The sequence below is a fragment of the Gobio gobio genome (genome assembly GCF_949357685.1).
Source record: "Gobio gobio genome assembly, chromosome: 21".
NCBI lineage: Eukaryota > Metazoa > Chordata > Actinopteri > Cypriniformes > Gobionidae > Gobio > Gobio gobio.
The window spans coordinates 45445341-45517429 of NC_137117.1; the positions used below are offsets into that span (position 1 = coordinate 45445341).

Consider the following 72089-nt stretch of genomic DNA (forward strand, 5'->3'; position numbering starts at 1 on the left):
ATCAGTCTGTGGCCTGAGGAGATCAGTCTGTGGCCTGAGGAGATCAGTCTGTGGCCTGAGGAGATCAGTCTGAGGCATGAGGAGATCAGACTGAGGCATGAGGAGATCAGTCTGAGGCATGAGGAGATCAGTCTGAGGCATGAGGAGATCAGTCTGTGGCATGAGGAGATCAGTCTGAGGCCTGAGGAGATCAGACTGAGGCATGAGGAGATCAGTCTGTGGCATGAGGAGATCAGTCTGTGGCCTGAGGAGATCAGTCTGAGGCATGAGGAGATCAGTCTGAGGCATGAGGAGATCAGTCTGTGGCATGAGGAGATCAGTCTGTGGCATGAGGAGATCAGTCTGAGGCCTGAGGAGATCAGTCTGTGGCATGAGGAGATCAGTCTGTGGCATGAGGAGATCAGTCTGTGGCCTGAGGAGATCAGTCTGTGGCATGAGGAGATCAGTCTGAGGCCTGAGGAGATCAGACTGAGGCATGAGGAGATCAGTCTGTGGCCTGAGGAGATCAGTCTGAGGCATGAGGAGATCAGTCTGTGGCCTGAGGAGATCAGTCTGTGGCATGAGGAGATCAGACTGAGGCATGAGGAGATCAGTCTGTGGCATGAGGAGATCAGTCTGTGGCCTGAGGAGATCAGTCTGAGGCATGAGGAGATCAGACTGAGGCATGAGGAGATCAGTCTGGGGCCTGAGGAGATCAGTCTGTGGCATGAGGAGATCAGTCTGTGGCCTGAGGAGATCAGTCTGTGGCATGAGGAGATCAGTCTGTGGCCTGAGGAGATCAGTCTGTGGCCTTAGGAGATCAGTCTGTGGCATGAGGAGATCAGTCTGTGGCCTGAGGAGATCAGTCTGTGGCCTGAGGAGATCAGTCTGTGGCCTGAGGAGATCAGTCTGAGGCATGAGGAGATCAGACTGAGGCATGAGGAGATCAGTCTGTGGCCTGAGGAGATCAGTCTGTGGCATGAGGAGATCAGTCTGTGGCTCTGCTCAGGTATTATGAGAGCCCAGGTTGCTCTGATAGTGGCCTTCAGCTCTTCTGCATTGTTGGGTCTGGCATATCCGCATCTTCCTCTTCACAATACCCCATAGATTTTCTATGGAGTTACGGTCAGGCGAGTTTGCTGGCCAATTAAGAACAGGGATACCATGGTCCTTAAACCAGGTACTGGTTGCTTTGGCACTGTGTGCAGGAGCCAAGTCCTGTAGGAAAATGAAATCTGCATCTCCATAAAGTTGGTCAGCAGCAGGAAGCATGAAGTGCTCTAAAACTTCCTGGTGTACGGCTGCATTGACCTTGGACCTCAGAAAACACAGTGGACCAACACCAGCAGATGACATGGCACCCCAAACCATCACTGACTGTGGAAACTTTACTCTGGACCTCAGAAAACACAGTGGACCAACACCAGCAGATGACATGGCACCCCAAACCATCACTGACTGTGGAAACTTTACACTCCTCTCTTCCTCCAGACTCTGGGACCCTGATTTCCAAAGGAAATGCAAAATTTACTTTCATCAGAGAACATAACTTTGGACCACTCAGCAGCAGTCCAGTCCTGTCTGTCTTTAGCCCAGGTGAGACGCTTCTGACGCTGTCTGTTGGTCAAGAGTGCGACAGCTGAAACCCATGTCTTGCATACGTCTGTGTGTAGTGGTTCTTGAAGCACTGACTCCAGCTGCAGTCCACTCTTTGTGAATCTCCCCCACATTTTTGAATGGGTTTTGTTTCACAATCCTCTCCAGGGTGCGGTTATCCCTATAGCTTGTACACTTTTCTACCACATATTTTCCTTCCATTCGCCTCTATTAATGTGCTTGGACACAAAGCTCTGTGAACAGCCAGCCTCTTTTGCAATGACCTTTTGTGTCTTGCCCTCATTGTGCAAGGGGTCAAAGGTCGTCTTTTGGACAACTGTCAGGTCAGCTTCTTCCCCATGATTGTGTCGCCTACAGAACTAGACTGAGAGACCATTAAAGGCCTTTGCAGGTGTTTTGAGTTCATCAGCTGATTAGAGTGTCTTCAATATTCAACCTTTTCACAATATTCACAAGATACTGAATTTGAGATTTTCCTTAGTTGTCTGTTATAATCATAAAAATTAAAAGAAATAAACATTTGAAATATATCAGTCTGTGTGTAATGAATGAATATAATATACAAGTTTCACTTTTTGAGTGGAATTAGTGAAATAAATCAACTTTTTGATGATATTCTAATTATATGACCAGCACCTGTACATAGGTAAAATAACTAATTATAGCAGGGTTTTCCAAAACATCAAACATAATTTTTAAGATTTATGGTAGATTGTGCCATTAGGTAAATAGGCTATATTTTGTCAGCATACAATTGATATGATATACTAAAATATGGTTTTGTCAATTGAGAGTATTTCATTTGACTGACTCAACCCGGCCAGAGTCAAAATTATAATTTGTATAAATATAAGTTTTAGATACATTGAAGTGCACATTTTCCCAAAACAGATTGGTCGTCATTACAAGACCTGTAATCGTGGGATATATATCATTATGTGAAGTTCTGTTCCAAGCTAATATCTGTGCTCCTCCAAACCTATGGCCATACACTTGCTGCACTGATCATAAACCATCACTATTGTTTATTTTGGGGCACTTTTGTCTCTGGTTAACTCAGGATGACAATGCAAAAATTAAAAAGTTTTTTAACGTAATGGTCTAAATAGCCTCAGTGGTCATAAGCAGGGCCACACGGAATCTGCTGACTTTGTGATTTCTGTGCTGAATTTTTGTAAAAATCTGCTGAATTATGCAGAATGGTTTTAAATGTGTTAAAAAGATCTAAGAGTATTGGAACTGAAAATATTAACTTAACTTTTATTTAAGGTTTACAATACAAATCTAAATAGAATAACTTGTTTTTTAAACAAAGCTAGATCTATTTTATAGTACATCCACACACATGCCATGTGGAGTTGCTCAATACACTCTCAAATAATTTTGCCCCCTTGTTAAGTTTCTGAATGAACTTAGTGTTTTTCAACACATTATTAGAAGGAATGGCCACTGCCAGAAACTGAGTTTGAATGTGCATGGCTGTGTGTGTGAGCGCCCAGTGTTTTCACAGGACTTCAGATCCTCTCGGACGGTCACTTGCCTCCGCCATACACTTGAATATCTCCAGGAATGTTTCTGGGTCATCCTGTGGTCCCATCCTGGGGCAGAGGGTCAGAGGTCACCGGCTTATCCAGCTCAGTGAGGAGTGCAGGGAATATCTTGTTGGTTCCGCAGCTCGAGGAGGACTGGATGTTGAGCATGGTGCAGGTTAGCTAGAGATTTCACCAGCTCCTTCTGTTTCGGCATCACTGTGGCGAGTCCAAATACTGAGAAGAGGGATGATAAAAGTGGGGAAGGAAGCCACACAGACAGTGCAGATAGTAGTGCCTTGCGAAAGTATTCAAACCCCTTCATTTTTTCACATTTTGTTATGTTGCTGCATTATGTTAAATTTCTTTTTTCATATCAATCTGCACTCCATAAACCATGACAGAGCAAAAAAAACTGATCTGTGACAACTTGCAAATTCGTTCGAATGAAATGTGCATTGCAGGAGTATTAACACCTCAGTACTTCGTTAAATCACCTTTACAGCCTCAAGTCTTTTTGGGTGTGATGTGACGAGCTTTGCAAATCTGCATGTGGCCGTTCCTCTCCTCAGATCATCTGAAGCTCTGGGAGAGTCCTGTCTGATTTTCCCATCCAACCTGACAGAGTCTGAGAGCGTCCTTTAGGTGCTTTTGCAAATTCCAACCGGGTTTTCATGCGTCACTTCACAGAGGAGAGGCTTGAGTCCGGCCACACCATAAAGCCCAGATCGGTGGAGTGTTTCAGTGATGCTTGTCCTTCTGTAAGTTTCTCCCATCCCATATATGATTATGGAGCTCAACCAGAGTGACCATCAGCTTCAGGTCGCTCTAACCAGGCCCTTCTCCATCGATTGCTCAGATTGGCCAGGAAGAGTCCTGCTTGTTCCAAACTTCTCCATTAAGGATAATGGAGGCTATATGTTTGTGGACCTTCAATACAGCAGATGTTTTTGTGGTCTTCCCCAGATTTGTGTCTTGATACAATCCTGTCTCTGAGCTCTACAGGGCGTTCTTTTGACCTCATGACTTGGTTTTTGCTCTTCATTTTATTGAGGGTTGTGTGCCTTTCCAAATCATAACCATTCAATTGAATTGTAGATGTTACTACACTTTGAGTGGAGTTAAACTGTACAAAGCACAATGGGAATGCTCCTGAGCTAAAGTGTCCCAGAAAAGGGTACAAATACCATACGGCGAACTGCGGCGACACCTCCGGCTCAACTAAAACCAACTTGTAAGGTACTGCTTAAAGGGTTAGTTCACCCAAAAATGAAAATTTTGTCATTAATTCCTCACCCTCATGTGGTTGGACACCCGTCAGACCTCCGTTCATCTTCAGACACAAATGAAGATATTTTAGTGTAAATCTGATGCTGAGAAAGGCTTCAGATAGGCCTCCATTGGCATTCAGTACATTCACACTCACAAGACCCATAAAAGGCACTAAAAACGTCGTTAGAAAGTCCATCTCACCACAGTGACTCTACAATAATTTTACGATGCGGCAACAATAGTTTTTGTGCGCAAAAAAAAAATCAAAATAACGACTTTATTCAACCTCTTCTTGTCTTCCGTGTGTGTCTCCACGACGCATGCGTGAGAATATGACGCAGATCCGGGGTTCGGGAATCCATGAAATGCACACTTTAGTCTCATTTTGAGAACTACGGCGAGACCTAAAGCACGATCAATGTAGAATTCAACAGCTGAGATACGCGCGTCTTCCTCTGCTTGTAAACAAATCTCTTCTGGGTCATGTGTCCGAACGCCGGATCTGCTCATATTCTCGCGCATGCGTCGTGGAGACACACACGGAAGACAAGAACAAGTTGGATAAAGGTGTTATTTAGATTTTTTTTGCGCACAAAAACTATTGTCGTCGCATCGTAAAATTATTGTAGAGTCACTGTGGTGAGATGGACTTTGTAACGACGTTTTTAGTGCCTTTTATGGGTCTTGTGAGTGTAAATGTACTGAATGCCAATGGAGGCCTATCTGAAGCCTTTCTCAGCATCAGCTTTACACTAAAATATCTTCATTTGTGTCTGAAGATGAACGGAGGTCTGACGGGTGTCCAACCACATGAGGGAGAGGAATTAATGACAGAATTTTCATTTTTGGGTGAACTAACCCTTTAAAACCCCTGAAAGTCCCAGGCCTGGTCCCCTGTCGTCATTCCTCCTTTGACCCTTGAGACCGCTGCGACTCCCAGATGCCGCTCATTAACACTCGCTCCGTCCCCACGGCTCTCGGCCCCGCCCTGCTCATCACACAGCTCTTATTGTATTTCAGGCTCTTGAGGATGCACAATTATCTTTAATCACACGTGTAAAAGTGTCGTCATTTTTAGGCTTGTGACTCCGCTGTATTCAATGTGGAATATAATGCAAGAAATATGAAGTCAATTAAAGCAAAACGTGTATTTTCTGCATAATCCATGTAACTTTATTTTATTGTATTTTTAGATACAGCACAGGGGCTAAAGAAGCATCGCTGACAAGCTCCATACTTGACTCGTCATATTCCCGCTACATTACAGATATAGTCCATCTCTCACCAGAGTTCAGATGTTACTAATAGAGGCAGTTATCCTTTGAAATAGCACACTGACCACCTTTTTACTGTCATTTTAGTGCGTAGATTTACAAATAGAAGGCAGAGGTAAGAGAAGGTTACATACATTATCAAGGTATCCCATAAAGCTGGGAAGGATGGGGACGTGCTCACTGTGTAGTTCACTTGAGCTCTTTACAGCTGTTGTAATAAAGCCATGCACTTCCACCCGTTTTTCTCACGTTCTTTTCGTAGGAAAATAGATTTTGATGCGTACACAGGCTACATACATTTGTTGTAAATATTCCTAATATTCTGATTTTAACCAGGCGGTTGCAGCATGACTTTGATCAGTACAATTCAGGATGGTGTATGAGTGGCATATGTCATATAAAACAGAGAAATCACTGTCTGGAGGCGCTTCTGCTCTTTGGCAAATGCTCCAGAATCATATCTATGAAATCAAATGTAACGAGTATTGGTGACATGTACTATGGCCATGCCATTATACTATAGTAAACCCATAAGGACGCGGTCGCTGCTCTTCTCTTCTCAGCCCCCCCGAAATGCACTTAATGATAATTCCATACATATTCACAACAATATTCTCATTCATAAAAAGTCCAATAAAAAATTGCATTGTACGTCTGACCTGTTTTCGAATGGCTAAAGGTCAGATTAATCGTGATAATAAATAAAACACTCGGGGGCTGAATCTATAATTGAGCATGAGGCCATGGATATGGCATAAATACGACAATAATAAAGAGATTAAAGGGTTAATTCACCCAAGAATTTAAATTCTGTCATTAATTCCTCACCCTCATGTGGTTGGACACCCGTCAGACCTCCGTTCATCTTCAGACACAAATGAAGATATTTTAGTGTAAATCTGATGCTCTGAAAGGCCTCCATTGGCTCAATGCACGGTTCACTCTCAAGACCCTTAAAAGACACTAAAGACTAAAGTTACAAAGTCCATCTCACTACAGCGGCTCTACAATAACTTTATGAATCGGCGACAATAGTTTTTGTGCGCAAAAAAACCCTAAATAACGACTTATATAGTGATGACGATTTCAAAACACGGCCTCATGAAGCTTCGAAGCGTTATGAATCAGTGAGTCGATTCAGCGGTTCAGAGCGTTATGAATCAGTGAGTCGATTCAGCAGTTTGAATCGCCAAAGTCACGTATTTCAGCTGTTTGGCGGTTTGACACGCGATCCGAATCATGAATCGACTCACTGATTCATAACGCTTCGAAGCTTCATGAGGCCGTGTTTTGAAATCGTCATCACTATATAAGTCGTTATTTAGGGTTTTTTTGCGCACAAAAACTATTCTCGTCACTTCATAAACTTATTTTAGAACCACTGTAGTGAGATGGACTTTGTAACGACGTCTTTAGTGTCTTTTAAGGGTCTTGAGAGTGAACCGTGCATTGAGCCAATGGAGGCCTTTCAGAGCATCAGATTTACACTAAAATATCTTCATTTGTGTCTGAAGATGAACGGAGGTCTGACGGGTGTCCAACCACATGAGGGTGAGGAATTAATGACAGAATTTACATTTTTGGGTGAATTAACCCTTTAAGGGTGAAAACGTACCAAATCATAATTACATTCAGAATATGAACTATCAATATCTCAGTTTGTGTACCATAAGCTGAAGTCGCCGCCATCCTTTAATGCACTAGATACAGAACAGCCCGACTACATTTATGTCAAAGAATGCCCACGCTAGAAAGAACAACCGATGATAAATGTGTGATAGATTATATCGTACGACTGTTATTGTTAGTAATCATTTACTGTACATCATTTGCACTGCTTGAGTGTTAGTTATTATTTGCAAGCTGATGGACTGTTGACAGACACTCGAGCAGGAGTTATCAAACTCTGTAAGGCAACACGACGGACGGGGTTTAGCCTCACACTACATCAACTAGCCTAGCACTACATCTCATGCTGTTATGTGCCGCGGGAAATCAAGTCTAGTTTAAAAATATATAGGTTAGTGTCAAAATCACAAAATTTGGCTTTAGTGCAGCGGCTGTATGTACTTATTCAACGTAATAAATCGCATCAAAAACACCGTTATTTAAAAAGCGGAACACACTTGGGCAACAATACAAATGATACACGGTTAAAAGCCCTGAACTTTGATTATTAAGACACAGAGAGACACACATGGTAGAATAATAATTGTTCGTACATACTGTATTATAAAACATGAGTAAAAAAATGTAAAGATACAAACACATTACATGTCAAATGTAAAGATAAAAAACATAATAAATAAATGAAAAATATGATATATAAACCAAAATATATTAGCCTCTATGAAATAAATATATGATACATGTATTTCATTCAAAAAAGAACATATGACCAAAATAATACTAAAAGGAACCGTTTTTTTGAACGCAAATGGGAAACGTGAGAAAAATCATAACCAAACGTGAAAGGGTTTTCTCTTCGTACAGGAACATCGCAGTGACTCTAGCTGTTTTCGGCATAAGGCATTGTTCAATTCTAAGCCAATTCTAATCTCATCCTGAACTTCGGTGCGTTTGTTTGTGTGGAAAAGTGTTGATATGCGCTCGTTTCCGATCGCTCGTTCCCTAAATAGTGAGCTGTGTCTCATGTATCGGAGTGTCTTGTCAACATTATCTTTTCCTGTTGTTATTACGTTACAACCCACGCTTTCAGAAAAAGACAGTGCTGGAAGTCGCTCCTCCAGATCCCATTAGTGCGCCTAAATCTGTTCCCTGCGTCTGTAGTCGATCACACCTTATTCTACCAAAGTTCAGCAAGAGAACCTCAAACATCGCTTGCTGTAAACTGGGGAGAAGCGAGGTGAGCGTTGTAAACAGTTTTCAGTGCTTGGATGGAATGTTTTAAGCAATTGTCCTGCACTTCATTGGTGTCTGTCGGATGCATGTGTGTGTCGTTATGCGAGTGTGAAGCCGGATGATGTTTCTTGGACTGTCTGTCCTGAAATCAATATCCTGTCTAATACCATCGGTGCCTCTCATTCAATTGGTCAAGGATGCGTATGTGTGTGTGTGTGTGTGTGTGTTAATTTGGCCCCAGGATTCCTGTCACAGAAGTGGGGAAGCTGATGCTGGGTGGAGGCATGTTGGGATTGACGGGAGACGTGGCGCCGGAGCTTTCGTGTCCGGCGTGAGTGTGTGTGTCCCTGCGGCCGCTGTACTGGCCGATGAAGGAGCCGTCCTCATTGAACTGGATGTCCACGCTGTCTCCGTAGTCGGCTAGACTGTCATTGCTGCTGCGCTTGCTCTCGCAGACCGACGGCTGACTGATGGAGCACTTCTCATTATCACTGATGGAGAGACAGACCACAGGCTGCGGTTACAGTCCCGCAGAAAACAGAACGTGTACATGCAGGGCTGAGGGAGTCAGTGTGTGTTCTTACCTCTCCAGAGATCTGTGCGCAAGCATGAAAGCAGAGACAATTATGAACAGAAGGAATTATGAACACTGGAACGGGACATGATTGGCCAGCTGCGCTTACCTGTACTCTCCAAACGCGTCATCTTTCATTGTCCGGGCCGCAGGATCCACCTGACCCTCCTCTTTATCTTTCACTGAAACACAACAAAAAACAACACACCATAAATCCAGTGTCCCTTTGGATTAACATAGAAAGCGGTGAATGTATACAGTAGAGCTGCTTTCACTGTGTATAAAACATATGATACACTTTGAATGGTTATTTCTACATGAAAGGCCAGTTCACACCACAGACAATAACAGGGTTCCCACTCTTTCATGAACCCTAGATTCAAGGACTTTTTAAAGCACTTTTTATCTTAAATCAAGCATAAAGGTGTGTGTGTTACTGCCAATATATCAAAGACCTACTGTACCTGTGTCTATCATTAATGCAGTAACGCTAAGGCATAAACTGACAACTAAAATACAATTTCCAATGAGGAAAAATGTCCAATTTTATTAAATGCAATGAGGAAAGAGGCTGGTGTACAAGAGCGAGCGAGTTTTAACGAGAGATCGCTCTTATTCCTGCTTTTAACATTTATTTCACACTAGTTTTAGTTCTCTTTTTTATAAAGCATTACTTAATTAAAACATCAAAATAGAGATAATAGTGTTTACATGAATTTTCCAATTAAATGAAAAGATATGGACAAGTTAATTGTTAGGCATTAAATATGCAAAATTATTTATTAAATCACCTGTACATGTACCTTTTTAAAAATCAATTTGACGGCTTTTAGGACCTGCACATATTTTATATTTAACAGATGTAAATGCTGCCGTAATAACGGCCTATTTCAAATGTTTACATGCTTCTTTTTTTTCTTTTTTGAGCGCTGATGAAATATATTACTCTTGTAAATACTCGCCAGCATTTCAGTAATGAAAGTCTAGATCTTTAAAATGCATCAAAATTAGAGCGAAGCGCAACCGTACGGTGGCCTGCAGGGGTCAAATAGGATATAAACAGTGAATTCTGAAGTGATCTCATCTTGAAAACTCAGAGATGTGGATTCAATGAGCACATGTCCTTGGTGTTTGTCTAAAAACAGGAGGTCATTCGGCCGGGGATTTTCACGCAGGTGGTGGGAGGAAAACAGTGACATTCTGGATTCAGGCGGCAATAAAATCACAGACTAGCCCCTGAAAATACCTCACGACCCCACGAGAAACAATGGCCATCCGAATAGGGCTTTTGACAGTAGATGGCGCTTACAGAACAGCAGAAATATATTGAAACTCGCAGTTTATCAGAGTTGTTTTCAGATACAAAGTTTACAGTTTATTAGCAGCCCCGAAAAGGCATAAGGTCTGTATATTTTTGTTTACTGTTAGTTGTTTGAGTGTTTTTGTGTAATTTACGGTGTATGTTAATGATAATGCAAAGTTTTGAGTGAGATGTTAATGCGCACTTATGCTTTGTTTGTTCAGCTCTTACTGTGATTTTTTGGAGCGTGAAAAAGGACGCAATAAACTTCATAAACCATCAGTAAAGTTTGGCCATCAATCGGACAGGGTCCGCTACATTCGATGTCCAAAAACATTTTGGGATAAGGTTTTCACACTTACATTGTAAGACAGTTAGCAACTCTGTGTGTCTGAGTTAGCAACAGTAACTAAGGGGGGCGGGGCTTACCGATAGGTCAATTGGAGGGGTACAACTGTTGCTAATTCAAGTTCAATCTGACTTCAACCTGAATGCACACAGACTCATGGGGACTTGTGTCACTGTACTGACCTAAATTGAGGTCCACATGAGGAAAACTGCTTATGAATCATACAGAACGAGTTTTATTGAAAATGTAAAACTGCAGAAGGTTTTGTGTGTTGGTTTAGGGGTGGGGTTAGTGTAAGGGGGTCGAATACACAGGTTGTAGAGTAATGGTAATTATTTTGTTACCTGAGTACTTCCCTCCTTTGCTCTTCTTGATGTAGCACAGAAGGAGCAGCACCAGCAGCAGCAGAATCAGGGCGCTGATGAGTCCGATGAACCAGCCCTGAGTCGCAAAGCTACTGGGCAGCTCCCGCAGCTCTGAGAAAGAGACAACACACAGCGGGTCAGCGCATGGGACCCATGAAACCGCCCAGGGACGCTTGAGACTGGCCAATACCTGGTCCGCTCGTTTTGAAAGCCAAGGTGGTGTTTCCGGGCCCGATCTGCAGGAGGTACCAAATGCCCGGATTCAGTCCCTGCAGCTGATAGAAGGCCTGTGTGGAGTTGATCTGCTCCGACTCTTCCCATTGACCACCGTCTACACACACACACACACACACACACACAAAACATCGTCACTGCTGAGTTCAGCTTCATTTGGCTTTCAGGTGTTCTCATGCTTTCTGCGTCATCTGCACCAAAACTCTACCAAATCGCTACCTAAAGCGACATTTAATCCAGATGTGAAAAAGTGTGAAACACAACTCAAACACTATCAATGATTTCAAGTAGTACTCTGGGAACTATGAAAATGGTCATTATTGATTAGCTAATAGTGAACTACTGCATTCAGCTGAGGGCAATTACTTACTAATTCATTAATATGAATTTCTTGTTAGTTCATATAGTTGCTTATATTGCGTTACTTGTTCGTTCCTGTGTAGTTATTCGTCAATGACAGTACATGTTACGATAAAGATTTAAATATCTAGTTTTATATAAATGTGTGTACATTTTAGATGCTATCAGTATGTTAATATAGTATGTTTCGGTGTTCATTTGAACATGCAAAATTAAACTATGCAACAATAAATACAAATTAAAGCTGCAAGCAGCATTTAGCGGGGTTCAAGCCTTTAAGGCCTTTAAGCACACAAGCATCAAAAGACATTACATTTTATTTAGCAAGATTTTAAACACTGAAATAATAGATGGAAAAGTCAATTTACAGGCAATTTACCATAGGAAACATGGTTTTAAAAGGTTTTTAACAGTTATAGCGCCACCTATGATCCGATCTCTATAAAACGTTTAATGCTTGTTAAGGATCTAATGTTACATGTGCCCACCAATTTTCGTGAAGTTTTGAGCTTTCCCTTAGAATTTATAGGCTTTTGAGTGTATTTTGCCACGCCTCTTTTCTAAATGACCCTGTTATAGCCATCCAAATGCAAAACTTTTTTGATAATTATTGATCTAAAGAGTCCAGAGAATTGTCCTAGACTGGTTTGGTTCCGATCGGGCGAAAAACCAGGGACTAGTTTGCAAACGTAGGTTTTGGACAAAATTCGACATAGCAGAAAACTTTCCTCAAAATCGGAGATAGCCATTTTGTCCGACTTGAGCCAAGTATTCCAACGATATAAGACACTTGATCCTGGGACAATCGGTCTAAGAGTTATGAGCAATTTTGAACTTTTGGTTGCTGTAGCGCCACCTATGGGCCATTCGGGGTCATACTCTGATAGGTTGTCCCCAAGTTGAGGCCTACCATCTGGCCAGGTTTCAAGTCTCTAGGCCTTACGGTTTGGCCTGCACGATGCGTTTTACGAATCCCTACAATTACAATAGGGTTTCAGCATTTCATGCTTGAACCCCTAATTATGATAACTCTATCACTGCTAATGTTTGATGATGGTGATCAACAACTTAAATCCCCATTTTTGATACGATGATAGTATGATAAACACATGTTTTCAGGATAAGTCAATCAAAAGATTTGTCTTAACCTTGATCAAACTCTCACCATTTTTTTGGGTGTATCGGATTCTAAAGGCAACGTTGCGATGTCTGTCTCCTGGCACCCAACTGAGGTTGACTGACGTCTCTCCAGCTGTCATGTTGATTACAGATGGCGGTTCTGCGGAGGGAACACGTAGATAAGACTTGACAAAACATTATATTGTGTCCTGATAGTACAAACAACGATAAGGCTGAAATGTTAGCTGTTGAAGACTAAAATTGTATTGTTTAATGTTTATTTTTCATTAGTATTCATAATCATTTTTAATCATTGTATTTTCTGTTGAATACAAGTGTGTAAGGAGAGGAATGGGAATGTGTGTGGTGTGTGGGTTTCAACTCTCTGTAGGAATGAGGATTGGATATACTGTAGACTCAATGTTAAATATAAACATATGTTCCTCTGGACAAAAAGGTTGGGTTTTATACGCTGACCAGAGGAACAGAGAAAGATGAAAAGCTGGGTATGCAACAGGTCTTTCTCTCCTATGCTGACATATTAAAATAAAAGAGATATCTTGGCAAAATAGCTGGTGTCTGGTCCCGTGAATTAAACAACGATGGGGAAAAAGCTTCATTTTTAAGTCTACAGCTGTGCAGTTTCACCTCCGTCCAACATGGTGGTGCCCTGCCTTATGATGGGCTCGCCGTCGCCGGCGGTGTTGAGCGCTCTAAGGTAGAATCGGTAGCGGCTCTGAGGATCCAGATCCTTCACGGTGTACTCGGTAACAGCGGGCAGATCGATGGACTCCACCGGCCGTGGGCTCGAGTTTCCAGGCACAACTAAACAATGGAGAAAACCGAATAAATAACACCCAACATTACGCTTCCCTTTGTACAGGTTCATGAAGGTGTTCATCAATGACCTATAACTCATTCTTATAAAAACATGACTAACATGGATGACTTTAACACAATACCTGCCAAATAGTGAGCCATTTTAACTCACATTTTTAGAGACCCCACCAATCAATTGGTGTTTTGGTCAAGCTACAGCTCTGATTTCAGCCTGTTCAGTTACAACCATCTCTCCAAGATGAACAAGCTGCTTCAGTCTGTAGTATTTATCATTTTAAGCTAAATGCCATCCGTTTGTAAACTATTGTGCTTGTACGTAAGCCCTGGTTTCTCACTGGGTTTTCCTCCACTAGCAGTCAGTGTAATCCACAGATGCAGCTGTAATTGAAACGACTGTAGCACTGAATTCACTCGCACTGTATTATTCTTTGTAGAGCTGCTTTGAAGTTGTACTTGTAATGATTTGAGACAAACTGATTCTTAATATAAAGCTTATATATTCAGGATATATACAGTGCATCCGCAAAGTATTCACAGTGCTTCCACATTTTGTTATGTTACAGCCTTATTTTAATATTTTTGTAATTCATTATTTTCCTCAAAAATCTACAAACAATACCCCATAATGACAACGTGAAGGAAGTTTGAAATCTTTGCAAATTTATTCAAAATAAAAAAAAATCTCATGTGCATAAGTATTGACAGCTTTTGCTCAATACTTTGTTGAAGCACCTTTGGCACCAATTACAGCCTCAAGTCTTTTTGAGTTTGATGCTACAAGCTTGGCACAGCTATTTTTGGGCAGTTTCGCCCATTCTTCTTTGCAGGACCTCTCAAGCTCCATCAGGCTGGATGGGGAAGCATCGGTGCACAGCCATTTTCAGATCTCTCCAGAGATGTTCAATCGGCTTCAAGTCTGGGCTCTCTGGCCACTCAAGGACATTCACAGAAGTGTCCCATAACCACGCCTTTGTTATCTCGGCTGTGTGCTTAGGGTCATTGTTGGAAGATAAACCTTCGCCCCAGTCTGAGGTCCAGAGCGCTCTGGAGCAGGTTTTCATTAGGGATGTCTCTGTACATTGCTGCATTCATCTTTCCCTCAATCCTGACTTGTATCCCAGTTCTTGCCACTGAAAAACATCCCCACATCATGATGCTGCCACCACCGCCTCACTGTAGGGATGGGATTGGCCATGTGATGAGTAGTGCCTGGTTTCCCCCAGACATGACGCTTGCCATTCATTCAGGCCAAAGAGTTCAATCTTTGTTTCATCAGACCAGAGAGTCCTTCAGGTGCCTTTTGGCAAACTCCAGGTGAGCTGTCATGTGCCGTCTGGCCACTCTTCCACACAGGCCTGATTGGTGGAGAGCTGCAGAGATGGTTGTTCTTCTGGAAGGTTGTCCTCTCTCCACAGAGAAACACAGGAGCTCTGTCATAGTGACCATCGGGTTCTTGGTCGCCTCCCTGACTAAGCTCAGTTTGAGGCGGCCAGCTCTAGGAAGAGTCCTGCTGGTTCCAAACTTCTTCCATCTATGGATGATGGAGGCCACTGTGCTCACTGGGACCTTCAATGCTGCAGATATTTTTCTGTACCCTTCCCCAGATCTGTGCCTCGATAAAAAAATAAAGTCTCTTTGAGGTCTACAAACATTTCCCTTGCCTTCATGGCTTGGTTTGTGCTCTGACATGCACTGTTAACTGTGGGACCTTATATAGACAGGTGTGTGCCTTTCCAAATCATGTCCAATCAGCTGAATTTACCACAGGTGGACTCCAATCAAGTCGTAGAAACATCTCAAGGATGATCAGTGGAAACAGGAGCACCTGAGCTCAATTTTGAGTGTCATGGCAAAGGCTGTGATTTGTTTTGTTTTTTATTTTTAATAAATTTGCAAAGATTTCTTGTAGAATTCTGAGGAAAATAATGCATTTAATCCATTTTGGAATAAGGCTGTAACATAACAAAACTTGGAAAAAGTCAATACTTTCCAGATGCACTGTATACTTAAATTGCTGGACACATAATGCTATCGTTTGACCCACTCTCTTGGTACTGTAGCAGGTATCCTATGATCACTCCGTTGGGGTTGTGTGGAGCTTCCCAGTGTAGCGTGACCTCTGTCTCAGACGGGCTCTCAAAGTTCAAGGATGAAACTGGTCCGGGAGCTAGATGCCGGAGGAGCACAGGTTCAGTTGATCTAAATCCACATTCATAGGGTTTCCACATGCACTAAGAAAAGTGACCTTACCGCCCTCTGGAGTGCTAAAGTGATACGCCTTTGAATGCGGGCCTTCGCCTCTACTGTTGAAAGGTGCCACTGTCAGAGAATAGTTCGAGTAAAAATGCAAGTCGCTCACGACCTCCATCACCTTGTCTCCAGTAACCTCAATCACTCTGTATTTGTCCGCGGCAGGAGATCGAATTGCCAGGCTTCGTCGGCTGTGAGTTTTGGGGCCCTTCCTTCTCAGATGGATCTCAAGAGAAAAAGAATGCAGGACCACACTTTATTTTAGATGGCCTTAACTACGATTTCATGCAATTTACTCATTATGTACATACATGTTGGAGCATTGTAGTGTTGTTACACTGTTAACCCAACCATCCACCTTAACCCCTATAACCCTAACCCACCCTTACTCCTAAACCTATCCAAACCTCAAGCTCATCGGCAGTAAATACGGGAGTTTTACAGAACAACACATAGTTACACAGAAAATCATAGTCATGTAGGTGATTTATGTTAGTAGTTAAGGCCACCTAATGTAAAGTGTGACCGAGCCCAGGTTTGAGAATCATGCAGAAACTGAATTATGTTTTAAAGATTGTGTACCTTGTAGCCTAGTAAGTGTCCACGCACAGATTCTGTGCTGACTGGACTCCATTGAATCTTGACCGCGGTTTTGTTCAGCTCGACGACTGTCACTCCTGACGGGGCTTCCAGAGGTACTGTGAGATTGAGAGAAAGATTTTAAAAAAAGATACTGTATTCAGAATCTGAATCAAAGCAGAAGTCATTTTTATTTTACTTAAAGTTTTTACAGAACAGAGTTTACTTATACAGTTTTTCCCAATTGTTTACTCACTAAAATTAAAACACAAACACCAAACTCTGAAACTCATGTCCAAAATCAATCCCTAAACCAAATGTGAAATTGCATGCCCAGTTCTTGCTTTACACTCTTTGCAAAACTAATGGGCACCCAGACAGCAACATAGTGTCGGCCCACATCGAGTGGAATCAACATGTACCAAATGTGGCCCATATCAGAGCTGACACTATTTTACTGTCTGGGCAACACCCGCCACTCCTCATTGGTGGAAACAACATTTACTGAATTGTTCTCATTGAATAGGTTAGCGCTATGGATGAGACGGGGAGTTAGCGGTGCCGACCCATGGCCATATACTGTATGTATAAAGGTGAGGCCTCACATTCCTCAGAAGATGAAGACTTTTTCAGAGATCAAAAAGTCCCATTCCCAAGGTGACACCAGTCAGCTGGAGATCTACCTAAACTGCTGACATTATGGAGGTACTACTTTTGCCATCTCAGTTCAAAACACAAATTTACTGCATTTTGAAAATACTGTAAATGAGTTTGTTTGTTACTAAATTGTATGTATATTTGAGTAGGTACAGTATATGTGACCCGTCACGGGAACCAGTGACACAAGTCGGCAGAACAACTTTCAAGCAAAATGAGAAAGAAGCGTTTTTTTTTCCAAATTGGTGATTTTCGCTTTTTTGCAGAATCTGTTAGTTAAGATCACGAAGAAGCCTCTCCGTGTTTGAGATAGCAGTATTGGTATATTTAAAAGCATACATTTTGAGGTTGAAATCGGCTTTTTTTCGGAGATTGTAGCATGCAGTAGGGGCGTGTCATTGTCTGTGTGTGGAAAAGCCGGCTTTTGTCTCTTTTGTTATTGCCCCCGCCCTCCCCGGGAAGCGTGGCTACTTATTCAGCTCTGGCCGGCTCTATCTGATATCAAAATTCAATGGAGATGGACGACTCAAAGATTATCGCAGACATACCAATCGCAGTAACATTTGATGGGGATAAAGACAGAGAAATGGGGAAAATCCGTAACTTTGACTGTAAATGCTACACGAGGAGAAAAGAGAACTCTCTGCATGGGAGACGGTCCTGTAGCCAGAAGCTTTCTCCAGACATTATGTACAACATACAGCTGGATTCTTTAGCGGCGGAAAAAGAGTGGCAGGACATGCAAATTATTGGACATTTAGAGGCAAACAGACGCACAGTGCAAACTTCGGAGATGGTTACATCCACAAAGAAGACCCCGACAAAGAGAAAGTTTGCCCGAACAAATTATTTCATCGGAGGCAACGAGATCTGCAAGAATACTTTTCTGTTTCTTATGCGGTGAGTTTCCATAAACATAAAAGTTTGTCGTTTTGGGTTCATTCTAAGAACACGTACACGTTATCTCATGTTTAGTCCTTGTATAGACCTTTCCATACCATAATGACTGTCGTTTTAATTGTAATCGTATTACTATAATGGGCTTTTAGATGGTAGTGTTAGCAAAGTGATCACGGTTATCACAGAATCCTGTTCAAAAAGTCCTAATGCTACACTATGCATCCCGTTGGGTCTGTCTTTGCTATGCAACCATGCAGCTTTACAGGGGGTGTGGCTTATCTAAATGAGATGTAAATGAGCCCTACTGTCACTCCCAGCAGGTGAGAACAGGTGAGAACTGCACAATGTTTAGAGGTCGTTTTCTCCCTATTAAGCTTTTTTGAGTGCCTACTTTCAAATGGCCACAACTTCTCCAAATATTATCAGATTTCCATGTGTTACACATCGTTGGAAAGCTTGGAGACTACACTTTCAGAATCTGTAAATAACTCAAAATTCCCCAGAACCGACTTGTGTCCCTACTTTCCGTGACTGGTCACATATATTACTGTACTAATGTAACAATATCAGTGTAAAAGGATTAAACCTACAGATATTCTGGATATTCATAGCAGAGTTTTGAGTTGATCGCATCAGTGTGTTTTCGGTTAGATCTCTTCATATGAGTGTGTCATTTTAGTGTACAAAACAATTTTGGAAAGTGATTAAAATAGTTTCGAATGCATAGAGTTTTGCATTTGTGGTTTTGGGAAAGTGGTCCAAAGATTCAGCAAATGTGTAAATAATTGGGTAAAAACTCTAGTACTGAGAGTAAGAGAGTACTGCAGCTTTCTGATCAACACAAAACTGGCACTAATAAACGCAAAAGCGACCTGGACCATTATGGAAAAGCTGGGCTAAGATAAAGCAAATACTGGGGCAAAACTAATGCAGCAGGCTTTCATGAACTCATCTAGACATTAGGAAACGCACGGTCTTCTCCCGAGTAGCCGATCTTTGCAACTGGTTCTGGTCCGGCACCGTGGTCATTGACTGCCAGAACTTTAATTTCAAAGGGGACGAAGGTCCCTGTGTTGTTCACGGTGAACGGAGGGTTTGAGACGTCGCTTTCCTTCCAGTGTGGATCTCTGTCTGAAGATTGACGCCAGTAGATCCTGTACATAAAACCTGGCCCGTTAAACTGCCGTCGCTCCAGTTCCTTCCAAATGCAAGAAAGAAAAAGAGATTAAACATAATGCTTATGTCAAAACCATCTTCTCTTTGCCATGTGCGATGCGGCTCTCTCTTGTGGAGAAGTGTTAATCACCTTCCATGTGATGACCATACTGTTCGGATCAGTAGACACGGTCGTCACATTCTCTGGGTTCATGTCAGGTTCTGTGCGCAAGAGAGATTAATACAATAAGGCTTTGCAAATGATCATAATCACAGCATTAATTATGAGTGATAAGTGATAATGCTTAGAAAGGATTTTTTTGCTGCTACCCAGCAAGCAATAGCCGTCATTTCACTGTCTCAGTATTGACCCAAATCTATGAGTAACCCACTTCTAGACAAAATAACCTTGAATTTGGTTACGTCGTTTTTGACAAAATAACTTTGATATGTGGGTCAAAGACGAAACAGGGGTTTTCAAGCATCAAAAAAATAAATGTGTAATACAGCTTTAAATTTAGTTTTTTCCTGTTTATTAGAATGTGTCCTGTTTAATTTTATATTTTCTTAGCAAAAAATAAGGACTATCACACATTTTTTACCATGATTTACAGAAGACACCCACTAACATGTCATTCAGTGTAACAATATTTATGTATCAGAAAATCTTATTAGGCATATTTCAAACAGGAATCATTTGATGGCATATTAAAAGACTCTATTTAAGTATCAAAGTCCAGCCAACAATTACTAATTAATTGTAATTTTTAAATCTTTATGCTTTGCCACTATCCTTCAAACCACTAGGTTTACCTATTTGCCAGGAAGAAGTTTTTGTAACGAAGTGAAAATCGTTTAAAATATAATAAATTTTGTATGATCACATTATTTTATATATTTGAATGATTACAGGTTAGAATAAGTATATTGTTTAATTTTTTACATAAATATATCTGTTCACTGAATGAAAAAAGCATTACCCTGAATGCCGAAACTTCTACTTCAGCTTATATTGCAGGCCATCTATATCAAAAAGTGAGCTTGACCAGTAAAGTTAATCACAATTATTCACAACATCTACTTATTTTTAAAAAATTCTAACAATATAAATGTTTTTTTGGCATTTCACTGAATGACGTGCGATTTTGTAACTGAGGATACCACACCATGAAAAGGTGGAATTATCAAATATTTAAGAGCAATGAATTCACTTTTCTGCTGCACCACATGGTCTTCAGGGCCTTATGATGATCTCACAGACTGTCGAATGATTATCTATTTTTTATATGATTTCAGAATGGCTTCTTGATCCTGTTACACTGAATGATCTCTTACAAACTGGATTTTCGGGACAAAAGTCGCCTGGTTATTTAAATACTTAAAAAAATAAGTAAGACATAGTCCTTTTAATATAACACAGCCAACACATATTTGAAAATGCCAAGAAAACAAATATACTTTTTTACTTGTTATTTTATACATTTATTTAAAGATGTTGTGGCAAAATCAAAGTCCGGACCATTACGCTGAATGACAATTTTACACTTTGGCACATTGTTTTCCCTAAATGTTGACATTTTATTTTGACAAAAGTTATTTGAAATAGTAAAGTAGACAGTTTACTTGCATTTAACATGTTTTTTATGTATATAAAATGACTTTTGTAAACATAATTTGATGCGGACACCAAAATTGTGACGTCTCGTCTTTGACCCATGTATGATATTCCATCATGTGATTACAAGGTGTTTGGTTTGGATAGATTAGACTAGTCTTGGGCTATGGTTAGACGTCTATTAAGCTTTCACTGACAGCAGTTTATTAGACGTCTGGCTAGATCCTTAGAAAATGTCATGGCAATTCATAATTATTTCATGTTTTGGTGAATCGGTGGCTTATTCGTACAATCTCGTTCATACATTTTCATACAATCTGCTTACATCCCATTAACGGTTCGGTTTAGGGGTGAGGTCGTACAAAATCAGCACTTTGTAAAATAGATTGGGGATTTTTCCATGTATTTCATGGAGCGTTTCAGAGGTCAGAGAATCTTACTGGCCGCTGGGGTGCTGTAGGAGTCTGAGGGAGGACTGGGCTCGCTGCGTCCTAAGGCATTAACCGCCCTGATCCGGAAGTGGTATGTGCTGTAGGGCTGCAGGTGCACCTCCAGGTGTTTGATGTCATGAGGAACTGTCTCAAACTCCTCCCACCGGGACGATCCTGCTGGATCCCACTCCTCTTTCATCTCTAGGACATACTCTGGTGGACAACAGAGACCAGACAATCATAATGTAGCCGATTCATCAACAAAACACGTTTTGATCTTTTACTAACTTCACAAATCAAACAATGAATGTCTGGATGTTTTGATCCCGAATAAGACCGAAACGGTTCTTGAGGAAGAACTTTTTTTTTCTGGAGCATTAGCTGAGGGTTTGACGAAGGGCGCTCCATAATGCTCAAAATACAATTCAAAAAGTTATTCTCCAAACGATAACACTTTTGGACCGAAGCCCTGAGGGACGTAGTTCAGTAAAAGGCTCTGATGAGAAGTGCAAGGGATTTTTTACTCAATGGATGTTTAAGAGTTTGAGACTATAAATTTTTTTTTTAACAATTTATGGTAAGAGTATGCCAGTACTTGTGGCCATGTAGGTGAATATGTATAAATGTGTGGGTTACACACATGGGTGCGTGTAAATGTACACTGTAAAAAATCTAACTCACAAACAGTTTGACTAATGATAATGTTTTAGTTAACTGGACAATTAAATGCAAAAAAGTTGGCTTAACTGGTCAAAATAAGTTGGTTCAACAATTGTATGACCAACCTAGTTTTAATTGTAAATTCGATTTGTAAATGCAAGTTAACAAGCATACAAGTTGCAACAAGTTAACAATGCATTCTGGGTGCATCATGCAAAACTCATCCATGGCTCCCAGAATGCATTGCGGTGTGAAGCATGTCACCATTGTTGAGATTTATAGGCTGATTCTTGATGTCTGTGGGAGAAAATCTCATAAGAGGTCAAAGTACTTAATGTACAATTGGTTTTAAATCTTAGTCAACTATTTTGATTAAAACCATATTTGATATTTTCTAGAATCACAATTAAAAAAAAGCTAATAGTATATTGCTCATATTAAACTCATAAAATCGGTGAATTAAGCTAGTACACAAAGATTATATTCTTATCATCGAGCAGCTGACAGCATTTGATTATCTTTTCTTGCCAAACATTAAAAAGTCGTCAAACTGCCCAACTAAAGAAAACACTCATCACCATGATGGTGACATTAAAATAAAATAAAAAACTTAATCAGCTGAACAAAACATCTTAAATTGAGAGACATGTGACTTTACTCAGGTTCACTTAATTGAGTTAAGTGAACTACTTTGTTTAAAATTTGAGTAAACTCAAAAAAGCTGTGCAGCAAGTTACCTTACAATTTTATGTCAACTTTTCTTTTTTTACAGTGTATGTATTGCGCATATATGTATGTATATACGTGTATTAGTGTATATATTATTAGTATGCATTCTTATCAAATTAATTGTATTCATTTTTTTTCTCATATCTTTATTCATATATTAACTTTATTTATGCAGTCAGTCAGTCACATACTCATTCAGTTTCTTTGAGAAAAAATGTCATGAGTTGTACTCATTTGTTTCTGACACTTATAGTAGAACATATTGTGGTTGCGGTTAATGTTTCAATGTTTATGAAAAGCTAAATAAAGTATAAATATATCAATTTAACCTCAAGGCATAGACCTTTCAAAAACACTTTATTTCGATGGGGACGTGATGACTTTGCAACTACATGTCAACTCATTCTCATTAGAGTATTAGTGGACTGTTCGGGTTCGGGTTAGTAGAATAAGTTGACATGTAGTTGCAAAGTTACTTATAGTCAGTAGAAGAGCAGTGTTACCGACCGTTGTATTGATTTATAGTTTGTCAAGATTAAATAAGTACAATAAAACATAAAAAGGGGATATTCTGAACATAGTCAATGATTTGATTGCAATTACCAGATACAGGACTGTTGTTTTCAGCGCCTGGCATCCAGGAGAGGGTGACACTACGGTCCATCTTTTCAGACAACTCCAGCGAGTGAGGAGAACCCGGTTTATCTGAGGAGCGGCCAACACATGAACACACGTGCTTCAGAAGCGATGCCATGTAAAACAGCACGGTCTAGGTGGAAGGACCAGACTCACCCTGTACGGTGATGGAGCCGGTGGCGCTGTCTGAGTCCAGTTTAGTGCTGACCTCACAGCTGTAGATTGCCGTGTCCTTCATCTGAACATCGGTGACCGTCAGAGAGCCATCGGACTCATCTACAGTGTACCTGCAACCATGTGGAAAACTCCAACGTTAAACACCAAGCCACCAAAATATGGAATTGCCATTGGTTTTTACCAAAACTGCATTGACGTTATTGCTATACGTGTCGTTAACATATTCATGGGATGGCCAATGGCCGATAAAATGCCATACTGTAAATGAGAATGACTACATTTAAATGTCTTTTACACACTACTTACTCAAAATGAAGATTAAAAGAACAGAATCAACATCAGTTGACGAGGTTGGTAGATTTTGGCTAGCAATAAGCTCTAAATAGCAGATATAAGATCTATGATGTGTGTTTACTTGTCATCAATAGCAGATGCAGTGATCTTGTGTCCGTCCTTTTTCCACTGAACTGTGGGCTCTTTTAACTTGGAGTCCACTATATATTTGCACTGTAAAACCGCATCCTCTCCACGTTTAACCTGTAGGTCCTGGGGAGGGTCCACAATCTTAGTTCTGTCTGGAGACATGAAAAGAGACATTCATGACTCATTTCCATAATGTGTCATACTTTCATATCGGAGATGAGATGTGGGTCAGGAATGGATGTTCGTGAATGTGAATTTGCAGCAGGTTTCTGGAGGACTACTTCCCACCCTGCGAAACCATTGCCATGCGTTTCAAATCTATTGTTATTTGCCATCGTTGTCGTGGCCTATTCCTTTAACGTTAACCAACATTAAATTACTGCACAAACTATTGCCAGTAATTTAGAAAAAGGCATCATCTACAACAGTAGCCTGAACTGTGTCAGTCATTAAGCAAGGACCAGCGTATGTGGCCTTGTTGACACAAACCTAAAAAGCTCAAAGAAAAGAAAGTTGTTTATCCAGAGTTGGATTAAGTCATTACATGTTAAATCATTTCATTGTAAGCTGTTAGATGTATTAAGAAAGCACATTGTTCAGTTTTGACCTATCACATATAGCAAGCAAGCAACCATCAAAATAATGCTAAATCAATGTTAATGTGTCAACATTAAGTGCATTGAATCAATATCACGTTTGCACCCGCGATTAATGTTGAAAACATTTAGAAATTTCATCCAGAAATAAATGGCAATGTCATTGAATCAATGTTTAAATGTAGGGGTGTAACGATTCATCTACTACATCGATGTATCGATTTATTTTCCTATGATCTAACTATATCGATCTGTGCTCGGCAAGATGGCCTTCCGGACGACATATATCGATCTAAAGGTAACATCGAACATCGTTTTAAAAGGTAATCAATCGATTGTATCGATCATGGGAAATAACGCATTGGATTTAAGCACGTCAGACTTTATATGGATATTTTTTCTTAGCAATTTTAATGATAAAGCCGTTAAACGTTACTCGATTAAGTCTACCTATCTGTGACATCATCGCAACGCACGCACCAGCAGCAGCGCTAAGAAAACAAAACATAGCGGATGGCAGAGGAGAAGCCAACGAGCGAGAAATGATCAAGCCACCAGGAGAAAGAGCTAAGTTAGTAACGTTTTACCTGTACTTTCAACCCTTGCTAAATGTTACCTGTGCATTCCTGGGACCAGTGTGCCAGTAGAGCGAGTTTTAGTACTGCTGGCGACATAGTGAACGCACAGAGAAGTGTTCTGCGGTCAGATCATGGTGATATTTTTGAAAAAGAAATCTGTAGAGTCATTGAAGAGTAGTTGGTTACATTTTATCTTTGTTAAATATTGTTTGTTTATTAAACTGAGAGTAGTAGCAGGTTCAGCCAGTTAATTAAACCTGAAGAGAAGTTAGTTGCACTTTATTTTTGATATTAATATTGTATTTGTATTATTTTAATGTTGTAAAACAACAGCAAAAATAGCAGGTAAACCTACTATTAATTAAACCTGAAGAGTAGTTAGTTGCACTTTATTTTTTATACTAATATTGTAATATTTTTATGTTGGAAAACAAAAGCAGAAGTAGCAGGTTAACCTACTGTTGAAATGTTGGTTGCACTTACTGTGCTTTTATTGAAAATGTATTGAAAATTGAAATTGAGAGCAGAAAAGGTTAACTTCCTTTTAATTCAACCTAAACTGTTGGTTGCACTTTATTCAAATAAAATTTGAATGCATTTGCCATTAATTGTTGTTTACTTGTTTGTTTATATCCATTATTAATTGATACCTGATTCCCTTACAAGAAACAACAGGAATCTAGGAAACTTCACCTGCACTGACCAGTCTCCAGATATTTATTTCAGTCACACAATTTTTGGCTAAAAAGTTACAAGTAACAAGTCACTGAATCGTTTCGGATCGTATCGTTCTAAATGAACCAATATCGTCCTTGAATCGTATTGACAACCTCAAATCGTGATACGAATCGAATCGTTGTTAAAACGAATCGTTACACCCCTATTTAAATGTGATGTTGGTTCAGAAAATGAAACATAAAGACTTAAAGCCACACAGCCTGAAATCAACTGAAGAGAAAGAAGACAATAAGTCTGTCAAGATCTCAGCAGCAGAAGCTCTTATTGAGAATTTTCTTATTGAAAATGTTTGGTCACCATTATGGTGACTAGTGTTTCCTTTATTTGGGCAGTTTGACTCTTGGCTTTTCATGTGAGTTTGTGGTTTTAGTAACAGTATTTATTAAAACACATAATTTGTTGCAACAAAAAAAAAACACAAAAAAAAAGAAAGTGTTGACCATATTATATAGTTTTCGGCATCGTAAAGTAGAATAATTCACTAATCTCAGCACTGACCAAAAGAGGCTGTTTGTCATTAATAAATGATATTCACCAGCAATTATTGTAACAGATAAGACATTCTGAATTTTGATTCTTAAAATACATTACGGGGGAAAAAGAAACACACAGACAACAAAAATCAGCATATGAATCTCAACAATGGTGACATACAATGCATGCTGGGAGCCACCATAGTATACAACTCATGACTCCCAGCATGCATTGCGGTATGAAGCATGTCACCATTGTTGAGATTCACATGCTGATTCTTGATGTCTGTGTGTGTGGGGAAAAAAAAGTATTTAAAAGTCAGAAGACAGATGGTCAGATTTGTTGCAAATTGTTTATAAATATAATCTATTGATAATAAATACCTACTTTTGGTCAGTGAAAAGGTTGGAGAATTATTCTACTTTATGATCCTGATAAGTATATAATCTGATCATCTGTGGCTTTATTTGCAACAAATTATGTGTTTTGGTAACCACAAGGTCACATATAAAGTGAAGAGTCAAACTGGCCAACTAAATGAAACACTGATCGCCATAATGGTGACCAAATATTTTCAATAAAACATCCAAACCTCTGTTAATTCTCATTAAGAGCTTCTGCTGAGATCTTGACAGATGTATTGTCTTCTTTTATCTTCAGTTGATTTCAGGCTGTGTGGCTTTGAATCAGTTGTAGTTTTATTTTCTGCGAGTGCAAGCATGATGTCGAACCCTCATCACATTGTAACACTGATTCAATACCACTATTGTTGATTTTTGGATGAAATTTCAACATTAATTGCGGGTGCAAACGTGATGTTGATTCAGTGCGGTTAACGTTGACACATTAAAATTGATTTAACATTGTTTCGATGGTGGCTTCTACCTGGGATGCCACCGGTGATGATTTTCTGATGGATTTGGACACTTACTCAAGACCTCCAGCTCAGCAATGATGCTCCTGTTGCTGTGTGTCACTGAGCAGTTGTAACTGTTGCTGTCCTCTTCGCTCACGTTACTGATCTGAAGACTTCCATCGGTCATCTGAGACATCTTAGCATTAGCCTGAGCTGGACCAACGTCTACAATCTCCCTGCAAACATTCAGTGGCACTGGATTACCCTTACGGAACAATGCAAAATATTACGTAATACATTTCCATATATGGGAAACTAGTGCTTATATTTTTCAATATACTGCAATATATGCGTTGACCATGTACTATATATTGATACATAAAAAATATTTAGAACTGAAGACAAAAATAGTATTATACATAAAGGGAAATATATTTTCTTTCCGTAAGGGTATAGACACAAGACAACATCACATCCGAGCACCTGGCAAACCCCAGAAAGCCATTCGTGCTGCTGGATTATTAGTGCATTCATCTTTCTCTAAGTTCTCTGTTCCCGTTGTCTCAGTTATAAGTTCTCCAGATGTAGATGTCTTTAAAGTGATTTTTTTAATCATACAAATATAAAATAATCATTTTACAGTACATCTACTTGCTATAGAGTTCTGCCCAGCAGGATTTAGAATCACAATTCATTTAACTGAATATTAACACTTGATTAGTGTGTTGGGAAAATACCCAGCACATGCTCACCACTTGACTTTGGGCAGCGGGGAACCGAAGGTTCGGCACTCCAGCAGGACGGTTTTCCCAACTGTGGCTTCGTACGCGAGCCCATCCGCCGTCAGGATCTGAGGAGGCAGCTCTGACCAACACAAGACAGGTACAGCTGTTATACATCTCACGAAAAACACTCAGTATGTAATTGCCATGAATGAGGTACAAAAGGATGTTCCACTCCTTTTTAAGCATCGTTTGGGCCATTTCTGGAGTGACATCATTCCCGTCCTTTCTACAGCGTTGTGAGTACACAGTAAAATCCCCAGTGTTAAATTAACACTGCTCAGAGCACATATGGTCCCACTCTACAGAGTGTTAAAGTAACACTGAATCAATGTTAAAGTTAATTAGATAATTGAGAGATTAATTAAGTGATGATTGGCCATTAGTGATGAACACCTGATGATAATGAGTAGAATCACTGAAGGAAAGAGAAAAAGAAAAACACAAGAACTACGACTGACTATAAAAAAGACATTAAATCTCTGAAGACGACTGACAGAAATAAAGTCAGTCTGGTTAGTAATGTGTGAAGCTGATAATGCTGTTTGTGGAGTTGTTTAATCCTCCGCTGCTGAGATCTTCAGAGATTTAATGTCTTTTTAATAGTCAGTTGTAGTTCTTGTGTTTTTCTTTTTTCTCTTTTCTTCAGTGATTTTGCTCATTATCATCAGGTGTTCATCACTAATGGTCAATAATCACTTAATTAATCTCTTAATTATCTCACTAACTTTAACACTGATTCAGTGTTACTTTAACACTCTGTAGAGTGGGACCATATGTGCTCTGAGCAGTGTTAATTTAACACTGGGGATTTTACTGTGTATGCACTAATAATCAAACTGCATTTGATCAAATTTTATGCTCACCAACAACATGGACGTGTGTGTTGACCAGGATATTGCCGTGTTTATTGGTGGCTTCGCACTGATAGATGGCTGTATCGCTGTACTGAACGCTGTCCAGGATCAGAGTCCCAGAACTCACAGCCCGTCTGGGCTCCATTTCCGTCTCTACAACACACAGAGACCAGGGAAAACTCGTGAACAGAAGCCGTTAGGTCTACAAGGACAAACATTTGTCTGAAAATACTGCAAGATTGTTCAGATAAAAGAGAGCCTCTTGTGCACTCTTTGTCATGAAAACAAAGATGTATTTCCTTGTTTGGTGGCATTAACAGAAAAAAAAAAAAACTTTTTGGTTACCAGAAGCTCACTTATTTCATTGAGATAAATATGGGTTTATGTTTAGCAACAGTAAAACGCAGAGTGACATAGAGTGCAACTATTAAAATACATTTAATTATTGTTATTATTAGTGTTATACAGTCTTTTCCCTTCTAGTGTTTGTGTTTCCTCCTGACAGGTTGTGGCATACGGTGTGTAGTGATGCAAACATTTGTCTGTGATTCAGTGCAAGCGTGTGCCTGAAAGTGATTTGGAAACAGTGCGGTGGATCTGTCAGGCGCTGGCCTGTTCTCACTGAGGAAAGCTTGCGGTTTCTTGTGGTGGAAAGCATTTAGCTGCACTGTAAAAAACACAACTTAAAAAAGTTGAAATGACTGATTTTGTTGTGTTGGTTCAGCAAAAATCCTCATCGTAAAAATCTTGTACAAAAAAAAAAAAATCTTAGTACTAATTTCCCTTAGGCTTTTTCTTGTTGACTCAAATTTTGTAAATAACAGTTATATGAACTGAAAATATGTAGTCTGTGACACAAACAAACTTTTTTTAGTTGAGTCAACTCGACATTATTTGTTTTCTGGAGAGGTGCAACTATTCTGTAACAAATCTTTTGTAGTTGAGCCAATTCAACATTTTGTGTCTATTGGAAACAGAAGTTCTTATTAAGAATTAACAGGTTCAGATGTAGAATTTTTATTGAAAATGTTTGGCCATTTTGGTGATGAGCATTTCCTTGAGTTCCTTGAGTACTCTTGGCTTTTTATGGGAGTTTGTGGACTTTGTAACAGTGTTTAGCAAAACACATAATTTGTTGCAAAGAAAAGCCATAACCAAAAATGACCAGGTGTTCTAGATAAAAGCATTATAAAGGGGAGTAATTTACTACTTTATTTCTGATTGAAAGTGATTATTTGTGAATAATTTATTATATTTACCAACAAAACTTTTATGCAGCAGATCAGTCATTCTGAATTTTGATTTTTAAAAACATTGTGGAATTTCTCTAGACACACAAAAGCACAGACATCAAGAATCAGCATATGAATCTCAACCATGGTGACATGTTTCATGCCACAATGCATGCTGGGAGCCATGATTTTAATAATATGTTGGCTCCCATGTCAACATTGTTGAGATTCATATACTGATTCTTGATGTCCGTGTGTCCCAAAATACTTTTTTTACATTATGTATTTTAAATTCAGAATGTCTGCTCTGCAGCAACAAAGTTTTGCTGGTAAAATATTAATAAAAATATATTCATTTTTGGTCAGAAATGAGATTAGGGATTTATTTGAGTTTATGAGGCTGAAAATTTGATCATCTTGGTCCCTTTCATTGTGTTTTGTTGAACACTGTTACAAACACCACAAACTCACTGAAAGAGTCAAACTCCCCAACTAAAGGAAACGCTCATCACCAAAATGGTGATGACCAAATTATTTTCAATAAAAAATTCTACATCTAAACCTGTAAATTCTTAAGAACTTCTGTTTCCAATGGACAATATTTCTTGAATTGGCTCAACTACAAAAGATTTGTTAAAGAATAGTTGCACCTCTACAGAAAACAAATAATGTCGAGTTGACTCAACTAAAAAAATGTTTTGTGTCACAGACAACATATTTTCAGTTTGTATAACTGCTATTTACACAAGTAAATCAACAAGAAAAAGCTAGGGGAAATTAGTACTAAGATTATTTACCTTCATTTAATTTTTTTACAGTGTGGCCAATAGGCTCAACTAACACACTGCAATGCATTGTCAAAACTTGGTGTGTGTCATTGCCACCATGCCTTGAAGGAACCGAAGTTTGGCACGTTATATAAATGGATGTAACTCAACATAACTCAAATGTATTTAAATGGCTATATAACACAATTCACCAATCGGATCCCAGACAGCAACATAGTGTCGGCCCAAACCCCACCCACATCTGGTACGCATTGAATCCACATGTACCAGATCTGGGCTGACACTATGAGACCTGAACTGAGCAGGACAATGACATCACTGTTTTCTGCAGAGCTACTTTATAGATTAATTGACTTGGTTGTATAATTGATGAAATAACTGAACTGAACTGAATTAGTAATGGTTCAATTCAAATGGTTAGTAAGATAAGAGATAAGACGGAGCTCTGGCCTGTGGTGTACCTGCGATAGGAACTCCATTGATACTCCATGTGACGTTTGGGGTTGGTATCCCATCAGCCTGACAGTGCAGTCTCACAGTCTCTCCTGGGGCGTACATGTGGTCCTCAGGCCACTTGGTCCAGTAAGGAGCAGCTGCAAACAATCAAAACCATTCAAAACCAGGGTGTCAGTGATACTGAAGACGTCTCTTTGATTGCCTTAGTCAGTGTAGAGGGTATTAAAACAAGTTAGACTTCATTCTGTTCTGTTATTTTCATTTCCTGCACCCACCGTTTCTAAATAAACTATTTTAATCCCACTGTATTTATCAGCGTTTGTAGTTTATTTGTTACAGCACACTCATTATTTTTTAACATTTGATTAAGTGTTATAGCCCTATACTCTTAGAGCATCTTGGGGTTGTAAAAAACATATTTGACATTATATTATATAATGTAAAATCTGGAAGTATTAGTTGTTACGGCCAAACACTTCCAGATGTCAAATGTAAGTTGTCTGTGCACAGCACTGATAAACAGAATGGATATTGTACACATTTGCACATTTTCCTATACTGTGAATACTCGGATGACCTATTTGCCAAAATGAGCAATATCCAACTGAGCACACTGCATGGGATTATTACATATGTATTATATACAGTATATATGTACTTCTTTTTGTTATCATACCTGCATTGTTATGAATATTGAGTATTATTAAAGAGTTAGTTCACCCAAAAATGAAAATTAGCCCATGATTTACTCCCCCTCAAGTCATATGACTTTCTTCTTTCAGGTGAATACAATCGGAGTTATATTAATAATTACCCTGACGCTTCCAAGCTTTATAATGGGATAGAATGGTACTATTTATTTTTAAGCCCAAAAAAGTAGATCCATCCATCGGGAAAGTAATCCATTCGGCTCCGGGGGTTAATAAAGGCCCTCGGAAACGAATCGATGGGGTTTTATAACTTTATAAACTATAAACACTAGCTTCCGTTAACGGCCACAGTCTAGTTCCGGTGGAAGAGTGACCTCTGACCCCATGCATGTCGTATGATGGAGTATCGTAAGCTCGGGTGAGAGTAGACGCCTCTCGCGATTCAAAACAAAAAAACTCAAGCTCCTCCCACATTTCTCTTTAAAAATACTCCCTTTAGACTTCTAATTCGTGACCGGTGTTTTGTTTTGCTCTATCCTCTGTGCTTCTGTGTTCATCAACACGTCATGTGTCGGGTCACAGGTTACCAGTGATTATAGTTTATAAAGTTATAAATATGTTTATCTTTCTTACACAAACCCATCAATTCGCTTCAGAAGGTCTTTATTTACCCCCTAGAGCCGTATGGATCAGTTTTATGATGGATAGATGCACTTTTATGGACTTCAAAAACTCAGGATCTGCACACTCCCATTATAACGCTTGGATTAGCCAGGATATTTGTTAATAAAACTCTGTTGTGTTCGTCTGAAAGAAGAAAGTCACATGACTTGAGGGGGCAGTAAATCATGGGGTCATTTTCATTTTTGGGTGAACAACTTTTTTTGACCTATCCACCTTATTTTTCAGTGTGGAAGTAATTAAATTTCATTAGCATATTCATTAACCACTATAGGTAAAACAATCCTTGAAGAATAATAAAGGCGTGTTTATGATTATGGAAATAAATTAAAATAATATGACAACAAGTACCGGTTTGCAGCATATGGACTGTTTTTGTGAAGCTAAAATTTAAAGTGGATTACTTTTAGGTTAAAAATAAGGTGGACATGGTTAAGGTTATAGTGCTGGGTTAGGTTTAAGCTGTTTGCAATTACACATAATGTTATTACAATAGTAATGCGTGTCTCACCCTCGACTGTGACGGCGTAGTCATGCTTGACCGAGCCCTGGCTGTTTGTGGCAGTGCAGATGTAGTCTCCATCATCCTCCTCCAGCACACTGTCGATCTGAAGCCAGCGGCCGTAGTGCAGCTTCCGGACCCGGCTGGCAGAGAGAGGGCTGTCCACCCGCTCCCAATGCACTTCTGGAGTCGGCCTTAGTCAGAGGAAGCAACAGACCTTTATCAAAGTGATCCTTGAAGACTTCTTGCTAGTGCAAGTTAAATGATGCCCACTGATCCCTTTCCAATGCTAGGAAGAACTATTGAGACCTGCAAGCTCCATTAATACTACAACCCCAAATCAGAAAAAGTTGGGACAGTATGGAAAACGCAAAAAAAAAGAAAAACATTTACTTTGACTTGTATTTCATTGCAGACAATATGAACACAAAATATTTCATGTTTTGTCTGGTCAACTTCATGTCATTTGTAAATATGCATCCTTTCCTGTCATTCGCTCTGCAACACATTTCAAAAAAACTTGGGACAGTAAAGCATTTACCACTTTGTAATGTTGCCATTCCTTTTCACAACACTTAAAAAGACGTTTAGGGACTGAAGACACCAAGTGATGAAGTGTTTCAGGTGTAATTTTGTCCCATTCTTCCTGCAAACAAGTCTTAAGGTGGGCAACAGTTCGGGCTCTTCCACACATTCTCTATTGGAGACAGGTCGGGACTGAGGCAGGCCAGTCAAGTACCCGAACCCTCTTCCTCCGCAGCCAGGACTGCAGAATGTGTGCAGAATGTGGTTTTGCATTGTCTTGTTGAAATATGCATGGACGTCCCTGGAAAAGATGTCATCTTGAAGGCAGCATATTATGCTCCAAAATCTCTATGTACTTTTCAGCATTAATGGTGCCTTCACAGAAGTGCAAGTTACCTTTGCCAAGGGCACTGACACAACCCCATACCATGACAGACCCTGGCTTTTGGACTTGTTGCTGGTAACAGTCTGGATGATCCTTTTCTTCTTTGGTCCGGAGCACACGGCGTCCATTCCTCCCAAAAAATACCTCAAATACTGCTTCATCTGAGCACAGTACACGTTTCCACTGTGTGATGGTCCATCCCAGATGCCTCGAGCCCAGAGAAGTCGACGGCGCTTCTGGACACTGTTAACATAGGGCTTCCTTTTGGCACAGTACAGTTTTAACTGGCATTTGTGGATGTAACTACGTATTGTGGTACTTGACAAAGGTTTGCCAAAGTAGTCCTGAGCCCATGTGGTGATATGGCTTCTAGATGATGACGATTCTTGATGCAGTGCCGCCTGAGGGATCGGAGATCACGGTTGTTCAGCTTAGGCTTGCGCCCTTGTCCTTTACACACTGAAATTCCTCCAGATTCCTTGAATCTTTTAATTATGTTCTGCACTGTTGAATGTGAAATATCCAAATCTCTTCCTATCTTTCTTTGAGGAACATTGTTTTTAAACATTTCAATAATTTTCTCTCGTATTTGTTGGCAAACTGGCGATCCTCGGCCCATCTTTGCTCCTAAAGGATTATACCTTTCTTGGATGCTGCTTTTGTACCAAATCATAATTACAATCACCTGTTGACATCACCTGTTTCAAATCACATCATTATTTAACAATTTTACCTAATTTCTAGCCCTAAATTGCTCCCTGACTTTCTTTGAAATGTGTTGCAGGTCTGAATGACAGGAAAGGATGCATATTTACAAATGACATGAAGTTGACCAGACAAAACATGAAATATTTTGTGTTCATATTGTCTGCAATGAAATACAAGTCAAAGTAAATTTAGAAATCACTTCTTTTTTTTTCTTTTTTTTTGCGTTTTCCATACTGTCCCAACTTTTTCTGATTTGGGGTTGTAATAATGGTAGTAGTAGTTCACAAGAATCCTTAATAACTAGTCAAGACCAACTTTGATGTTGGCTTGACAAAGCTTTGACGAAGAACATTTAAAGGGTTAGTTCACCAATTCTGTCAGCATTTACTCACCCTTGTGTCACTCAAAACCTATAACACTTTTGTTCATCTTTGAAACACAAATGTTAATATTTTAATTTTTTGAAGATATGAGTTTCTCTCGTCATACACAAGTACCAACTGTGTACCTTTAAAGGTACGGTTATACCCCCAAGGAACAAAATTGTACCTCCACTGTACCTTTTTTTTTCTGAGAGTGTACTAGTCTAATAATTAGCTGTAAAACATAAGAAAATCCGAATTGCTTTATTAATGCGAGTCATGCTACAACACAACAGATCGTAACACGAGAGCGTGCCACTGTTTTTGCGAGTGGTAGTTTGTTTAAACACAGCAGGCATGATAAGAGACCGGCCGAACACTCACAGGCCCTCTGGGATGCACTCTAGAGTCAGCGTTTGGCCCCGGAGCACCAGATAAGAGCTGCGATCTCCAGTGGGCTGGAGCAGCTGGGGCCGCCGGCTCTTCACCACTGAATTTGCTGTGAACACAGGAGAACACCAGTCAAGTTTTAGTCATTTCTAAAAACAAGCTTTATTTCCACATGAAGACTATGTAATTGCACGTGTGTGTAACCCTGCTTGCCACATGACTAGAGAAAGCTGAGGAGAATGCTTTCTTGGTTTCCCTTTTGCAAAAAAATTAAGGGAAACGTCAACACCCATCATGCACTGGGAACGATGCGACTGCATTAAGACATTTTGCCAAACTGTACAACTGTAGCTGACTCAAGCATTTAATCAAGGAAATTAACATTTAGGATGTTGTACAAGTTTTTCAATATAATAACAACGTATAAAATGGCAGCCATTCAGATTTCAGCAGCTAATAACTTAAACTGTGAAGGACATAATTCTGATTATCTGACAGATATGAATAGGGTGTACAGATGAGGAAACAAGCCAAATGAAATCAGTCCCTGATGCTATGGGATGCTACAACTGTAATCAAGCTAACAGATATTTCATATCATTTTACAGTAAAATACTGTTTACAGTGAAAAACGCAAATTGACACCCAGAATTCCCTGTGTGACACTTACATTTGATGGTTTTTCATTGAAATAACTTTCTTCTTACCATTTAACGACAGTATAAGGACAATCTCATGTTGTTAAACTCATGTTTATTGAGTTATTTTAGTGTCATGTGTGTTAACATGATTTGTATTTGTTTGCGCCTTCAAAATAATATATATATATATATATTTAGCTCAGTCTATTTTATCTGGAAAATCAACTTTGTGATGAGCTTTGATTCATCAAGACTAATTTAAGTACATTAATAGGTTGGTATATCAACATTATATATTAATGAAATCTACATTTTTATATCTGTAAAACGTATGTTGGACTGGCCATCAGGAGACGCAGGACTAAAGAATTTAGACTAAATCTTTTCTTTTCTGTAAACATGTTCAGCCTTTTTAGTTGAGGAAAAAGTTCAAGAATTAAGATATCAGCAGTGTTTGGGGTAACACAATACAAGTAACTAGCATAGTAATGTACATTTACAACAAAATATCTGAGTTACAAATAAGTTTTCAAATAAGTAACGCAAGAGTTTCCTCAGGTCTCGACTGACAGCTCTCCTGTCCCCATGCTGAGGGAATCGTGAGCAGAGGCCAAAAGATTTATCGGTTTTGCCGATTCATTTGCACCAATAGCCAATTTCTGAAACTATCGGTTATCGCAATACTCCACAACGAAAGTTTCTCCCGGTTGCGTCCATTGCTGGAGCGACTGATGTACGGTCATCACACAGTACAAGAGCGCCCTCTAGAGGCAAAATAAAAACATTCACGCCTCGTGGTGTTTATTTTGGCTTGAGACGGAGCGGAATCAGATGCTGAAATGTATGTACACTACAGAACACAGTGCCATCACATTAAAATAATTAAAATAATCAATTCATTGACTATTAGTAGAGAACAGCAGTATGTTTGTCGACAAGGCTGAGAGGACATTAACATTCGAAGTAGGCTTATCTCAAGCGATAAGAATAATGTGACAAAAACACACGCAAATCCGAAACAAATGTTGAACTGTCATGATTATTACGGTCTATTATTCAGCTTGGGATGTTCATTCATTCATTAGTCAGCTAGGTTGCATCTCTGCAAAAGTGGATGCGACATAGGCACTTTTCATATGGATTACATAATCAGAAAATATCTGTTTTCGATATAAATTGATTCGTTTAAAAGCACACATTTCAAGCTTTCTATAGTTATATTTTTCATGTATATGAGGCAGGTGTAGGCTAAGTTTAATTTGTGATGCGCTCCAGTTCCCAGCGACTGAGATAAAGTGCAGAAAGCGCATCTTAACTTTTCATCTGGGGTCTCGCCGAGAACAATGGCCCCATTTCTGCTCTGCCATATTGACTGTCTGCATTGAATTGAAGTAGTTTTTCGAACTCCTCCTACAGTCTTCATCAGATCTTCACCACATGTGGCTCAAATCATTTTCAGCCCATGCTGGGCAAAAGTTATCGTTCTCATGTAATGAGTCAACAAATTGAATGGAAAGGTTTTGAAAAGAGGTTGAACCTTAATGAAACTGTATATGTACTATTATTATAACCCCCCAATAATGCCATATGAATTTGGCGCCACCTATTGGTCAACGATTTTATTACATTATAATTTATACTGCTAATGGCTTTTTTATTTGACATTTTGCCATAATGTATCCTGGAATGCTATTTTTCAATGCTATGTTTTTGTTCTGCATCCCTGGGTTTAGTTTCTCTGCACATTGACATGCAGAGCGAGCCCTGGTTGAGTTATGTAATGTCACTGGCAGAAGAAGGTTCACTCACAGCGTGTGACGCTGATGGCGATGGACTCTTTAGGCAGGATGACGCTGGCACTGATGTAGTGGGCATTGCAGGTGTAGTCTTCTCTGCTGTCATTGTCTAGTAAGTTGGCGAAGTACAGGTTTCCGTCCAGACCCATGGTCACCCGCTCACTCAGAGGAATGTGGTGCAACTCTAACAAAGAGAAAGACAGGAATGGGAGTCAGTTTGATCAATTCAAGTGTTATGCAGGGCAATTTAGTTTGGCAGAGTTAGATTCAATAGGAAACGTACGCTTGTCCATCCAGTGTATTTTGGGAGCGATGGAGCTCTTCGGGGGGTTACAGTAGAGGACTGTGCTTTCTCCCTCCTCAAACGGTTTTCGTTTCTGCTTCCTCTCTTTGGCCAAGGTTGGAATGGCTGTGAAATACAACACTTTAATGTGTCTATGTATACAATGTTCAGTGTTTATTCAACCCACTATTGATCCGAAGGGTATCAAGATAGCGATATGACCTCGTCCACTTTCTAAAGGCCAACCAGCACTGCACCGACGGATGGACACAGACACTTGACAGGTTTTGTCAGATCAGTGTGTTACTCCTGACACAATTGGACAACTCTCGTTTTCCGCTGACTGACCGTGTTGAATCTGCGTTAGTCAGGTCTTTGAATGTCTGGGAAGTGACGTACTGTAATCTGATGACTGTTGACACTGATCTGCGTCTGTCGGTGCAGTGTGATTTGGCCTTATGTAATGCTGTCCAGATAACACAGATCCTTTATTCACTTGAATGAAATCCCAGCAGGCACAGTACGTCAGGAAGACTTTGGATTAGTTGGAGTCTAATGTCTTCCTGACGTGCTGTGCCTGCTGGGATTTTATAACGCAGTCAGATGTTATATTTTGGTGGAAAATTAGAGTCGAGTTGATGTCTAAACCCAACGTTTGTTTGACGTCAAGCTCCAACGTCAGACAGACGTTGAATTTTGGTTGGAATAAACGCCGCACTGTAAAAAAAAAATCGTTAAAAGGGTGAAATGTATGGCAGCACATTAAATCTCTGAAGATCTCAGCAGAGGAGGATTAAACAACTCAGCCTTACCAGCTTCACACATTATTAACCATACTGACTTTATTTCTGTCAGACGTCTACAGAAGCTCTTATTGAGAATTAACAGAGGTTTAGATGTTGATGTTTTATTGAAAATAACGTTACCATTATGGCGATCAGTGTTTGCTTTAGTTGGGCTCTTGACCCTTTAACATTAGTTGCAATCATATTTGTTATGGCAAGAAGCAAAAGAAAATGTGATCAGATGATGTTGTTTTACTTGATGATAAAGATATGATCATCATATAGTGGTCTTTTTCACTGATGTCTTCCAGAATCTAACCTTTTGATACATGAACATTTCATATTATTAATTATAGGAAGCCTGTAACTCTACATCGTCCACCACACATTACAACCTCCAGCATCTGTTAGACTCCCTCAGACCTCAAGAATCAGCATATGAATCTTAACAATGGTGACGTGCTTAATGCCACAATGCATTCTGGGAGCCATGAGTTTTGTGTATGATGCACCCAGAATGCATTGCGGCATGAAGCATGTCACCGTTATTTAGATTCATATGCTGATTCTTTAATTTCTGCGTGTATCTTTAAAGCATTTTTTACAAATAATAGACTCTGAACTAGATCATTGGATCAATCACTACATGATGATCATATCTTTATCATTATCAAACAGCTGATGTCTCCCTTACCACTGGTGTGCCCCAGGGCTCTGTCCTGGGGCCTCTTCTCTTCATCATCTACCTCCTTCCTCTTGGCAATATCCTCTACAAATACATCATCCACTTCCATTGCTACGCGGATGACACCCAGCTCTACCTCTCCAGCAAACCCAATTCCATCCTCCCACCTTCCTCCATTATCGATTGCCTCACAGAGCTCAAATTCTGGTTCTCCTCCAACTTCCTCAAACTAAACAGTGATAAAACAGCATTTCTTCTTATTGGCCCTAAACCAATCCTCTCAAAAGCTGACAGTTTTTCCCTCATCAACCACTCCTCTGTCTCCCCCTCCCCCAGGTTAAGAGTCTGGGTGTCATCATCGACAGCACATTATCTTTCCAATCACATATCAATAACATCACCCGGTCTGCATATTTCCACTTGCGCAATATTAATCGCCTCCGCCTCTCCCTTTCTCCCCACAGCCTTGTCACCTCCCGCATCAAGTCAACTTTATTTATATAGCGCTTTTTAAAATGCAGATTGTTTCAAAGCAGCTTCACAGTGTTAAACAGGAGAATAATGCAACAGAATTTTATTTGGCTGTACAGCGGCTCCGGAGAAAGCGGTGATGTCATCAGCTCATTTCAATTATCATACAGTGATAGTGTGGGCTTTAGATCAGTAATTTAGTTTATATGGTTCTTTTAGTTCACTAATTAGATTTATTTGGATATTTAGTTGAAAATGTAGAAAATTTTCGACTACTGTAACTCTCTTCTCTTCGGTCTACCTAACAAATACCTCAGAAAACTTCAACTGGTTCAGAACTCTGCAGCTCGAACCATCACCCGAACCCCCTCCATCCACCTCATCACCCGAACCCCCTCCATCCACCTCATCACCCAAACCCCCTCCATCCACCTCATCACCCGAACCCCCTCCATCCACCTCATCACCCGAACCCCCTCCATCCACCTCATCACCCAAACCCCCTCCATCCACCTCATCACCCGAACCCCCTCCATCCACCTCATCACCCAAACCCCCTCCATCCACCTCATCACCCGAACCCCCTCCATCCACCTCATCACCCGAACCCCCTCCATCCACCTCATCACCCGAACCCCCTCCATCCACCTCATCACCCGAACCCCCTCCATCCACCACATCACCCGAACCCCCTCCATCCACCACATCACCCGAACCCCCTCCATCCACCACATCACCCGAACCCCCTCCATCCACCACATCACCCGAACCCCCTCCATCCACCACATCACCCGAACCCCCTCCATCCACCACATCACCCGAACCCCCTCCATCCACCTCATCACTCGAACCCCCTCCATCCACCACATCACCCGAACCCCCTCCATCCACCACATCACCCGAACCCCCTCCATCCACCACATCACCCGAACCCCCTCCATCCACCACATCACCCGAACCCCCTCCATCCACCACATCACCCGAACCCCCTCCATCCACCTCATCACCCGAACCCCCTCCATCCACCACATCACCCGAACCCCCTCCATCCACCACATCACCCGAACCCCCTCCATCCACCTCATCACCCGAACCCCCTCCATCCACCACATCACCCGAACCCCCTCCATCCACCACATCACCCGAACCCCCTCCATCCACCTCATCACCCGAACCCCCTCCATCCACCTCATCACCCGAACCCCCTCCATCCACCACATCACCCGAACCCCCTCCATCCACCTCATCACCCGAACCCCCTCAATCCACCACATCACACGAACCCCCTCCATCCACCACATCACCCGAACCCCCTCCATCCACCTCATCACCCGAACCCCCTCCATCCACCTCATCACCCGAACCCCCTCCATCCACCTCATCACCCGAACCCCCTCCATCCACCACATCACCCGAACCCCCTCCATCCACCTCATCACCCAAACCCCCTCCATCCACCACATCACCCAAACCCCCTCCATCCACCTCATCACCCAAACCCCCTCCATCCACCTCATCACCCAAACCCCCTCCATCCACCACATCACCCAAACCCCCTCCATCCACCACATCACCCAAACCCCCTCCATCCACCTCATCACCCAAACCCCCTCCATCCACCACATCACCCTTGTTCTGCAGCTACTCCACTGGCTCGTGAACAAACTCTCGTCAAACTCTGCATAGACTTCAAAATCCTCCTGTTTATGTTCAAGGCCATCCACAACCTTTCCCCTCCTTATCTGTCCCAACTCTTCCACATCGCGAACCCTTCCCGTTCCCTCAGATCTGCTTCCTCTGTCCATCTCTCTTTCCCTCCTGCCTGCCTTGTCACCATGGGGAGCAGGAACTCTGGAACTCACTCCCACTGGACCTTAGGAACCTGGACTCTCTCACACTCTTCAAATCAAGACTAAAAACTCACCTATTCAGAATAGCATACCCCACTTAATCATCTACATTGTCTTTTCTTATCTGTTTCTTATTGTTTTTATGTGCTATACGGTGTCTTCGAGTGCCTAGAGAGGCACCTTTAAATAAAATGTATTATTATTATTTTTATCATCTGAACACAATTTCTCTTTCAGTTCTTGCCATAACAAAACACAGTTACAGCAGCAAGAGAAAAACTAATGTTAAAAGGTCAAGAGTCAAACTGCCCAACTAAAGCAAACACTGATCTCCATAATGGTGAATTCAAACTTTATTATTTTCAATAAAACATCTACACCTCTGTAATTCTCAATAAGAACATGATAGACAGTCTGATATGTCAGAAATAAAGTCAATGTGGTTAGTGATAAATGAAGCTGGTATTAAGTGTACTGCCATGCATTTCACCCTTTTTTTTTCTTTTTTTTTACAGTTTTTTTTTTTGGTGTTTATTCCAACCAAAATTCGGCGTCTGCCCAACGTTGGAGCTTGACGTCAAACAAACGTTGGATTTAGACACCAACCCAACTTTCATTTTCAACCAAAATCCAACATCTGTGCCTGCTGGGATGTCAGTAGTGACATTTGCCATATACTCTAGGCAACATTCATGCTTTAGATTAGATTCCAGAATCCAGACATGTGTTTGAAAGCAATACTAGTGTACAGCTTACTGTATACTGTGCATTATATGCAGTGATAAACACTGTCATTACACCGCATTGTTATAATTCAAACAAAACCTCACAAGTTTCATAATTGTCAATTTCCCCACATAACAAATTAATAACTCAAATTGGTTAAAGAATGAATAATTAATGACGAATTATACAACCACTATATGTATACCCAACTTTACCCACATACATGCTGTACACACTGACATTAAGTAACTGCTTGATTGATTGTATCATTAAAACAATGCTCTTATCCATGCTGGGCTTCATGGATGGACAGGGAGTTCTTTCCCAGAACAGATCCATACCGCCAATCCAAACTGTGTGATAATTATCACTCATCTTTGATGACAGTGGTCCTGACAGAGCAATGGTCGTCGCTGTTCATTCCAACACTCAAGCAGAGATTGCTTGGTCGGACATTGTATTTGTCCACACACAGAAGGTTTGAATCAGTGGATCGCACACATGCCAATGTATTCTGAGCTATGCTGTTGACTTGTTTACATGTTGAGTCTTAGTTTGTATATTGTGTTCGTTGTTATATTGTTATATAGTTTGGTATGCTTGCTTTTGTGTATGTAATTTTATGTTTATGCTTTTAAAACACCCAAATCAGTGACTGAAAGCAGTGTGCTGCACATCTGACACATGGGAAATGTAGTAGGGATGACCTACTACTTTTCCCATGTGTCAAATGTGTAAACAATTGCCAGTTATTTACGGAATTAAACAGTATTATTACAATAAATGACTGTAGTCAGAAATTTACAGTGAAATCAATGCATGCTGGGTCATTTTCTTATGAATTACTGAATGATTGTGAATCAACAGCAGAATGATGCTGACATCACAGCCGTGTTACTGCTCTTCTTTTACTGTCAATTCACATTATAAAGTTGTCTTTAATCATGCCACTGTAAGAAACTATATTGTTCAGTACTGTAATTGTTTGAAGTCACCATGATGGTGATCAGTGTTTCATTAGCTTTGTATATTCATATTCAAATATCTGATCTAGCCAAGTCAAGTAAATAAAATAAGCTGTTTTTACATTAGTCAAACTATAATATTCTTAGCAGTATTTAAGACTTCAATATCTTATTTTAAATTCATAATTGTTTGTAGATGGTAAAGAATAGTAAAGCAGCTGCTGAGATTCTACCATCATCTAGTGATGCACAGACATCAATACTCGACATACAAAACACAAAAATGTTGCATATAATGCACAGAAAACCATCTGCAGAGACAGTAACAAACATTAAGAGCACTCAGTTATTCTGAGCCAGTGAGACAGTGCCGTGTTTGAGGACAGACTCACACTCTGTGATCAGGTGCACCAGGTCTGAGACGGCCGTTCCCAGCTCGTTCGCCACATAGCAGCGGTACGAGCCCTGATACGCTCTCAGCTCCTCATCTGGACCCGCTGTCAGGCTTCCAGACTCCAGCAGAACCTCCCCAAACTGCCTGCCATCTTTGACCCAACGGAAACTGTCCATGTGACACAAAAACAGAAAGAACATCTTAAAACTACAGCAAATAAAGACAGACAGATGGAGAGAGAGAAAACATAAAGGAATACATACAGTGCCTCAAAATCTACTGCCTTGAATAAGCTATAATAGATGTTTCCATATAGTCACATGTCAAAAACACTGAATTTACACATCAAACGTTTGCATATGCTTGATTTATAATTTGGGGGTGTCAGGTTTAAGTTCAGTTGTCCATCAGTGACTGTATGATTTTGAGAACCATCTTTTCACACCGAGGATAACTGAGGGAATCACACACATCTATTACAAAAGCTGACAACAACTGTGAATATAGTGATGACAGAGAGATTATGAGTAGAGAGATGTTAGAAAGGGACACAAATCCCCAACAATTATTCATTATTTCCAAACAAGCTTTGGTTAGTGGAAATGTCCAGTTTTCTTGATGTTAAAGAAATGTTTTTTTGTTTAATGTTAGTATGATTTTTCTGAAGCATTCTTTCAACTTAATTTTTATCAAGAATGTTGATTTGTAGCATTCTAAGAACATAAAAATGAGAGGCTTCAGTTTCTGAGAGGAGTGCTGCAGGCGTAGACAGTAAAAGAAATGGACACAGCGACTTGGACACCATAGACTTCAACGCAGAAAAGTGAAGTCAATTAGAAGAATTAGAATCACTTCCTGATGGCTGATGTACTGTGCAGCCTCAGACTGAGCTTGCCGATGTAGATGTAACGTGAGCAACCTGTCTGACAGTTGTAAGTCTTCTAGTAGTTGTGCAAAGTGAAATCTGAATCCCCGAATCTTGCAGAGACGGAGAGCGTGAGCAGGAGCAACTTTTGGTAAGTATTTTTATTAATTGTTTTGTCATTTTGTAGTAAATAGTATTTATTTATTTTAATAAATTGCCTCATAGACAGTAAAAGATTGCCTGCGAGTTCTCATTCTGTCTATACGGTAATTTCTCTACTGCGAGGTTTAGTCATTATTTGACAGAGCTAGCCGGAGCTAGCATGCGCTGCTAATAGTTTGTTCCACTTCAGTGATTCTGTTTGCAACTTCAGGTGTCGTCGTCACTAATGGTCACACTGAGCGCTGTTCATGAAACGGGGGGTTTTGCTTAACATTTTTGGGTTTTGTGTAACATCCAACCTTAAAGGTCCCATGGCATGGCATTTTTCTATTATTTTATAGTGTTTCCTGAGGTGTACTTAAATTGTTAGTATGACTTTTACATCATAAAATGTCATAATTTAGAAATAAAAGGCATTTTGTCTATACTGCTGTTTGCCCTGTGGCTGAATGCCCTGCATCAAGAGACGTGTCTGATGTGAGACTTCAGTAAAAACGCCCACTGTTGTGATTGGCTGACATCTTTGCATTTGAAATGAGCGGAGGGGGCGTGGTTTAACGAGGTCTACGAGGTTTTGGGATCTAAATTATGGATCAGCGCTGACTCGAGACGCGAACCGTTTAGAACGATTCAGTCTGATTTGGTGAACTGGTTCAGTTCACTAAAAAGAACCGATTCAAAAGAATGATTCGTTCGCGAACCGGACATCACGGAGACGGAGCGATTGCTAACAAAGTTATTTATAGTAACTACTGAGTTGTGAGAGCACTGTCTCTCAGCGCGAGTTTATTGTGTTTGTATCTGAGAGTTCTGAATAAACACGAGTCCCAGTCACACCGAGTCCGTCTTCATCATTATTCTACCAACTTTGTAACACATGCAATGTACCATTACAGCTGTCGAGATGAACGAGTTAGTAAGTTTGATTAAAGCATTATTTCTAGATATGTTCCAATCATATGAAAAGCGTCAGTGACGCGCATTGAGTAACGTTACACAGCGCAAACAAAGACACAACAGCAGTAATCGAATGTAATCCAGTTTATTGTGGGGAAAGCTGGCTAGCCTAGCCGGATACCCTCACGCTTACCCCCCTTCTGCTTAATCTCACGCCGCGTTTGGCTCCTCCGCTGTGGGCAGATGCAGTACTGGGGGTCGGGGATGTTGAAGGCCGAGCTTCGGCATGCGTGAGGTTTATCTCTAAAGATGTGACTGCTGATGTTGAGCAGAAACTCCCGACTGTATGCACATTTAAGAACAGATAGACGCGACGAGGACGTACAAAAACACTGACTCACAAGATAGAAAACACGAAAACACCGTTCTGTCTGGAGAGAGAGAAGCCGCTGCGTGTCCACAAATAATAAATAATTAGCTACACATAAGAAATCACTGATCACAGATCAGAAGGAACTGAAAAAAGACTTCTGTTTTCATTTGTACATCCAAACACTGAGAAACTGCCAGCGTTCACTCGTTCACAAGCCATGATCTCTGGAGCGTTTGCATGGGCGTGGCAGATTCTCTGGGCGGAGGAAAGGGAGGAAACCGTTCCTGCTCTGATGTCATAACAGGAGACTTCAGGATTGGCTCGTCTGGCCTGTCATTTTCTCAAAGGCAGAGAGACAGCCAGAACTCGGGTTTACACCGATCAACATTTCTATCCACTTGGGGACAATATTCAGGCTAGGGGAACTCATATTAATGTTGAAATACCTCATAAAATGAAAATGTCATGCCATGGGACCTTTAAGACATTTTTGAGCCAAAAATGTAGTGATCTTTTATATTTAAAGGACGTTTGAAGATTGTTGTTCAAAGGATGTTTTCTGCCGACATAATGAGAACATTCATCAAACACTAATGACAGTATATGCGGATATCATGAACAATGTTTTGAAAGTGTTTAATTCTACCACTTGATAACCTTTACATACATTTAAGACACAAATTAGGAATTAGGACATTAGGAAACATTAGGAAATAGAAAAAAATCCAAGGATGTTCTTTAAATTTTTTTTTAAAAATGTGTACCTTGAATGCTATGTAAGTCGCTTTGGATAAAAGCGTCTGCCAAATGCATAAATGTAAATGTTTAAAAGAGCAAACACAACCTTAATCATTTGAAGTTATTGTCATTCTAAATGTTTAAAGAATGTTCCAAGAATATTGTACTAACAACATTATGAGGACATTTAAAAAACCTTCTAAAAGCAATGTATAAATAAAGTTTTTGTGCTAACCTTTTGAGAACATTATTAAAGACCAGATCATGTTGAACAAACATTGCTTAACTTTACTGGAAGAATAACTTTGAGAGAACCTTGCCAAGCGTTTCCTGTTAGCTGGGGAAGATCGTTTTTCTCATGATATTCTGATCTGATGAATTATCAGGGATTATAAGGGATTATAAAGCGGCGTCCCGGTAATCCACAGTACTGCACATTTTGCATTTATCTGACACAGCAGTTGAGTTCTGCTAATGATCTGATGAGAAAGTGCTGAAGAAGCAGTGGTTTAGCTCACGCTCACCTGGGCGTCGGGTTTCCAGTCGCCTCGCAGGCCAGGTCCACGTCATCCAGAGAGAAAGCGGTTTGAGACTCGGGCTGAGTTGTGATCTTTGGGGCTTCTTTGACTGGGGGGAATCATTGTTGTCGAACATCATATCAATGAGTAAAGGTTTATTTCACACCAGTTACTTCTGACTGTACATGCTCCTGAAATATTGCACAACTGCTATTTTCTCATTGAGTCCATTGTTTCTTCTAACACTTTTGAATTAAAAAAAAAGGTTATCACTTGTTTGTCAGTATGATTACACAAATGATTACCATCTCATAGCACAGGAAAAATCATTTTGTAGAAGTTTTAATGTAAAAACTCAGCCGTAAGACACACAGAGCCAGAAATAAAGGAGTGCGTGAAGAGGAAGTCGATGTACTTACGGTTGCTATATGTGTCTAAAAGAGCAGCAGAAGGAAGCAGGGGTTGCAGAGAGAGAGAGAGAGAGAGAGCGAGAACAGGGTTAGACATGCACAAGCATTGACTGTGAGGCATTTCTATCCATGTGAGACAGCATCCTACAGAGAAACAGATTCATGTCAAATCTAAAGCTCAATGGATTCGGTCGCTGAGGCCACACATTTAACACAGAAGGGATCAGGCCATCTCATTAGACAGAATGAGTTCAACAGAACCAGACAAACCATGAAAATAACTCGACACATTCTTATCAAGATTCATTGCGGCTTTTGGCTAATCTAGCTACTCTCCTGCATATAAATACATTTTGGAAACATTTCAGTTATACATAATAAAGAGGAGGGAATACAAAACGACTTGTTTTGGCAGCTTGGTTTCAAGAAAAGCGGTTTCTGGTATTGTTGATTTATGTTTTTGCCACTGTATGTTTCACTTGTTTCCCGCCGGTCATCTGGTGCACCTTTTGTATTTTAGTTGGCCAGTTTCACTGCTTCTTCGTTTGGCGTTTGTAATCCCTCTGCCTGAGGATGAGTGCTCGTGTCTTGTTTGTGGATTTTTGATGTTCTGTCATTTCCTTTTAAGATGCAGTATGTAAGATTGAAATGGATAGGCAGTCCAAATTCAAAATATTGAAGAGAATTGTTTCTCTGTGACGCTAAGTGTTTTCTGCTAGTTTCAGAGTGACATGTTCTCATTTTCATGTCCAGCTCCACGTTGTTTAAATATCAAATGCGCTGCTCATCTGTTCCCCCATGGGCATCTGGTCTGAACACCAGCTGTGATCAGGAGCATTGCTGGAGCTGCTATTGGAGGAACTGAAAACACTGACCATTGACCAACACACACCTGCTCTAAAGACAATAGCACAGTATTTTTGTGTTATTTAGAGGGTGTGTTAGTAATACGAGCATAGACTGTAAAAAAATATGGACGTAGTGTCCGTGACGTCACCCATAGGATTCTGAAGAGCAGTTTTGAAGCGTAAAGTAGGGACGAGCTGGCCGTTGTAATCTTGGCAGCGTCACTCCCGGATAACAGAAAATGGGCAAAGAGGCGGGACGTGGGCAGAGCTGAGGTGACGTGATGACTGATGAACACCAATCCACCTGTCACTCAAAGTGGCCACGCCCTTAATTATGCAGAACTTTAATGTAAACAAAAGTCGTCATGAAGGGCAAAATTAACCGTACAGACCAAAACCAGGTGTAAACATATTTTTCTGCTGTAAAGTTGGGCATTTTAACATGAGCTCAATGAGATTCTGCTCCTTCTGGAGCCTGACTCTAGTGGCCAGTCCATGAATTGCAGTTTAAGTCACTTCCATATAGCGGAGGTTGCCGCTTGAATATGAGCCTATAGGCAGTGCACAACGCATGTCCACTCTGCTTATTACACACACATGGACACGCAGTAAATATTAAAAATAAAAATAAAGTAAAAAATTCTCCTCTCTGGAGAAGCGTTCAATCCATGTAAATAGTGAATCCGCCATGGTGCGAGCGAAACTGGCTTTTAAAGGGAATGGGAGATGAGACTCTGATTGGTTTATTGCATGTTGTGCCCAAAACACACATTAAGACTCATTAAGAGACTGTAGGCACACTAGCAAAAGTGGATTCGGACACAGTGCACCTGCGCCATGACCTTTAGACCATTCGCTCAGATTGTTAAAATAGGGCCCTGTAAGCTGATTTATTGATTTATGATGAGTTGATATCGCGTTTTAATATGCTCTCCTTCATAGAGATTTTTAGATGGGTAGACTCTGCGATCTCTGACCCAGTTTGTTTACGCTGTGTTTTCCGCCAACAGGCAACCTGTGGTGTTGAAATACTATTGGGTAAACTGGCAGTGGGCGGAGTCAAACAGACCAAAACAAAAACAGACACGGAACGCACATTTCAAAGCACAATAACTGGCTGTAGCTTTGTTCGAGAAACACGTAGGTGAATTTAGCGTGTTTCCTAAATATCTGCAAACATATGGTATTGTTATGCTTTAGTACAGTCAAAAACTTACATACAGCACCTTTAAATGGTGAAAAAAGACAGATACCAAGCAGACTTGGTGGATTAGTTGCCCCCTCCATTAGACTGGTTTGAACTTCTTTAAATTCCTGCTCAGCTCTTATTTTAAATGGTTCATAGATGATCCTAACTCTAGCTGTTTCACTTTAAATGTCACCTCCAAATCGATCAGCACTTGATAGTTACAGTCTCAAAAAAAGGGGGTTTTACAAGCTTGCATCCACACATTATAATCCACTGCAATAGATTCAGTCTTCGTACTTTCATCTTTGTCAGTTTCACGTTCCCCTTCTACTGATTGTTTACTTCGGTTTCTTGTTCTTTCTCAGGTCTTGTCCATGTTGGATGTGTCGTTGTATTGTTTAACTTTTCTCTTTATTTGAAATAAATCAGCTGCAATTGGATCCTGCTCTCCTACGTCTCTGAGTTTGCACGTGCTACAAGTTCATAGCCACTTCCAGCATTCATGGAAAAGGTGACCGTGAAAAACATTCATTGGTTCATTTGTGTCTGATATTTGATCTACTTCAAATGAAGTATCGAGGTTAGATTACATTTATATGAACGAATATGAATGAATGGGAGAGAGAGCAATGCTGATGTTAAATCTCATCTTCGTCTGTAAGGCCACCCAGAGTGTGTTTCTGCATGTGTGGTTTGAGTTGTTCCTACATTTTGTAGCAAATTTAGAATACATTTTAGTATGAAAGTTATTGATGAATCATTATTTGTTTGTTAAAATGTTCGCATGCAGGTTTCACTCACTTGTTCATGTGCACGGTTAGTGAATAAGACTTTTTGACACAGTGAGGTCTTTTGACTAAATTGTTGCAAATTATAAGTTTGATATTATTAGTTTTTCTTAACATAATACAATATTAATGTAAACCAAATACATGGTTTTGTATTAAGAAGTGTGAAGCTGCACCCTTATTAGAGGAATAAGTGCTATAAGCTTGACTCAGTAAGCACACATTTAGCAAGACTCGTTCTGATGAGGTCCAGATCGGGAGGTACTTACAGTCCGGAGGGATCTGAATGTGTCCCTGTGTCTGTATGGCACTGAGGAAGAGGAGCAGCAGATGAAGATGTGTCCTGTTCCATCCTCTTCTGCCTGCCGGCTGGAGCTGAGCGAGAGGCATCGTGCATCAAACCAGCAGCCACTGCATCAAAACACACTGTCCTCCGGAGCAACACGCTGGAGATGAGGGTCTGACACACACACTTCTGCTGTCCTGAGACGAGAGCTGTACACACACACACACACACACACGAGGAGGAGCAGAAGGATGGGACAGACAAATTAACCCTAACCAGTTCCAGCATGACAGTCCAATCCCAGCAAACACACGACGTAACAGTTACGTAATTTATTCGGACTTTTTGGTAATTTTATGACTTACCAACTGACAACGTAGTCTCAACGTCGTTTGTCTGTAATTTCCTTACCATAAAATTACCTTCTCACAACCTTGTCAGTACGATCTCTGGACGTTACAAGATTCCAGATATGTAGGCTACTCCACACGTAATATTTTGGTAATTTTATGACTCAATGACAACGTAACTACAACGTTGCATGCCTGTAATATTACCATCAAATTACCAACACACAACGTCGCCAGTGCGATCTCCTAACGTTATTAGATAACCATGGACGTCCCAGATACGTTCTAATATCGTAATATATTGGTAATTTCATGACTTACTGGCATCATAAATGCAACGTCACCTGCTCGTAATTTCATTACCATCATTTGCAGGTTCTTTATGTTCTGATTTATTGTGTCCTTATTATCAGAATTTGCCATATAAACTGTGAAATTAAACGTCAGACACAAGATTGAAATTCTCTTTAAGTTAAATGTTTCTTTTCAACAATTAAGAATATGAACAATCTTTTTATATACAGTGACATGACCAGCGCGTGCCTCCACAACTGAAGAGTGCGCGCGCACACATTAGGCAATATTATTATCAATATTATTATTAACAATTGTAATTTTTTTCTGGGGTGTTAAACTTTTTAATACATAATATTTCATAGAAAACTTTGGAATAATGACAGACATGGCCTGTCTACAGCTAACAGATACTGAATGAGAACGCGCTTGCGTGGTGGCCGTTGAGAGTTGCCATGGTAACCGTAAACACAAACAGCTGGAGAGGACAGCGTCGACATTTCTCTCTGTTTTATCGCAAGTTATCTAAAAAAATAAATTAAAAAAACTTCAACAACGGCGTCAGATTGGTTAAGTAACATTACCTAAAGTCTCCTTTAAGTATTTTTGTTACTATTTATACCTCTTTGGTCTCTTTCCTGAATCATTTGAAATGTCAACTAAATGGTACGTCGCTAGCATAGCATATACATTATGTTTATAATGCTGAGCACAGAGCATCTTGAATGCTTTCATTCATGTTCCGCTGTATGTCCTATGTTTTTGTTTAATAATTTGGGTGTGTTTTATAGTTCGTTTTTGTGTTTTTCAAAATAAATGAACTGAAGTCACTTTGAGTCTGCATTCGTCATTCACAGCTATTGAAATAGCCTTTAAATTAGTTTGGGCAAATGAGGACATAAATTAGAATAAACTACAGCATGTCCGCCTATTGAAAAATAAATAATTATAAAAATTACCAACTGATTACCAACTATTGATCCGTGACGTTGCCACTACGTTGCAGTTACTAACTGGCAACGTTACAAAGTTACGTTGTGACAACGTATCCGGGAATTTCACTTTTCCAGTTGTCACAACGTAAGTAGTTACGTCACCACAACGAAAGTTTAGTCAGCAGATTACGTTGCAGCTACGTAACAGCACGTATTTGTGTTAGCTGGGATAGAGGTCCAATAGACAGCAGAAAGAGAAGAACAGATTACAGGACAGTAACACACATGGGAAGCAGAAGGGTGTGTATAAAGGAAAACACTTTATTTCGATTGTCCACTTTAGACATTCTTCTAAGCCGAACCCGAACCTATCGGTCTAATACTCTAATGAGGTAGTTGACATTGCAAAGCTACTCGTAGCCAGAAGAACCTCTAAAGCGGACCATCTAAATAATGTGTAACCGAATGATTACATTATCCTGCAGAGGAACCGTCTGAGAAAGTCACTTTGAGCTAAAGGGTCTGAATATCTCTGAGACAATCACAACACACACACACACACACACACACACACACACACACACACACACACACACACACACACACACACACACACACACACACACACACACACACACACACACACACACGATATAATCAGCTTTGGGTTTTAAGTGATAAAGATCCGGCAGGATGTAAAAACACGCTCATCTACCATCAGAGACTCTTCTAACATCAGCATTAATGCACCTGTGCTTGATCTGAAGCAAATGGACACACTGACTCATGTGCCAAAAAGATCACTAATGTTTTTTAATATATACTGTATATGTAATCTTTTACCGTTTTTTTTATTCGCTTTGGTACTATTTTCACAAGTAGGCTACAAGGTGTACAACAGATCATCAAAAGTGCACTTTTTCCAAACATTTCAGCATATTTTCAACTGTGTTAGTACAATACACAAAACCACAAAGTGTCCTTTTCACCACACAGAATAAGTGTTTCATATATAAATATATCTATATGAGAGTTTCATTCACAGTAACTGCCTTTCGGAAAGCTCTTCCTATTTTGATTCGCACCTCTTCTCGTTCAGTTTAATACATGTGTCTATTATTGAATTAAACTGATCTTAATGGTTAATCAACCTGTAGATTTCTAGAGATATTGATTGTTTTGAAATAGTTTAGAACTTGTTTGCAACTTCCGATATGGATAACCAAATGTAATGAATGATTTTTGAAGTGATTTATCCTAGATTATAACCACTGTGTCCAAAGTGTGTGTGTGTGTGTGTGTGTGTGTGTGTGTGTGTGTGTGTGTGTGTGGTCTGTGTGGCCTGGTAAACTCTACACTATGGGTAGAGTCATCATGTCCCCACAAAGATGGCACTATCCAAAATAATTGTGTGTGTGTGTGTGTGTGTGTGTGTGTGTGTGTGTGTGTGTGTGTGTGTGTGTGTGTGTGTGTGTGTGTGTGTGTGTGTGTGTGTGTGTGTGTGTGTGTGTGTGTGTGTGTGTGTGTTTGTAAGTGATGATTAGGTTTAGTGGTAGGTTTTTTTTTAGAGAGAGCGAGAGAGAGAGAGAGAGAGAGAGAGAGAGAGAGAGAGTGTGTGTGTGTGTGTGTGTGTGTGTGTGTGTGTGTGTGTGTGAGTGATGGGTAGGTTTAGGGGTAGGGTTAGTGTGTGTGTGTGTGTGTGTGTGTGTGTGATGGGTAGGTGTAGGGGTAGGGTTTGTTTGTGTGCGTGTGTGTGTGAAGGGTAGGTTTAGGGGTAGGGTTAGTGTGTGTGTGTGTGTGTGTGTGTTTGTGAGTGATGGGTAGGTTTAGGGGTAGGGTTAGTGTGTGTGTGTGTGTGTGTGTGTGTGTGTGTGTGTGTGATGAGTAGGTTTAGGGGTAGGGTTTGTGTCTATGTGAGTGTGGCTGTGAGTGTGTGTGTGTGTGTGTGTGTGTGTGTGTGTGTGTGTGTGATGGGTAGGTTTAGGGGTAGGGTTTGTGTCTATGTGAGTGTGGCTGTGAGTGTGTGTGTGTGTGTGTGTGCGCGCATGAGTGTGTGTTAAAATATTGAGCAGTGGCAGCTGTGCTGGTAAGGGCCATTAATGGATGAAATGGGGGAGGAGGCGTCGGTCGTTCTGTCCGTCTGTCCGTCCATCTGTATTTATTTTCCAGACTTGGTCTTGCTGAGTCATATAGGGCTACTCGTGTGTCCCACCTCTCTCTCGTCTGTCGGCCACACCCTGCTCTTCTCTATTGTATCACACACTTTCTTGTGTCTCCAGTGTGTGTGTGTGTGTGTGTGTGTGTGTGTGTGTGCTAATGCTGTCCGATCCCATCAGAAGTCAGTGTTCATGGATGCGAGCGTCAGTGTGCCAGCATGATGCCGGTGAAGAAGACGTGCGTCTGAAGAGAGCGATCACACACACTCAGTCTGGGACGCGCCTCGCTGCCTACTCTCCATCTACATCTCCATCTCCATCTCCATCTCCATGACAACAGAATCCCCTCGGAATCCCCCACACTGGAGGAACACAGCGTGCGGATGCTATTGTGCAGGAAACCAGGCGAGGGCAAGCTCACAACCACACACACTCTCAGTCTCTGTATTGCAGAAACGTAGCCCAGCCGGATCCGTGCCGTAGACGGGCTCCTGTCCTGGACACACTGCTCCTCTGAGGAATCCCGTCGGCTGAAAGGCCTTTAAATGTGAACTCCTGAGACCGACAGATCAGCTGAGGATACAGTTCATCTCATCTACTTAAATATGACTATAATTGCCTTTTAAATGGCATAATGGTAAACAATTGTGAAGTTAAAAATGTCTCTGCTACACATAATACACATTAAATCTCATATTTGATTTGATCCTTTGATAAGTGAAGCAATAAACTGTATACCCAGATGATAACCAATGCATCAGCAATACTGCTCACCACACCAGCACAACGCTTTCTGGAGAGCGAGCTGTTTTGAACCACTGAAACATTTTAGCCAGATTTTGTTAAAAAATATGTCACGCCTGTTTAAATTTTGCCATAAAAATATATCCTGCTAAGACACCCCATAAAGTGTTTAAGCGTTCTGCAAACGACAGCAAAGCAGATCTAACCATTTTTCTCTGTATTCAAATGAATTGTCTGAAAATAAAGCAAAAGGCACCAAGAACGCGTGGATTACAGTGATTTTAGTGCAATTCCCATATGTTTTTCAGTGTTACAGTAAAAGGACACGACGTGTAAACTTTCATTCCGGACCAAACCAGAAGCCAATTGTTTAATGTGAGGATGTCAGCAGACACACTCCATCTGGAGCCCAGCGCAAGTCTTTTACACACACGGCAGAGCCAGAATTAATGAGTCCCTTATTCCCAAAGGTACCCTGCCAACATAACCCAATGATCTTGACCCTAGAGGGGCTCCTCTGAACAAAAGACAGAGACATCCCCTTTGTGTTTCCCATTCAAGCTGATCTTCATTAGAAACGCTCCTCAGTTGAAGACAAACATTTACATGTCAGCTGTCAGAACACGTTCACCATTACACTGAAACCAGCACGAGAGTCTGGACACAAAGTTCTCCGAGATGCTTTGTTTCTTAATGCTTTGACTGCCAAATAACAAAACAGCCTAAAATCCTCAACTAAAAAAGCAAATGACTCTGAATGCATTAGCATATATTATTGATTCGATACGATTAGAGCTGCATGACTGAGCTCCAGCACTAGCTTTCGGAGATGTATGAAGCTCTTCTCAAGGACTCTGTTACGACACATCAGAGCTTTGCCAAAGTATTTCCTGGAAGACTTCACGGATTGTTTATTCATAAGAGCCCCTTTCAGTTCACTGACACACACACACACACACACACTCACGTTCATATTACGGTAAAGCTGCATGGTTCACATGGAGAGAATTCGGGAAGAAATGTCAGTAAACATCGAGGCACTGCAATAGGACGTGTGTTATGGAGAATGGATGGACACTCGTTCAATGACTACATACCCTTGATTCTTAACACTGTGTTACTGTCATTAGCTGGAGGATTCACGACTGTCTGTGTGTGTGTGTGTGTGTGTGTGTGTGTGTGTGTGTGTGTGTGTGTGTGTGTGTGTGTGTGTGTGTGTGTGTGTGTGTGTGTGTGTGTGTGTGTGTGTGTGTGTGTGTGTGTGTGTGTGTTTGTTGTGTCCTGAGCAGTAAAACCGCCTGCTCTTCACTCGCCCTGATCACATGATGCATTAAGAGAGGGGGTGTAAACTTTTGAACAGGACGATGATATGATGTTATTTTTTCAGCATGTATTGCAGCATAAATTTACAAACATTACTACTTTTATAAAAGCAATAAGGTCCGAGAGGCTGTGCTGTATCGTGAATAAGTCACGGCTGAAGGGAGTTGTAAGGCACAGCTGCTGGAAAAAGCTGGTTTTAGCTGTTCTCCCAGGCTGGTTTTAGAGGGGTTTTACTTTCATGAAGTGAAATCCCTAAAAGTTTTCCTTCCGCCTGGAAAAATAGTCCCTGGCCGTGAACAGCAACAGAAGTTACGCCTCTATTTTGCGCGCTTGAATGCCAGTGGCGGGCAGATTCTCGCCCCTGAGATTTCGCAAGGCTTCAGTAGATTGGAGGAAGGAGGGGATAACCCCATAGCTACAGCTATCGGTGACGCAGTGTCGAGAGACCCACTCGAAAGGGAACCCCTTTACTGTTAAAAGGGCAAGATATCACAGCGTACATTCAAACTGATTTTTTATTTTGAACATAGGACTAACCTGAAGGACAAAAAATGCTAAATCTGAATGCAGGTAATACACTCACTCAGTCACTCGATCTCTCTCTCACAGTAATACAAGCTTCAATGAACAATTATCAGAGAGAACATACATTTGTTTTTACGTTGCTAAGAGTGGTTGCTAAAGCTGCGTTCACACCGAACGCCAATAGAGCGTCTGGCACGAGTGATTTCGTAGTGATTTTTTAGCAATGGAAAGGCGTGTTGACGTGCGTCTGGAGGTCCCGCGGTGCGTTAGATGCGTTTCGCGCGGCGCGATGGACGCGAGAAAAATATTCATATTTATAACTTTATTAAGTAAACTTTCGACCAACCGCCTTCCCTTTTCAATTTATGTAAAAATTGTTGAAAGTTCGCCTGTGGATGGAAAGACTAACGCTCAGGTCCGCTCGTCATGACGTCACGACGCATCTTGAGTTTCACTTTCAACATTCAACACTTTTCCACAGAAGGCGGTCGGCCAAAAGTTTACTTGATAAAGTTTTAAATATGAATATTTTTCTTACACAAACGCGTCGATTCGCTTCAGAAGGCCTTTATTAACACCCCAGAGCTGCGTGGAGCAGTTATATGACGGACAGATGCACTTTTTATGGACTTCAAAAACAGAGCAACTATGAATCCAGTTCTAATGCTTGGATTAGCCTGGACTTTTGTAATATAACTCAGATTTTATTCGTCTGAAAGAAGAATGTCATACACACCTAGGATGACTTGAGGGTGAGTAAATTATGGGCTAATTTTCATTTTTGGGTGACCTATCCCTTTAAGGTTTTACTAATTATATGGTTCTACACTGTAAAATCAAATGAGTTTGACTTACTTTAAAAAAGCATGCAAACCGTTTGCCTTAAAAAAAACAAGTGAAGTGAAATAGGAATAGTATGTTGTGCTGACAAATGCTAAGTTAGTATAGTTCACTTACACACTCTAAAACCGGATAAGTTGAGTTTACTTAAAAAATTTGAGGAAAGTGGTTGCCCTAAAAAATTTAAGTAATGATTACTTGATAAACTTGAGTTAAATTTATTTAAAGATATTAGTCATTCTAATAACTATTTTAAGTTGAATAGACTAAATACTTTAATTTTAAGTAATACCGCTGTTTAATTACTTCACTTATCTTTTTAATTGCATTAAGTTGTTCTTACTTAAACCGTTTAAGTTTTGTCAACTTAATTCTATCTGGGATCTGAGGAAGTGTACTCCCAGAATGCATTGTGGCATGAATAAATTAATTGCTTCCTTTTACTATTTTTGCCTTTATTTTACTATTTGTCTTTTGTCAGTATAACCCCAATAATGACAGCAAGTAAAATAGTAAAGGTCGTATTAATAATAAAAAATATTTTTTTTTTTTTACAAAAAATCCTTGTTACCATTGATGTGTTTCGCATGCTGAATGTTGAAGTGTGTGTGTGACACACTCGAGCATGGTCAAATTATATTGCGACAAACATAGAGGGATTATATCAACTCAATTAAAAGGTTATGCCATAAATATTAGCAAAAAAAATGTTAAAAGGTCATTATTTGACATGAAAAATAGTTATGTTCTATATCATTAATTGACAAATATTACACATTATTTATATATATATATATATATATGTATGTATGTATGTATATATATATGTATGTGTATATATATATATATATATATATATATATATTACTTCCCTTGTTTTGAAATCAATTTCTTGTTGCATTGCTGCATTAATAGGAAGTTCATTACTATAATATGAATGAAGTTCCAAGTGTCCAACCAAAGGGAACACTAATCACAATTATGGTGAGAGGAAGTGGAGGAAATGAGTGATAAGTCTAGAAAAAATTGCCCCGCCACAAAAACACTTTGCCCGCCCGCCCGTCCACCCGCTTGTTTTTTTGCTTTGGCAAAATGGTACTCAAACCAGTCAAGTAATGTTAACTTGAGTTTTCTAAGTAACGAAGGCATAGCATGCAAATAGTTCAGATTACTTACTTGTTTTAAGTAAGGTCAACAAATTATTGGACATTAAGTAAAGTTTACTAAAAAAGTCTTAGTAAGAACAACTGTTGGATTTTACAGTGTAGGTTGCTTTTAAAAGGTGACCTAATTTCTGACTAAATCTTTAATTATAGTTAATTATTCAGAAGGTCAACTTTTAAAAGCAACCTATTTATTACTTCTCTTCCTTTGAAACCAAATCACTGTGATTTCTTGTAGAATCGCTGAAGTTCTAAGTGCCCAACTCTGATCACCATAATGGTGATTTCCCCCCGCTTGACAAAATGGCACTCAAACCAATCAATTAATCCTAACTTGGGTTTTCTGAGAAAACAAGGAATAGTATGTGAATAGTACAGGTTACTAGATTTTTACAATTAAGACATTAAGTAGAGTTAACTAGTTATTAGTTAGAATCACCGTTGGACTTTACAGTGTAGGCCTACATAGTTTGTGGTTTTTGCTTTATATAACATTTACAATAAAATGTGTCTTGTCCTGCACTCTCAGTTACTCATCCATGACCTGCCTGTGACTCACTTACAGTGTGAGTCAGTGACTTTATATAAGATTCATGCATTTGAATTTGGTGCATTTACTTTGATATTCTATGAAAATGTGTAAAATGTTCACTCCATCTTGATTTCAGGATATTTTACTGAAAAACAATACATAAATACTGGTTGAAGTTTTATTGGCAGTGTCCACTGTGTTTCTCCATTAGTTGATTCCTGCCACTCCTACAGGGTTTCCAGTTGTAAGCCGCTCTGAGTACTGCGACATGCATTGATGAGAGGCAGATGAAGGACTCTGATGGAAACTAATACACTCACTGTTCTTCAGAGAAAATGAGTCAACGGACAACACAAAGACTCCATTCTGTCACAGGAAGTGGACAGAGAAAGGTCAGAATCAGAGGCAGGCTGGAGTGAAGATTGAGGCAATGAAATTTGGTGAATCGATGCCCTCCTTTGCACTTTCTCCCCAACACTACTCTGTTTGTTCGTTTGCACTGAATTAGCTCTATATTCGAGATTTCCACTGCCACTGTCACTGTTAAGTGTTCTATTGAGTGAAATCAATGCATGCTGGGTAATTTTCTTATGAATTACTGTGAATCAACAGCAGAATAATGCTGATATCACAGTCATTTACTGCTCTTCTTTTACTGTCAATTCACATTATAAAGTTGTCTTTAATCATGCCACTCTAAGATATTATATTGTTCAGTACTGTAATTGTTTGAAGTCACCATGATGGTGATCAGTGTTTCATTAGCTTGAGATCTTTAACCTTGTATATTCATATTTAATATCGGATCTAGCCAAGTCAGAAGTGTGACAAATGAAAACATTTGATAAAACAATTACAAGCTAGGTTATAACATCAGCTGATTGGCTGTTTTTAAGTTAGTCAAACTATAATATTATGTGTGATGTTTCAGCATAAAGATTTATCAATATCTTATTTCAAATTCATAATTTTTTGTAGATATTTATTTCACAATAGTACATTTTAAGAAGATGTGATATCTTGCAACTAGGGCTGTCAAAAGATTAATCGCGATTAATCGCATCCAAAATAAAAGTTTGTGTTTACATAATATATATACATTCATGTATATATTTAAGAAATATGTGCATGTATATACATTTATATAATCTATAATATATATATAAATATAAATGTTTTATACATAAAAATAATATTTTTTTCTTGTCAATATGACAAGAATGTCAATAGCAGCACTTTTGACAGTAAACCCAACATTAAAATATTCTTCTAGGAACATGTGACAGACACAACCTTCGGAACTGAAATAGAAATATTGTATTTGTTTTAAATGAATTTATGTATTGGTTTCCTTTTCAATAACATGTTTTCTGCTACAGTTCTGTGACTAAAACCAAACTCACAATGTTCTCTAACACTTCAACACTCTTCAAAGTTGAAATAAAAGACTGCATTTATTGGAAATTAATTGATGTATTTCTTTACATTTCAGCAGCAAGTGTTGTGTTTTAGCTCTGTGAATAAACCCAACATCCAAATGTTCTTCTATGAACCAGTAACAAGACACACCCTTTGAGATTGAGATAGAAAACTGTATGAATTTAAAGTGAAATTATTAAAAGCTTGAATTTCAAACTCAAAATTGCAATATGTTCCTCTAGGGGGCAGTAATACTGGACTCATTGTGGAGTTTCAATAGCATGTCTTCAGCATCACTTTCGACAGTAAAACCAACATCAAAAGGTTTTTCCCCTCATGCCACTTGGTTGGGGTTTAACGGACTCTTACTATTTAGTCAAATCAGTAAAGGTGCACATTAGCTGATTTGATAATTGATGAACTCTGCAACAAAAGCCCTGTTATTGAACTGAGCCGAATCCACATTGAGCTGAGCTGAGCTGAATAATGTTGCCTTCTGTAGAGCTGCTTGTAGCTGGATTAAGCTTGGTCATAACTGCTTAACTTTGCACTATAATTCAATGCGTATCAAAACTGAACTGAACCATTGTTCTTTAGTGCTGCTTTATTGTTGAATTGAGCATGTGCCCCAACTGATGAACTGACATTTAGTGAACTAAATTAAATTAACATTGAACAGAACTGTGTTGAATAATGACTCTATTGTGTTTTTTAGATCTGCTTTACAGCTGAACTTGCACTTGTTTCATAATTGAAGAACTTTGACATTAACACATTATTGTTCTGGCTCTTACTGTAAAGCTGTGTTGACAGAAATAAATGAAGGTGATTGACTTGGTTTCTAGGAATTTGTAACATGACAAAACCAATATCAAATGTTTTTTAATAGAAAGACACATCCTATGAACCAGTAAGACATTCTGTTACTTTACAGTTTTTTTTAATTGATTACACAATTTCTTAACCCTCATAATTCCCTTCACTTCCTTCCCAAATCCTTCCCTCGCGGGTCAAATTGACCCGAAGCCCTAAAATTATACTACATTTTTTCTTTGTCCAGAAAGCTTATTTTATTTCTTTTTGATAATATGTTAAATTACTAGGTTTTATCAATAAATAAATCATTATTTAAGCACATTCTTCACCTTCTTTCAACTTAAATTCAAAATAACTCCTGATTTCATGCATAACCTTTTTAATTCAGCTCAGAATATCTCACATTGGGTGTCTTTGCCGACCTCTTCCGCTGGGTCCTAAAGTCAGTTTTTCTTCAGAATGCATTTCATTTTGCAAAATGATTACAAAATAATTTTTTGGTAAAGTTTTAGCACTTTTAGCTTTGAATTTTGAGAATTTGAGAAAAGTTTTTCTATGTGTACTAAAGAATTCCTCATATTTCATTCGTTCCTAACAGTCAAATTGACCCCCGAGGGAAGGATTTGTTACTTTTTTAAATTTCAACCACAAAACTCCTCGAATCCAGTCATTTTTTTTATGCATTTGTGGTCCAAGTACAACAAAAGTCCTAGGGTCTTGCACCACTCAGATGAACTCTCAATTTTTATAAAATTACATAAATGAGTTTAGGGTCAAAATGACCCGAGAGAAGGATGAAAGTTAAACTATGGCTCCATTTCTACAAACAAAACCAAAAAACATGCAAAACGCTACACATATCTCTCAAAAGCAAACACTTCATTCAAAACTATTTTTAAAAATGATTATAAAAGGATATTATTAATATTATTATAAAATATACAAAAAAGAAATCAAATTAGGTGTATACACTATAAACAGAAATGCAAGGGGGTCAAAATATAATTTTTCTCAAAACATTGAGTTTTGATTTCTAAGTGACCAATTAAAGTGTTTTCGCACATGATCATTGGGTGTAGGCATTTGGTAAATGCACGTGGCATTTAAATGGGAGTGTTTCCCAAATGAAACAAAAGAGCTGTTAGTTTTGAATGATGTGTCTAATGTAGAAAATCATCTGTTTTATTTTTCACGTTTTTTTTCCTTCCACATGTACTTTGTAGACGGCCCCTACCTGGCCTAAGCACAACAGCGACGTTGCAACACATTGAGGAGTGTTAAAAACAAATGTACCACAATGTGTGTTCAGTTCTACTGCTCAAATAAGGCACTTTTTTACAATTATAATTATTCACTAAGAATCTATTGACATTTTTCGAATATAAATATGTCGAAGATCCAACATCTAATGTAAAACTTTATCACGGTTGCGCACAGAAAGCTGGATGTCAAACTAAGTTCTCTTTCACGTCTTATTGCACTGTCAAATACACACAAGGTTATGTCAAAAACACACACCGTGGGTTATGTCTGTTAAACTAAACAGCAGGGAAAGAAATGTGTATATTAGCTCTGTGTATTAAAGTGACAGTGGGCGGGCCTGTGTTTATAGGGCGGAGTCTGTCAGCAGTTGTGGGTGGGGCCTGTGCTAATAGGGCGGAGTCTGTCAGCAGTTGTGGGTGGGGCCTGTGCTTATAGGGCGGAGTCTGTCAGCAGTTGTGGGTGGGGCATGTGCTAATAGGGCGGAGTCTGTCAGCAGTTGTGGGTGGGGCCTGTGCTTATAGGGCGGAGTCTGTCAGCAGTTGTGGGTGGGCCTGTGCTAATAGGGCGGAGTCTGTCAACAGTTGTGGGTGGGCCTGTGCTTATAGGGCGGAGTCTGTCAGCAGTTGTGGGTGGGCCTGTGCTAATAGGGCGGAGTCTGTCAGCAGTTGTGGGCGGGGCCTGTGCTAATAGGGCAGAGTCTGTCAGCAGTCGTACACGGGGCCTGTGCTAATAGGGCGGAGTCTGTCAGCAGTCATGGGCGGGCCTGTGCTAATAGGGCGGAGTCTGTCAGCAGTCATGGGCAGGCCTGTGCTAATAGGGCGGAGTCTGTCAGCAGTCATGGGCGGGCCTGTAATAATAGGGCGGAGTCTGTCAGCAGTTGTGGGCGGGGCATGTGCTAATAGGGCGGAGTCTGTCAGCAGTCATGGGCAGGCCTGTGCTAATAGGGCGGAGTCTGTCAGCAGTCATGGGCGGGGTCTATGCTAATAGGGCGGAGTCTGTCAGCAGTTGTGGACGGGCCTGTGCTAATAGGGCGGAGTCTGTCAGCAGTTGTGGGCGGGGTCTATGCTAATAGGGCGGAGTCTGTCAGCAGTCATGGGCGGGCCTGTGCTAATAGGGCGGAGTCTGTCAGCAGTCATGGGCGGGCCTGTGCTAATAGGGCGGAGTCTGTCAGCAGTTGTGGGCGGGGTCTATGCTAATAGGGCGGAGTCTGTCAGCAGTCATGGGCGGGCCTGTGCTAATAGGGCGGAGTCTGTCAGCAGTTGTGGGCGGGCCTGTGCTAATAGGGCGGAGTCCGTCAGCAGTTGTGGGTGGGGCCTCATCTGATAGGGCGGAGTCCGTCAGTAGTCGTGGGCGGGGCCTAATCAAATGTGACGTCACAAAAGCTACAATCTGCAAAAGCTTGTTCTGAGACACTGCTTATGGGGATTAAAAAAAGGACTGTGTGGATTTTGTACATTATAGGCTGGTTGTTAACACACACACTGCCAACACACATTTAGGTTTTAACACCATGTCAAAGTGAATTATGCATAATAAGTCCCCTTTTAAAGTAATTTTTCACACTTTACTGAATAGGGTATTCATATTTGGGAAAATATATATATAACTTATATGGGCCTGTATCTAAAGCCATAATTTGATGAGGGAGGGAAAGACAAGATGCTGGATTCTCATCTCTGATCTCTGATTCTGATCTCATATGGGAAAACTTCAGGAAAGAGAGGGCTGAGTATAATCTGAGGCTGGATTTCTTCAAAGGAACTGATCACTCTTAAGCCCACTGCATCATGGCATTATGTAGATTCATGTAGTGAACGAGAATCGCTAAAATTATTGAATATATTTTGAGACAAAAGTCTTAATGATTTTCAGTGTTGTTTAAGGTTAGCCCCATTGTCCAACAGATGTTCTTACTAAGACTTTTTAGTAAAGTTTACTTAATGTCCAATAATTTGTTGAATTTACTTAAAACAATTTAGTAATCTGAACTATTTGCATGCTAAGCCTTCGTTACTTAAACCAGTCAAGTAGTGTTAACTTGGGTATTCTGAGTACCATTTTGCCAAAGAAAAAAAAAAGACAAAAAGAAAAGAGAGAAAAAAACAGCCAGGCAGGTTTTTGAGGCGGGGCAATTTTTAATAGACTTTTCACTCATTTCCTCCACTTCCTCTCACCATTAGTGTTATTAGTGTTCCCTTTGGTTGGGCACTTTATCCTTCATTCATATGCAACAAGAAATCACAGTGATTTGGTTTCAAAGAAAGAGAAGTAATATAATGATCTTTTAACAATTATTTGCTAACACTTATGGCATAAACTTTTAATTGGGTTGATCTAATCCCTCTATATTTGTGATAATATCTTGCAGTTGAACATGCTTGAGTCACACACACACTTCAACATTCTTTTTTTATATAAATAAAGCCAAAAATAGTAAAACAAAGCATTTAATTTATTCATGCCGCAGTGCATTCTGGGAGTACACTTCCTCAGATCACAGATAGAATTAAGTTGACAAAACTTAGACTGTTTAAGTACAACTTGATGCAATTAAGTTTTGCACAATTGAATTAAGTAAACTGAACAAATGTGTTTTTACGGTGCTGTCGTTCTGTAATAAAGACACGCTGTTGTAGTTATACTTTATGTCCGACTCAAGCTGAACCTTTTCCAGTTTTATTGAACATATTGGTTGTAATAAAATGAATGAGTTTTTATTTCGTTTTGACGCTCTTCCGGTTTAAGCGTCCATCCTGAATACAGATCCGTCATTCTGTCATTACAGGTACAGATTATACACAGATCACAGCCCTAATATGGACCCGCTACCCATTTATGAGCTCTCAGAAGCAGAAGCGAACGCAGTGAAGAACAGGAGAATGTGGCAAATAGACTATCATTTTACATTCCTCTAATAGCAAAAGAAAATATGAACCACAATAGCATTTTCACAACTTTCCCAAAGAGGAAAAATACAGAGAGATAGAGAAAGATGACAAATCTACTGTCACTGCTACTAATTATTATTATTATTATTATGTAATTTAATGCTCATGTAATATAACAGTGCAGTGCCATATTTATTTATATGATGACGCTTGTGATTCAGCATTTTATCATATTATAATCGAGGCCAGTGAAATCAAGGACACACTAGGCATAGTCAATCCTGGAGGATTGAAATTAGAAACATTAAAAGATTGAGTTACTTATATAGCTCTGGCTACATCACAACATCCACCCCACATAAAGAAACAATGGCTGAGGCCGTTCACCTGCTAGCGACACACACACACACACACACACACACAGAGAGAGAGAGAGAGAGAGAGAGAGATAGGCGGAGGCAACTAAAAGAGCAGAGCGCATTGCTGAAATAACACAATTTTGAACTGATAAAGATGGCATATCTTTCACTCACAGTTAACGCATGTGATTTTAGACAATGCTCCTAAAGAGGGATATTATATAGCAGCATGATCTGAGTTAGACTGACCCCAGATTGGGTTAAATATAAAACATATATGCTTACTTTTCAACAAATTGACTCCCATAATTGAGCAGAAACGAAAGTGACCTGCTTTTGAATTAATATCAATATACTCATGCACCCTTGTATTGAAAATGATTCTCCAATTCTCAAAATGACTCTCCAATTATTGGACATTATTTAACAGACTGTAATAATAATATTTTTTTTTTTAAAAATCACCATTTCTGATAACAGGTAATATTTCCATCAATCTCCAAAAGTGCAAGTTCTGAGTCTGCCCAGCTCCCTCACTGATGTGAAAACACACACAAGGCCAAGGTGTGTTCGAGATGCGCTCGGCACCTAATGACTGAGGTATCACCATCACACACACACACACACACACACACACACACACACACACTAGCACATACATACAGCCAAAAGACATGTTTTTTGTTTTTGAAGCGATCAGAGAGTCTTACCTTTACAGGTAGCGTGAGGGTCTTGGACAGAAGACAGGCTCCTATCTTGTGGTACGCTGACACGCCTTATTCTCTGCTTCTGCTCCGTCTTTCTCTCTGTTCTGCCCATCCAATGGGTGAAGCCCTGACGGATGCTGCAGTGAGGGAGAAACACACCCTTCTGCCTCCCCTCCTCCCCATCTGCTCCGCCCACCCACCTCTGATTGGTGGACGGGTGGAGGTGACATCATCTCTTTCTCTGCTCTGTGTGTGCCACCCCTCCCTTCTCTCTCTCTCTACCTCTTTCTGTCTCAGCCACAATGGAGAGGCATTTCCTGTCATTTCTCCTCATACCCCTCAGAGCACCCCAACTCTCCAAGGTATTTATCAAGAGATTTCCTCCACAACATTAATTGCCTTTGACAGATCAACATCAAACCCGGTTTACCCATTTCTAACGCACCTCATTACTGTAATACCCAAATAATGAAATACTATATAAACCGTAAAGTATTCATACACAATGGTAGCAGTGCCTTTATTCTAGGAATACTAAAAAAGTATATCTTTATGTTTGCAATATGAGAAAAAAACCAAACAATGATAATCTAATGGGAATTTTCAATTAAATAATGCAAAGAATCCTAACAAAAAGGCCCAATTTCAGTCCTTCCAGAAAAATGCGGCATTTTTTTGTGATTGTTGCGGGCAAAAATCCTTGATTATGCGGCACGTTTTCTTAAAAAATGCGATGAAAAATGCGGGATATTTATGCAATTTTATGCGATAAAATTGCGGGAACTTGCAAAAACTGCGGTTTGATGAGAAAGAGAAAAAAAGCACTACATCACAGAAAGTGCTGGAATATTTAAGTTCTCATCTTGTTTTATTGAAGACCTTAATAATGGCTCAAATTTACAAAACATTTAGTCAATCAAGTTCTGTAGCTTTACAAAAGGAATATGCTACAACTTCTGAAAAAATTAATAAATAACTTCCTGTTTTACAGATGTCGCTATACAAAACAGACAGTTGAGTGCTTCCAATGCACAAAGTGCAATCTCTTAAAGGGTTAGTGTGTGTGTGCAAAAAAAACTAAATAACGACTTATATAGTGATGACTGATTTCAAAACACAGCATCATGATGCTATGAATCATCGAGTCGATTCATGACTCGGATCGCGTGTCAAACTGCTGAAATACGTGACTTTGGCGATCCAACCCGCTGAATCGACTCATTGATTCATAACGCTTCAAACCGCTGAATCGACTCATTGATTCATAACGCTTCAAAGCTTCATATGCTGTGTTTTGAAATCAGTCAGCACACAGGGAAACTGCTTTGCTCTTTAGCTGTTATTTTTGTTGGCCAATGGGAGTTTGTGCTTCATCATGGTTTCACCGGTATCTATGGTTTCTCCACGGGGTTTGAAGCTTTTCGATGACGTTCGCGTCGGGTAATCACCTCACTTCAAAACGTTCCCATGGCAATAGGCGGAAATGGCGGCTCTTGTGTGAAGTAAACGAAAAATTTTCAACTTTCTGCTAATATATATGACTTTTTTTGCAACGAAAATGCGGGGATTATGAAATCATGATAGCCCCGCATATTTTGCACGCGGAAATAGGCAATTTATGCGGCGAAAGTGCGGCGTATTTGAAAAAATGCGGCCCCCGCATGAATATGCGGACTTTGTCTGATTATGCGTTAAATCACGCGATCGCATAATCGCGTTTTTCTGGAGGGACTGCAATTTGTTTTTTCTTTCAATTTGAGTGAGAAATCTGGCCTGCACGTCAGGGGAGTTGGCTTTGAGTTAAAATGGCGATTATTGGCTTTAAGCTGAAATTTCATCCATCTAAATTTAGAGGTCTGCAGAATGTCTCACTGTGTTTTCTGCAAACCAATACTGCAATACAGTAGGATTCAATGGAACATAAATATGCCTGCAAAAACACAATATGCACACACACACACACACACACACACACACTGGCCATCAAGAGCAGATGGAGCGGGTGTGGGGTAACATGGGCCGGCTGACTCACGCCAGCACTAGCCTGAGCAGAGTTTGAAGACCTGGGCTGTGTGCATGTGGGCACTCGTGTTTGTTTCTGGGAGGTTTGGATTGATTCAGAGTCTCATTGGATAATCTGATAAGAGAAGCAATCTCTCTCAAGGGTCATTCCTTCTCTCTCTACATCAATAAATCTCTGTATTTTGCTGAGCTTTAGCTAGACTGGCTTGACAGGATCTGTCTGGCTCCATCCCTCCTGTGCCTTTACTGGAACGGTCATGACAACACGCCATCAATCCACTAAAATACATCTCAAATGTTATATTTTAACAATATAATACGACATCAGTATTTTTGTCTTGTTGTCCACTAAAAAAAGAAATAATGGAGAAATGTATCCCAGTGAAAACTCCCCATGTTCGCCACACATCTGATTATGAATCAGAAGACAAACCCACACCTACACTTTTATATTTATTCCATATGCATTTGTGAGATGTGATTGTATTTTATTACATTATCTGTAAACCCTAACGCTCAAAATAATGAATTGGTTTGAGTAGGGCCAACTCAAATTAAACAAATTAGTTCAATCAAATGAACTTTTATGAGTATTTACAATTTTTTTTAAGTTCTCAAAACTGACACATTTTCAGTCATCTGAATTGTTTCATTGTTTTGAGTTTTATGAACCAGTTTCTTTTCATTTAGACTAACTTCAATTTAACCGAAACTGGCCTGGGATTTCTATTTCCCAGCATGCTTTGCCATGACACTCAAAGGGGACAGTAAATGCATAAATAAATTAAGTGTTATATTATGTTTTCTGTGCAAGATTAACGCTAAGTGGGCGCTCAGTAGCATTTAATGTTTTGCTATGCTAGTTTAGAAGAGTTTCTGTTCTGTTGTGTTTTTGTAGGGTTTCCATCATGTGACGAGTGGAGCGTGAGCTTAGTTTGAGAACAGATTTATGATAAATGTGTTATATTACTGTACTCATTCAGCAAGTGCTAATGCTACAAAAGCATTGTGTTACCAATTAGCAAGGTGGCATTTATTAAATTAGCTAAAGCTGGTCAACTTTCCACTACTAAGACTTTGAGATTACATGATTTTTTTAAGTTAAATATAGCTTACTCAATTATTTCCCGTTCAGAGCAATTAAAATCTTAAAGTTCTGCTTCCGTAAATTCTTAAAGTTAAGACATAAAAAGTTTAAGGCAATTGATTGCCTCAATTTTTTTGAGTTTTGCCAACTTATTCGGGTTTACACTACAGTGTTGAAATGAAGACGCTACAGAAAAGGTTATCTCGTTATGCAGTTGAGTTAACATTTGCCAACAATGTGAACCATTTATGTGTATTACATATGCTTTATCAGTCTTGGCTGTGGCAAATATAAATGCTGGGAGTTACTAGGAATAAATGTTCCACCTTTCTTAAATTCATCGTTCATCATGTTCAGTAAAGTGAAAGTAAAGTGAGTACATATCAAACGATCTGCAACAGACAAAACAATAAACCTGAATAAGTTGGCAAAACAAAAAAAACGAGGTAATCAGTTTCACAAAAAAAGTTAGGAAATTCAAATCAATGTAAGTTAAGAAATTCAAAGTTTAATAAATAAGCAGAACAAGCAGATTTATATTTTAACTCATACATGATCTTAACTTGAAATATTTGAGCAAGCTAACTCAACATTATCATGTAGGGTAATCTAACTTAAAAAACGTTGGTTGTGGAAACACAATGTAACACAATGCTTTGATTAGCATAGCAATTGCTTAATAATGATTAAAACCATTCAGAACATTTAACAGGCCTATTCTCAAACAAAGCTCATGCTCCACTCGTCACATGATGGTAAAACCCCCTAAAAAACCCAACATAACAGAAACTCTTCTAAATTTGCATTGCAAAACATTACACACTAATAAATCTCCCACTTAACGTTAATCTTGCACAAAAAGGCATGCACTGTAAAAAAAAAAAAAAAAATGAATGTAATACCCTAATTTAAAAAAGCACTCTTATTCTACAAATATTTCCTGAATTATTACTAATAAACAAATTCACTGTAAAATGCAAATCTCTTGTAATTATTCTTGGCTTAATGTAACTTCCTGTCACTACATCAGCAACTACACAGTTACTGGTTTTAAATAAAACAATCAGTGTTTCTCTGCTCATCCTGGACTGAAGCTCAGGCTCTACTCTTCAGCACAATGGTTACCCACAAAACAGACGATACAGAAACACTTCCCAACATAATATTAAACACTAACAGATCTCTCAAGATCTCACCATCTTCGCTTATTACAATCCAGACTTTATTTCTTTCATACTAAAGTGCTTATTGAGAATTAACAGGGGCTTAGTTGTTAATGTTTTAGTGAAAATAGTGTAAAGTAGTGACAGCAAGTTTGTTTGATCACCATTATGGTGATCAGTGTTTGATTTATTTGGGCTCTAGACCCTTGACTTTTTATTGTAAGTTTTTCTTTGGCTTTTTTAACTGTGTTTCTGATGGACGCTTGTTAAACAATCTAGACACACCTGGGGGGTATTCCAGAAAGCAGGTTATGTGACATACCCGGGTATGTTTAAGAGTAAGTAAGCCGATATCCTCAACTTTCGGTTCCAAAAACGGAGGTAACT

At 39.8% G+C, this 72089-nt stretch overlaps 1 protein-coding gene across 1 annotated transcript; it reads right to left on the reverse strand.

Moving 5' to 3' along the window:
* Positions 1-8759: 8759 nt before the first annotated feature.
* On the reverse strand, positions 8760-51220 carry l1camb (L1 cell adhesion molecule, paralog b; the record flags this gene model as incomplete). Its single annotated transcript, XM_079802080.1, has 26 exons — positions 8760-9024; positions 9217-9289; positions 11101-11232; positions 11312-11452; positions 12881-12994; positions 13483-13659; positions 15719-15841; positions 15925-16150; positions 16507-16622; positions 19033-19258; positions 19367-19437; positions 21271-21474; positions 23254-23355; positions 23443-23573; positions 23879-24038; positions 27204-27364; positions 27881-27992; positions 28777-28920; positions 31249-31380; positions 33086-33270; positions 35441-35555; positions 37897-38067; positions 38167-38292; positions 44041-44210; positions 47602-47704; positions 51100-51220. The coding sequence occupies 26 exons, from the start codon at positions 51218-51220 to the stop codon at positions 8760-8762; spliced, it is 3801 nt and encodes a 1266-aa protein (XP_079658206.1).
* Positions 51221-72089: the final 20869 nt, after the last annotated feature.